General features: G+C 35.9%; 1 protein-coding gene and 1 non-coding gene across 2 annotated transcripts; both read right to left on the bottom strand.

Annotated features, from left to right (window-relative positions):
- Positions 1-1,199: 1,199 nt before the first annotated feature.
- LOC138702768 (cilia- and flagella-associated protein 61-like) lies at positions 1,200-30,269 on the bottom strand. Its single transcript, XM_069830069.1, has 13 exons — positions 30,264-30,269; positions 28,038-28,291; positions 25,052-25,246; positions 22,717-22,851; positions 21,018-21,139; positions 17,976-18,121; positions 16,391-16,592; positions 14,151-14,320; positions 10,704-10,892; positions 9,400-9,507; positions 7,757-7,954; positions 4,817-4,879; positions 1,200-1,661 (listed from the first exon to the last, which is right to left on the bottom strand). Exons 1-13 carry the CDS (start codon positions 30,267-30,269, stop codon positions 1,383-1,385), a joined length of 2,067 nt encoding a protein of 688 aa, XP_069686170.1. The 3' UTR covers positions 1,200-1,382.
- Positions 17,704-17,776, bottom strand: TRNAS-GGA (transfer RNA serine (anticodon GGA)). Its single transcript has one exon. It is a non-coding gene; the product is annotated as a tRNA-Ser (tRNA).
- Positions 30,270-72,089: the final 41,820 nt, after the last annotated feature.

Here is a 72,089-nt window from a genome sequence, read left to right on the forward strand (position 1 = left end):
TCAGTCTATTTTTTGGAAACAGAAAGAAGTCACTAAATCTAGCAAGTACAGAAAATCCAGAATAACTGTCATCAAGAGTGCCCGCAGGATCCAATTTCAGTAGTAGCAAGATGGTTCGAAAATTAGAGGAAAGTGTGCTTAAATGCAACAGGCTCATGCCAGTCATTCATAGAAGTGGAATGCTACTGGGAAACCAGGAAGAATATATATATATATATATATATATATATATATATATATATAACCAGTGCAAAAACATAGTCATCCTGTCTGACTCCAAAGCTGCAATCCAGTCCATCAGCTCAACTACATCCCCTAAAATGGAAAAAGTAAAAGAAATTCATTGCATGGTAAAACAAATTCAAATGCTAAATAAAAAAGTGATCTTCCAATGGATCCCGGCCCACTGCAGACTGAACGGTAACGAGAAAGCAGATGTGTTAGCAAAGAAAGGAACTTATATCAACTTAAAAACAAATTTCAAGTTCCATATGAATCAACAAAGCAAGTCATAAAAAGAATAAGTTACAGCGAACAGGCAAAACATCAAAATTCAAAATGGAAAGAATCATTCAAAGATCCAAAACTAATTCCTAATCTACTCGAAAATCTGCCGTGGCCATGTTTAGATTGATTACTGGTCATGATTGCCTCAGTAAACACCTCCATCGTATTGGAGTACTGAATTCACCTAAATGCTTACTGTGCACCAGAGAAGAGGACTTGGAGATGGAGCACCTGGCTAATTGTGAAACTCTTAGGACATTTGTGGACCTTCCATCAAAATATTGGGAAGCAAGAAGGATGATGACTTCATTGTTAAATCCAGAGCATTAGATACACACACACACACACACACACACACACATATATATATATATATATATATATATTTATTTATTACTGTTTTTTATTGTTTTATTGTTTGTTCACTTGTTTTCTTTGTGGGTTAATGATTACCAGATAAATAATAATATAATTAGGGCCTACACCTGAAAATAAATAAATAAATAAATACAGTACTGATATAGCCGTAAATAATTCCCCCCCCCCCCCCACAAATCCATTTCTAAGAATATACACTGCAGAGAATTATCACCCCTGACAGTGTATTTATGTAAACAGAGGTAGGGATTTTATCTGCAGTGGAAGAGGGGGGGGGGAATCTCATTCCTCTAAAAATTACATCTGTAACTGTGTTTTAAGTCACTAAAATTCGGGGTTCTCAAATACACAGCGATATACGGGTATTATTGTATTTCAATTCTTTTACACTTCTATTTTACATACCATCTTTTATATATAAATTTTATATTAGTGTCTTACATAAGTTGTTACACAGAGGACTAAAGATTTCTTATTTTCAGCATGAGAGTTATTTCTTAGTTGTTTTCATTATCAACTTCATCTTTAATAGTACTGCTACTGCTGTTATTAGAATCACTGCTACATAAGCTCTCAGATGAATTGCCAGGTTCGGGCTCCATAAAGAGAGGAGAGCTTTTATTATCTTGTAAGAGAATTTTAACTCTCTCTGGGATGGCATACATAGAAAGATGATAAGAATTGTCCACTAAGAATTCCAACAAGGCATCTTTAATCATCTTCTCATACTGTGTTTTGTAGCAATTTTTGTACTCTTCTAGCTCCGTATGATTCACCTGTGAAGCAAAAGCGCAATATACTGGTACATTCTTCAGTTCTGTTAATCCTTGACGCATTATCCAGATAATTTCAATGTTAGCTACTAACTTCTTTTTGAAGTAACTACTGAAGCTTTCCTGGCGACGTGATAATTCGAAATTTTCTCGGGCTTCCAGCCAGGTCATAAGTTGATGGATCACTAACTTATGACCTGGCTGGAAGCCCGAGAAAATTTCGAATTAGCTTCTTTTTGTATATTACTGAATGACCACAAAAAAATACATCATCATACTGGTATTTACGGGTAATTTAACTTCTAATTTGGATGCTAAGAAGTGATCATTGGTGTAAAAATAAGACCATACGTGCAGTATGAACATTTGTACCAGCAATAAATGTGAAATTAAAAGGAGTTCAGTACAGGCAGTGTACAAGATGAACTTCTCATACAAGCACAGTGATTAATAAAAAATAACAGGGGATTTAATGATTGTATGAAACGTCTATATCAGTTGTCGAATTTAATAATAAAATACAATGTAATTTAATTCTGTACTGTACCAACAGTGTACCCAGTATTTTGATATTCATGTATATACATAGTACCATTACACCATATACGCTATATTTCCACAACAATAGTCATGGAAATATTGAGTAGGCTATATGGGTTTTGTATACTTATTATACATGAATATGAAATGAAATGAAATTCATTACAGTACAGTGTTAAAGAAAGTAGACATTGTATTTTAATGTTGCATTTATTATTAATTTGATTCTTGATTTGATGTTTTCCACACAGTAGTAATGAAAAACTGAGTAGCCTATATAAACACGGGTACAATACAGTACAATGTTAAAGAAAGTGGATATTGTATTTTATTGCCTCAATTCAAGTATAGATGTTTCATGCAAATGAATGAATACAAGCACAAGAATGGGGGAAATGGGAGGAGAAATATACGCTAAATTGGGGCTGAAAGGAAGTATCTATGTGAGCTCCAAACCTGTTGCCCACTTGCCTCACTCCGATTTTCACCATTCCGTAAGAAGGAAAATTATAGAATTTTTAAGGGGAAAGTCGAAATGGAGGTAACCTAATTGCTATCGTATCAGTGAGAGGGACGAAACATAACAGGGCAGAATCGTCGAAGTCGTTAAAAGTATGGGCAGCAAAGTGGAGAGAGGAGGTGCCACAGTCCTCGCAAAAGAAGGCATCTGAGTCCTTGCGCTGTGCAAGTGACGCTCGAGTAAACTTGGCCCTAGAATACCGAAGACTACATACGAAATCCAAAGGTTTTAATTTGGAAAACGCCGAATTTTTTTGTGTAGGGGCGAGATGTATGTCCGTGGGAGACTAGCCGGTTGGATATGAGACGATTCTAATAAAATCCTAATCGATTCTGTGGGCATACTGTGGGGAATAGTGTATCTATTCATCTTACTAAAGGAGAAAGGAAAGTGTATCCTTAGCTTCGAGATTTGTTGGGGTTGGGGTGTAACCTATATACATAGGCCTATATAAAGAATGAAATATGATCGAACAGTGAAACAAGCTATTAAAAAAAAAGTTGGTAGACAAGACATAGGGAGGCTCAAAACAAGTGGCTTGAATGAAGAAAGAGGCTACAAGCGTAAGCGTAACTCATGTAATAGGTAGGACGATCACTGTTTGTATTATGGTACCTTAAGGAAAAGTATTTTTTTTTGTCATACTGGAGGAAAATGATTAAAATAGAATTTCCATTTTTTCTACAGCACTATCGCTTTCGTCACCTATTCTGACAGCATTAATCGTGATTCCATTTTTTGAGGGCAGAAATGATGTGTCAAATTAAATATATAGAGTAAGTAGGCCTACAGCATAACCAACTTCGTATATATCATTGCAATCCACAGATGAACACTACACCACTATATATTAAAGTGAATAATACTAATCAAAGGCGATTATATACCATAAACAAATTTAAACACTCGTATTCTAAATTAGGCCACAAAATTATATATAGCCTTTCGCTTGTGGAGGTATGTATGTACAGCTGTACAGTTGACTCCCAATAATCCGCGATCTTTTTTTCGAGAGGGGGCGAAGTAACGCCATTTCCATTTTTACTCGATTTACGCTCTTTCCCTCCTGTCAAACTTCTCTCCTTTCCCTCCCAATTCCAACATCTTTTGACGCACATCGTGTGGGCCTGAGTCAGGAGCCAATCAGCTGAGGAGCGTGACAATCACGTCTGTTCCTATTCCTTGCGTCTTTTTCATTTGAAAAGTTTGTGTGCCGTTCGAAATTCATAGTATTTGTGGTAATAGTGTGCTTTCAAATTCAACGAAAAGGAAATATACAAGTCTGTCAATGAAAACAATCTTCTAAGAAGAAAAAATGACGGATTATTTTTGTTTAACTAAAGTGCGTTACGATATTTTGTAAAACTTGTGCTTCTTATTTTAAGATTCTATCCCACTGCAGTAGGTACGTACTGTACCGTACGTATAATATTAAAATGTTTTGCACTTGATTTTGAAGTGCATTTAGTAATTAAACCTGTCAGGTAACTTTTACTGAACTTTAAATAATAATAATAATAATAATAATAATAATAATAATAATAATAATAATAATAATAATAAATTTTGCGAATAGGCTAATTCGTGATTTTCGATATTTCGCGGTTCGTGCATTAATTATCGCGAATTATCGGGAGTCGACTGTATATAATGGTAAAATCCTTCATCTTTGTGCGTCCTGTCTATTAAAATCCACCCAATAGTACTGACATAACTTAATACCGGTACCGGTACCAAAGGAGTATCGGTACTGAAGCTATAGGGTATAGGCCTATAAAGGTCACAGCTTCTTACATTCAATTCTCTTATTAAAAATTGTTGTATGGCACGCAGTACTGGCAGCTTTCAACTTTTTAAAATTAACATTTCTATCATAGAATGTCAAAATTAACTGTACAATCGGCAGTAGATACGAAAAGCAAGTTGTGATTTCACGAAGAAGAAGGTGTCTGTAACAATACATCCCGAACTCGAGTGTTATTATTTATGACTTGAAACTCTTGGTGAGTTTCATAAAAAAATGCACTGGCTATTCTATACTGCACGTAATAAAAGAATGTCATAATTGTTAATACCTATGCATAATTAAAAAACTCACATTCTTCCAGTTGCTCAGTTTCAAATGCTTCGTGATCACATCCAACAATACTGCAGGTTTAGTCTGTAAATAACATTCAAAGTATTGTAATACTATATTTAAAACATTTTAATTAGAATGCATAATAGGTAGGCTTACTATTCAAATGTTGCATGAGTGAAAAGCTTTGTTTGTTACATTGCAATCTAAATCAAATCTTGTGATGAAATTAAAAGTTTCGTTACGTAACATTTTATTTCAAAAGAGGAGCATAAGTTTATGATTATAATTTTTCACGGTCTTACAAGACTGTGCATTTCTCATATAATTCGTATTTTGTGCTCTAGTAATTATTATGTTTACCGGTGTCATTAGATCTTACAGTAGGTTTGCGAATTCTATGCTGCACATATTTTAAGGTGTTTCAAATTAATTTCTCCATTGTGTTGCATAGGATACAGACGGTATATTGAATACTTCTTTTTTATATATAATCTGTGTAGATGGTTTCATTTCAGGATTTCTTATTATTTTCCATCATTTTCCTTTAATTTTGCTTTCTATTTATTTTCTCTGAGCCACCAGCGTGGCTCAGTCGGTTAAGGCGCTTGCCTGCCGGTCTGAAGTTGCGTTCGGGCGCGGGTTCGATCCCCGCTTGGGCTGATTACCTGGTTGGGTTTTTTCCGAGGTTTTCCCCAACCGTAATGTGAATGCAAGGTAATCTATGGCGAATCCTCGGCCTCATCTCGCCAAATATCATCTCGCTATCACCAATCTCATCGGTGCTAAATAACCTAGTAGTTGATACAGCGTCGTTAAATAACCAACTAAAATAAAAAATAAAATAAAATATTTTCTCTGGACTAAATGAAATTTATTGTGGATGCTTTGTTTTATAGAAAGAAAAGAAATTCTCTGGCTTCGTTTCTGTATTTCTTTTTGCCAAGGCATCTGCTATTTCATTTCAATGTATATTACAACGTGAAGGGAATCCATTGTAGGGAAAGATGGTCCACCTTGAGACAGGCAAATTTGTTAAATTTTTTTACATTAATTTTTGCAGTGGATATTGACATTTATTTGTGATTTTATGAACAATGTTCGATCGTTATTACATTTTATAATTAATCTTAAAAATTTGTGCTAATGATAATAATTTTCAGATTACAAGCTGACTTGTACAAAGTGACAAAATGTCTCGTAGTGGACCAAAGTGATCCACCTTGAGACAGTGACAGTTCCACAATGAGACACTTTATTTTCTGATGGATTAATATAATTATTATATCAAAGAAGTGACATATATGGCTTATACAAACATCAGATGAGTATAATATATAGCCTATGTAGTCACGTTATGTGTCAGGGAGTCAGTGAATGTTACCAGCAAACTCGATGCTTCCTTTTTGTCTGACCACAGGTTGGTGACTTTGGCAAAATCATTGAAAATTACATTAGATTTCTTTAAAGTAATACATACCGTAATATGAAAAATATAACACATAGTAAATGTTGTGCATGGTGCAAGAAGAATTTGTGCTTTCATCATTGCTTGAACAATTCACAATTTTGTTTCATTTATGTTCAGTGAGACTGTAGCGTCTATAGACAATCAGAAGGGGTGGAAGAATAGAATAAGAGAAATGAAGAAGGGATAGTGACAGGTTCTAAGAAAGACGAACCTATATTGTACTTGTATATTTATTGTAAAATATACTGTTATAGGTTTAATTTGTGAGACAATTTAACATATCATACCAATTTAATGTACGGTACTAGGAGTTTATTTAATTCCATGAAATCAGTTCATAATTTGTTCGTAATGATAGATTCTATTTAATGCTGCTGTTTACGAACGTTGAGTTGCAGCCTTGTTTCTCCCTAATCTCTGTCACACATTGCACTCAAAAGACTCCACAACTACTAGATTCACATGGATTCATAGCGATATTCGAAACATCGTTTTAATGCCTTGCATATTATTTTCGCAACTTTTTTTTGGCACAACATCTTATAGTAATAAGAAGTATCAGTGTGCAAAATATGAAGGTCCTATGCAACTTTTCAGTGTTGACAGTTCCCTTGTGAGAGTAGAGTAAAAATAATACTGGTAACAATGATAATGCTATTTGATGAACAGCAATTCTTTCTTTGGTTAGGTATATTTTTTTTTTTTTTAGGAAATGTGGTGAAATCCTAATGTAGATAATATTTTTTTTTATTATTGGGTTATTTTACGATGCTGTATCAACATCTAGGATATTTAGTGTCTGAATGAAATGAAGGTGATAATGCCAGTGAAATGAGTCCAGGGTCCAGCACCGAAAGTTATCCAGCATTTGCTCGTATTGGGTTGAGGGAAAACCCTGGAAAAATCCTCAGGCCACCTGGTTTTGCGGCCAGACGCGCTGACCGTTACTCCACAGGTGTGGACTGTAGACAGTAAGATACCAGTATTGCCTGAGCTTCTTTTTCATGTAACGATGTAGAAGAACATTAAATGAGCTTATTGTTGATGGCTCAGATATTATTAAAATATATTTTAATATCACCCTATAACATCAAGCATTGATTATGTATTGTAATAAGTAATACGTAAACGAAAAGTATTCAGAAAGAAATAAACTTCTAGGTGGCACTGGCAGTGGTGATAGTGATTAACTTCTATTGGCCCGGCACCCAGCTACTGCTCAATCAATTAACTTAAACGGGAGTTTCTCATCACAGAGGCAATTTTGTAGTCCTGCCAGGCTATGTGGATTTGTGATAGACAAAGGTGCGAAGAGGCAGAGTACCATATCCCTTAGTAGTTCTGTACCACTTGACAGTTCTCATTATGTAGTTTTTCTCTTACTACCTTAGTATTGTCTTATAACTTGTGTAGGGCCTACTTGAGAACAGCACTAAATGAAGAATTACTGTTACAATTACTGTATATACCCGGTAACTTTTCTTATGTACCTCAGATTCAGCAGAGAGAATTTTATTATTCTTTAGAACCAAATCCTTGAAATGATCATGGATTATAGCGTAACACCAAGGTTCACGGAAATATGAATAAAAATCGTTTATATAACCATGTTTGAAGCGCAAAACCATGTTATTAAGCATCTGTTGGTGGACTCCATACAATGTAGATATGTTATCGACATCAATTTCCTGTAAAAGAAAAGAAAATATTTAGTGTATTAATACTGAGTACAAAATGAAAGTTGTGGTATTATATATTCTTATTCACAGAGTTTCCTTTTCTTGCTGGAAACAGTTAAAGTTCAGTGTGAAAATGACGTCTGTGCAGAAAGAAAAAGCACACTACATTTTGTAATATCAGGAGAAGAGGTCGCTCATTACAGTTCAACAACACTTCCTGAGGAGTGTGGACGAAATACACAGAGTTGGAGACCAGAGAAGAAGTGGTAGACTTGGAGTGACTGAGGAGACTTTTGATGCTGTATGCAAACTTCTGAATGTAGTCTGAAAATATCGAAGCATCATACCTCAACTTGCTGTATCTCGGAGTACTATGGTTAAACTTTACACAAGCAGTTACTGTTTATGCGTAGGCCTACCAAGTGCAAATCATAGAAGCTTTGTTGCCATATGGCCATTCCTGATGTTCTCTATTTGCTGTAGGGCAGGGCATCAGGAGCAATTCCATACTCTAAACGGGGATGCTTATATTCATCCATCACGGCATCAACACTGTGCGGTGCTCTGTGGTGAAGAAAGGGATGGAAGAGAAGTGAGAGAGTAGAATTTGCTCTTGGTGCCCAGCCCTGCTGTAGGCATTTTGGAAGGACAACACAATGACTATCTACCTTAAGCAAGTTTATTTTCCTGATGAGGCAATCTTTTACACCTCAAGAGTAAACAGACACAAAGTTCGGATTTGGGGGTCGGAAAGTCATGTAAGTTGTTAAAGCATGTGAGGGACAGCCTAAAATTCAATATTTGATATGGCTTAATGCACAACAAGGTTATTGGACTTCTCTTTTTACCAAGCCCACCATTACAACATGAGTTTACAAGGATGTGTTGGAGCTTTACATTGCAACACAATTAGGGGAATAGCAGCCATAGATAGTGTTTTAACGAGATTGTGCACCACCACACTGGATTGTATATGTTCTTCAGTTCTTGGATAAAATCTTTCCAAACAGATCGCAAAGGACAGTCCAACACCATGGCTATCACGTTCACCAGACATAACCTCTCTCGACTGTACTCAAAAGGACAGTGTACCAGTACCTGTACAGTTCGCCAGTTCCTGATGTTGAAACTCTGAAGGCCTGAATAAGGGATGGTATAGCGACAGTGGCTGAAGAGATGTTGGCGAAAACACAGTGTGGAACTAAGTATCGATTAGATGTTCTACAGGCAACAAATTGAGCAATGTTAAAATGTATACCGATGAAAACTATGCAGAGTTTAAGTACAATTTTCTGAAAACCGCATCCCTTTACCTAGCGTAGTTTTTCAGTAGCCTACTTAATCAATGTTTATAATGAGGGAAAGACTTTGTGTTCACCTTGTATGTAGACCTAACTTAAAATTACGGTATTATTGAATCAATCCTATACCGGTACTGTTACAGAAACACTTACATTTTTTGTGTAGCATGTTATTGTTTCAATCCTCTCAGAAGGGTTGAGATGTATCCTGAAGTAATCGTACTTAATGCATTTGCAGTCACCAGTTACTAAAGCAACTCCCTGTTAAAATTAATACAAGAAAAATTAAGTGATCCATCCAGGTAATCAGCCCAAGTGGGAATCAAATCCACGCCCGAATTCAGCTCCGGATCAGCAGGCAAAGGCACCTCCCGACTGAGCTACACCAGTGGACTTTACAAGCTTAGTAGCATATTTTTCATGTGAATAATTGAGGCAGTAGCCGCAAAATGGGTCCATAGGTCTGTAGGTCCTTTTTCAGGAGAATGTTTAATACGATTCTCCATTTTAAAATATACTTGCTTGCGTAGTTTCGTTTCAATATCTTGTAAATAGAGGGCAGGGTAGCTAATTGAATGAACCCATGCACCCTTGCGTAGTTGTAGAACTCAGCAAACATCAATGAAGATGATACTCAAAGTGAGTGTGAGTCCATCTAAGATGTGGACTAAAGTGTAAACTGCACTCTGAAGCTGAAGATAAACTTTTAAGTGATTGTGAATTCATTCTAAATTAATACTAAATAACATGTAATCTGTACCCAACAGATAATCTTGATTTTTCACGTATTCGGTACAATTTTTGACGTAACTGTGTGATATATGTAAGAAATATAATTTTACTAAAATGATTATGAACTTGTAAACCTCTGTAATGTGTGCTGGTCATTGCTGATGTCTAATTTCTGCTAAAATATAATCATATTGAAAGTATTTTGATAAAGTAAACTTGTTCTCTGGAAAAAGGGCCTATAAAATGTTCCAGTAAAATATATACAGTGCTTTTGTAGCTCGGCCGGACCGGAATAAGACTAGAACCTTAGGTCAGGTCACCAGTCCACAGCCCATAGAAAGTCTTATGAGAGCTTTGTATTGTACCCACTTCTAAAATATCTGGTTATTAGTTTTATATTAGAATGACATATAATAGGCTACATGTCAAGAAGTGTATTCTACGGAAAGGTCAGGCCGAGCTACGAACACACTGTATATTTATAACACTATTAAAGTCAGACTGTAATATTTAACAAAACCTTGTAGACAAATATTATTGTAACATTATGCAAATTGTTATTTTGATAAAAGTGCATTCAAATCGCAATTACATAAAAATAAATCTTTCAATCATTGTTTTCTCGAAACATGACTTTTGCTTATGAGCCCTTTTTCCAACTACTGCCTCAATTTATAGATTATCAGGTTTGTAAGTGGAGTTGAACATAACTAGTAATAACTCACATAATCATCTTGGTACATTGCAGCCTCTAAGGGGACAACAATACCAGGCTTATGAATTTTGAGATAGTGCATGTTTCCTGGAAGTATACAGGACTTTATGATTGGCTTTTCAAATAATGGCGGTATCTCTTCATTTGCAGCACTGGCTTCAACTGTTGGATCCCACATCTGTAGCATCTGTTTTCCCAGCTGTTTCAAAAGTAAAAAAAAGATGATACGGTAAGAATATTCAAATTGCTTCAACTTCTGATTGAAAGGAATATTTCAAGAATATTATAGATATATTAATTTGTCCTACAGAATTTATCTGTGATATTGACACTTAATATTTTAGGAGAATTCGGCGTAGCTCAGTGGTCAGAGCACTTGGTACGTAGAACCAAGGACCCGGGTTTGATCCCCGGCGCCGGAGAGAATTTTTCTCCTAAAATATTAAGTGTCAATATCACAGATAAATTCTGTAGGACAAATTAATATATCTATAATATCCTTTTAGCTAGCAGTGCATAATAACTGCGGATTCCCGGCCAACAAGTCACTCAGCTGAGTGCGCTCCTAGTATAATGGCAGTTGACATTGGATACACGTCAACATATATATGCCTAACTTGGAGTCAGGCCACAAAGGGAAACATCGAAGGAGGAAAGTTTGATCTGGTGCTGTGGATTGAATTCGGCGTAGCTCAGTGGTCAGAGCGCTTGGTACGTAGAACCAAGGACCCGGGGTCGATCCCCGGTGCTGGAGCTAATTTTTCTCCTAAAATATTAATATTTCAAGAAGTTCCTTATTACATGCGTTTTTAAAAACAAACCAACTACTAAGTAATGGATTCGTATTTCACTGATACCATAAGTTAAATGACTTCAAATATTTCAGTGTTGTTACCAATTCATTTGCAATTCTCCTGAACTCACTACTTGTTTGTGAAGTACTGGTACTGGATATCGATCTCTGGCAGATCACAAATCATGTGATTCGCATTTTAAGGGAATTCAGAATGTTCTATCCCTGTAATGTTAAATTATACACAATTTCTTCAGCTTCTATCAAACATAGTAGGCTATAATGCAGTTTTTACCACATGTACTTTTTTCACTGTTCTCAGTTTTAACACAGGGTTTCCTCTGATATCCATTATTTTGAAAAAAAAAAAAAAAAAAAGGAAAGAAAGAAAGAAATCATAAACCCAATGGTTTTCTTTTCAATTTGCAGTTTTTGTTTAAAAATATATCTCACATAATTTAAACCGGAAAAAAAATTAAATCCGTGATGGGACAGCCAATGAAGGGCCAAGCCCTACCAGCTGACTGCTGGTCTCACATCCATATGCCTCAGCAGAGGTGAACGATCATCCAACTGAGGTATCGTGTAGTTAGTTCAATGATTCTCCTACCATTATAACTGGTTTCCATAACTGCATGCTGCTACCTATCGTGCTCCCAAATTCATCACAATCTTGGGTGGCCACTGGCCCAAAACACTGGCCAAAATTTCATGAGAAAATTTCATATGCGAGTCCTAGGCATGATGTCTTAGATCACGACACCATGGCACAAAATTAGAATAAGTTAAATTAGAGAAAAATAATGTTAGAATATCTGATGAAAATAGTAGGTTCCTTCTCATAGTAAATGCTGAGAAAATGGGTCTTGAAGTGGAGTACATTTAACATTATAAGAATAGGGCATTCTGTACCCTCTTAAAGCTGAATACGAAAAGTTCAAATGCGAGAAATGAGGCTTATAGTGGTCTTGAAATTCATGTGTCAAGAAAATTATAATTTTGTTTGTAAAGTTACTGTACCGGTACCTACACAATGGTAGTTTCATTTAACTTAAAATCTAGTTGAAGGAAGATGAAGTAATTGAAGGTGATGTTTGTTTGATTTCATAAATAACTAGTAAGTTACTTTAAAATGTATTCTGAAATGTTACTTTCTGAATCTCTAATGTTTTGAAATTACTACTTCAGTTCAGAAATACAATTATTAAATAATAAAATGTAAACAAATAGGCCTACTAATTAGTAGACTTTCGATTTTATTTCACATCAATAAACTACCGGTAGGTATGCAGAATAATATTCGTAAGAACTTTTGAATATCTGGTAAAACAGTTGTTTCGTCACCAGTAGCTTCAAATATAGTCGTTCAGACGTTTAATTGGTTACATCTATAAAGCAGAATTCATTACTCCCAAATAACACTGACTACTTTATAGATGCATGGAGCTTTACTGCTGGTGTTTGGCCTGGAAGTATAAATATTAAGCAGACGGTACAGATGTAATTTTTAGAAATTTTCTTACGATATTTATCGGTAAAATATAGTTAGTTTGCGTTATATGATCAAAACTAAATGTGACATGGTTTTATTTTCCCTCGAGGGTCGTTTTTTTATCTGAAAAACTCATCACCCTTGTCTGATACTTGAGTCCAGAGACAAGCATGTTGTTCACTATAATTACAGAGACCTCTGTATCTCACAAGGGAAACTTTCCTTCGTAATGCAGTTCCCTAACCAAATCTATTTTGGTATAGGAGCAAGAAAGAGGCGTAATATCAAATTTATATTGGCAACAATCAATTTGGGAGTAAGTAGTTTGGTAAGAAAATATGTAATGGGTTGTTTGATTAAAACAAGATTAATTTATAAACAATCCAGGAACATCAAATATTTACTTGAACGAATCTTATTCTCGAAGCAATTAACTAATCAAGACCAATGTATTATCCAAGTAAAGCTGTGTTTGTAATTAATCAGTATATCTAACAAAAGTAATAATGCTACAATATTCCTCCTACTCTTCATTTGTTTCATTCGAATTCATCATGTTTCCTTTTCTAGTCATTTTCTCCTCTTATTGTCATTCTTTATTTATTTATTTATTTATTTTACCAATCATAAGAAAACTTTATTATACAATTATGTCATTCTTTGATGATGAAAATTATATCTGGTGCTATTTTTTGCTCCTCGACAGATGGATAAGACCCACGCATATATAGTCCACCCACATGAGCTCATTATGCTACCTCTTGAATTGAATTTTGATGTATGCCTTAGGCGATAAATAGCTGGTAATTTTTTTGTCTGGAGGCCTCTCATTGGCATGGTTCTTTTATGTACCCTACCATAAATCTACGACTTAGGCCTTTTGGCTTTACTTACCTTCTGGAGGAAGCCTTACTATTTATTTTTATCCACCTTAAAAATCCATCACTTTCTACTAAATTCGGGTCCAATGACAAAGACGACTTTTTGTCCTTTATCGATGAGGTTTAGTTTGGTTGGATAATCTATTAGGCCTACTAGTTTTGGAAGATACTCTTTTCAATAATTGTTGAGAAAAGAATAAAATAGTCGTTGGGTTATTAATTCACTACATATAATTAGTAATGAACACTGGTTGCTACGAGTTAAATCTTCCTGACTTAATTATACCTTACCTTTGCTCCAATTTCTATCGAATTGTAGTAACAGTGACTGTATCTGCCTGCATAGTATCGGCGAGCATATTTAGTAAGTGGACCAGCTGCATAAATATATTTATCTCCAGCATTGAAATTGGCATCTATCACTAGGCGACCATCAAACACTAGCTGTCCTTTTTCCAGAGCTGTGTTTTAAAACAGTATAAATTTATTAATAAAACCATGACAGTAGATTTTCTTCTGACACACCAAATAATGTATGTACTTGTAATGAAATCTAATGATCAGCTTTTCAAAGAAAAATTGGTACAATAAACAGTTTGTATGTGATAAGTAGTGTAAAAGAGTGCCTGATTAATAACAGACTGGAAAAAATACCGGTACCTGCCATATCAGGTACCTGGTTACATGATGTTTCCAATAAGGAACTAAAATTATTTGTCAAAAATAGCAACACCTATTCCACTTTTGATCTATTACGACTTCACTGTTAAGTGCCTAGACATTAGACCAATAACCAACAACATATTCATTTGGTTGATAGGCTTGTTACAAAAATGTCGTCACTTTGACAGTGTTAAATACAATATCTGATATGGACCTGTACAGAGGAATTCATTACTCCAACGGTAAATGATAGGTGAGGATGATCACTGGTAAAAATTAATTTTGACGTGGGTGAGAAATTGTTTATTTATTTTTAATGGAGTCATTTCATACAGCACAAAGTTTTCTAAGTTCCCTTAAATCCATATTAAGGATTTTTATTGTCCTTAAAAATCTATCTCCTGTACTTACTTACTTACTTACAAATGGCTTTTGAGGAACCCGAAGGTTCATTGCCGCCCTCACATAAGCCCGCCAGCGGTCCCTATCCTGTGCAAGATTAATCCAGTCTCTATCATCATACCCCACCTCCCTCAAATCCATTTTAATATTATCCTCCCATCTACGTCTCGGCCTCCCTAAAGGTCTTTTTCCCTCCGGTCTCCCAACTAACACTCTATATGCATTTCTGGATTCGCCCATACGTGCTACATGCCCTGCCCATCTCAAACGTCTGGATTTTAAGTTCCTAATTATGTCAGGTGAAGAATACAATGCGTGCAGTTCTGTGTTGTGTAACTTTCTCCATTCTCCTGTAACTTCATCCCGCTTAGCCCCAAATATTTTCCTAAGCACCTTATTCTCAAACACCATTAACCTATGTTCCTCTCTCAGAGTGAGAGTCCAAGTTTCACAACCATATAGAAGAACCGGTAATATAACTGTTTTATAAATTCTAACTTTCAGATTTTTGGACAGCAGACTGGATGATAAGAGCTTCTCTATCTCCTGTAGACCCAATAATTGCCTCTCTTGGCGTATTGATGATGAGTTATAGCACACTATCGTGGTGCTGAAGGTGACTGAAGTGTTTAGAGTCGTGCACAACCAGTTACGAAAAGTAAAAATTATTGCTATTGAATGCCTGGCACTATAGTCAGTATGCAAAGCTCTCCCATCTCGCGGAGTGTCTCAGGGTGGTTTATCGAATATTCGAGTTGTTTCTCATTCTTTGTGGGTGGACGGCAAAGGCAGACCACATTGAACTATGCAGGAGTTACAAGAACCCTTGCAAGGACGCGTTTATCATCGTGTAGGCCTAACATTTAATTCATAATTCTTCCTCTCTCAGTACATTCAATGAATCAATCATCCATCGATTCATCCATCATCCATTCATCGACTCATTGATTCATTCATATACTGATTAATTAATTATTCATTAATGTATGGATTGAGTGATTAATTCATTAGTTGGTTCACTCTTAGGTTCATTGATTGATTCATTCATCCAATTTAGGTATTACAGCTGAGTACCTTCAAGGGCAACAACATGCTTCATAAGATTATACATACGCTTACCAGAAGATCATCAAGCTTACTTCTATTTATTAATTTTGTAGAACACCTTTTGCGGTTATATTTTCCAAATTTGAATCCGAAATGTCAATATTAATATGACTTATAAATTTTAATAATAAAATGTACGGATGATTAATAATATAAATACTTCAGTAGTGCAAGAAAATGATTATGTTTGTCTTATGCCGTGCTTTAAGATGATGGTATATGCTCTGAGATAGTGTGCATAGGTTTTTATCAATCTTAAAAGTTCTTCTAATTTTTCCTTGAGCTGAATGTCGAGACTGTCCCTTATCAGAATTCTGAAGACCTGGAAAACCTTGAAATTATAGTCATTCTTTACTTACCTAGGAAGATATGTTTAGATATGTTCTTATTTCCATAATAAAACATACATGCAACATCAATATTGATTGATTTAGTCTTTGATTCAAATCTGGCACTAGTAATTTTATGTTCATTGCGGTTAAACTTCCAATCAATGAAGAAATATCCAGAATATATTTCCACCATATTTTTCTTCAAGGATTCCATAACAGCTTCATCTACCTGTCAAATTTAAGTTACCAATCTTGATTTGCTGTTATATAGAAAATTAGAAATGGAGATCATACACTAAATACAATACCAGTATTACAAAATCAGTCTATAATTACACATAAGAAATATTTTACTTATTCCATATGGAGGTCCAGGATGATTAAAAAGAGACAGCAATGTCCGAGGCATATAATCTTTTGATGATGATGATGATGATGATGATGATGATGATGATGATGATGATGATGATGATAGTGATGATGACGATGACGAGGGTGACGACTATGACATCATTATTATTACCGGTATTATTATTATTATTATTATTATTATTATTATTATTATTATTATTATTATTATCATTATTAATATTATTATTATGGCGGGACAAACATATTATAAGATAGAAATATTGGTTATATGATAGTTTAGCCTGTCATTTGTTATGGTGGTGAAGTTTGGACGTTGGAGGTGAAGGGGGAAAAAGATAATTACGTTGAAATGGCCTATTTAAAACGCAGTACTGATATAAAGATAGCTCGATGTCAACAGGTGCAATATGAAAATCATCAAATCGTTCTTAAATTCAGCACTCATTGCTAATTCAACGGAATAACCTTTGATGCCACGAGCATTCATTGATGAAAGGAATCCAATAAATTATCGCTGAATTGAAATATCTACTACTCATTTTACTATCAAAATATATCAGCCTTAGACATTATAATAAGGAACATAATATGGCGGACCAGCAACTTGAGTTGGTTACATATTAAGATGTAATAAAATGTAGAATATGATATTAAAGTTAAATTACATCTTAGATGGCACTCAGATCTAATCCAACTGAAAAGTATGTCCTTAATAAAAAAAAAAAAAAATTTAGTTACAAGGAAAATTTCAAGTTTCTAAAAAAATTTTTAATAGCAATTATTTTATATGTATGGATTGGTGTTACTTAAAAATAAGTCCAAGGTCTTTAAAATGTTCTTAAATCCAGTGAGGTGTAAAATTTCGTTTCTAAATATCTATCATAATATTTAAATTTATACAAAAGTAATAAATGAATTTAAATACTATTATAGTCACAATCATGCCATGGTATGAAAGAAAAATTTCACAACCTCGAGCAGGAATCGAACCTGCGATTTCCTGTTCTCCAGTCAGGCGCTCTACCACTGAGCTATCGAGTTCGTCTCATGCCAAAGGCTTGGAATTATGCTTTCATACTGGCAACTCTGTTATAGAGTACTGTCCGTAGCGTCTGATCTAGTCAGCACTGCTTATGGGTTGAAAGAATTCATTAATATGTCACATCAACGGACGTGTATACGTTACCAAACATCGTAAGATGGAGATTACATTTGAAAAGTAATAAATCTTAAACATTACCTCATTATTGTTAAAAATTGAAATGTCTGGAAAGTCATGGCCAAGGGGTTCAACAAAGCATATTTTATGCCCAGGTATACCAAATTTTTGAAGAACTTCCACACAGCAATAGGCCTCTAGGCACTTTCCATACACAACCACTTTCTCTGGAGATCAGAACCAAATCATATCACTAAAAGTGAAATTTGTGCATTGTTTAACATTTTAATCAAACTACCAACTACAGTCTTCTACATTTTAGTAACAGTAACATTTTTCATTGAACAAAATGCTACACTAAAATGAAATCGTTAACCTATGTCAAGTTTCCGGTTTAATATTTAGGAATTGTACAATATTTATTACACAATATGCACTTTCATAGAAGTAATACATTTAGAAGTTTATTTCATTATACTTAAAATTGAAATGTCCGGAAAATCATGGTCAAAGGACTCATTGTATGTATCGATAGAACTCAACATACCTATATATAGTGCACGGCATATGTAATAACTTACTGGCATACGCAGAACGTTGCATGTGTGTTTAGTAAGGAGATCCGACAGATCTCTCACATGGGAGGAAAACGAATCGGTGGTGAATGGCGGTGATTTAGGCCCATAGTACCATACAATTAATGTGCCAGTAAGAAGTGAAAACAAAATGTTACGTTGAGCTTACCTTTTATCAAAGCATATGTTGAAAATGATGTCCACTTTACTGCATGCAAGAATCACATTGGAGAAACTTACAGATATTCAGGCAACAATACAACTTAGTCCTAGGAAATCTTCACCCAATTAGCACATGAATAGGCTACGAGTTGTCACAAAGAACAGCATTAAGAGGACTGAAAATGCTGCACTTTTATCCTTATAGAGTGACGTATGGTTCATTGATTACAGCAAGGGGATCCAGCCACTCGCGTGAATTTTTGTGAGTGGATGTTGCAATCTGTACATGGTGGCGGTACTGTTTATCCATCTTAATTAATAATGATGGACGAAGTTTGGATCCATTTAAGCGATATGCTCACTCTCAGAATACAAAGCACTGGGACACTAAAAATTCTCATTCAATGCATTAAGTTTCTCTGTGGTATGGCATTACTGCATCCAGGGTAATTGGCCCATTTTCTTTTACGATATAGCCAACTTTCAACATTATGTGTGAGACATAAGGTGGCTTTATTTTATCTTATTTTATTAACTTTTTTGCAATATTGACTGAAGATGAAAAACAGTATGCTTACTTCCAGCAGGATAACTCCACTGTACATACAGACACTGTCATTAGAAGCATAGTAAAAGTGTTTGATGATCGCATAATTAGTTACAGATGTTGGCCAGCTCGTTTCCCATATTTAATTGTTTGTAATTTTTATCAAGAAAGTGTAGGCCTATGTTAGGGATGCATAAGAAACAGCACGTAAGTGATCTTTGATTACTCTGCTTGCTCTTGGCTGCAGTGTATATTGCTGTACAGGTAGCAGTGACTAAAGGACAAGGGTGAACAAAATGAACTTTAAATTCTTTACATCTTTTATTACCTTTTTAATGTTTGCAATAAAATTATTTCACAACAGAAGATGTTATGTATGCGATTTTGAATAACCAAACAAAAGTTACTTGTAATTTTCAGTACGAAATAAATAATTTGAAAATAACTTGCGTCCACGTATCAAACTTCTCAAACTGCTGAAATATAATATCATTGTCATTATAATAGCGATACTGTTATGTGAAAATAAACTTTTTCGCCAGAATCGCTTCTTCGATTTTCGTCTCACACTAGCCTTTGTTTCGTAAAATATTTGAAGAAGCAAATCTAAGCATACCGCGCATACCATCACCGAACAGCTTGACCTACCTGTACGCCTATGTGTGTGCTGCTCAAAATCGTAATACTGAAATTTCGCTGCAAATTTAAGAATCTTCATATATATTTTATAATTTAAGGAATTGTAAAGCTAAGAAAGTCGTCATTATACGTCCATTTTTAATAATGTAGTATGTGAAAAAGCAATTATTTCCGGCTACAACTCTGCAGGCAAATTTCCTGCTCTACCTGACTTGTGCATGCACAACCTTGCACCCCTTCCCCTCTTTCGGTGCATCCTCCAGGGCAGAGCAATCTGCCCTTGGCGTGCACTTGCCCGCACAGGCTTGAATATATATACCTCTGGCCTATGTGAACAATACATGCACTCTTGAAGATCTGGAGAATGAAATCAGATAAGTGCTGAGTGAAGTTACAAATATTAAATTTAGTTGTACAAGGTGTTAGAGAATTTTCTAAACCGATGTGGTTCTTGCAAGTATCCAGAACGGTGGATATGATTTGCAGCATTATACTTCATTAAAAGGCAAGATCAACATAACGGGTCCACAACTGTGGAGTAACGGCCAGCGCGTCTGGCTGCGAAACCAGGTGGCCCGGGTTCGAATCCTGGTCGGGGCAAGTTACCTGGTTGAGGTTTTTCCGGGGTTTTCCCTCAACCCAATACGAGCAAATGCTGGGTAACTTTCGGTGTTGGACCCCGGACTCATTTCATCGGCATTATCACCTTCATATCATTCAGACGCTAAATAACCTAGATGTTGATACAGCTTCGTAAAATAACATAACATCAACATAACGTTTTCTTATTACGTCTTACAAGCGCAGCACATTATTCGTACGGGATTAAAAGCCAAACTGTCATACACCGCCAATTCATTTTCCTCCCATGCGAGAAAGCCGTCGGACTCTCCACTAAACACGCGCACTACGACAGCTTGTAATGCCGGTAAGTTGTGTATGCCGCGCACTTTACAAAGTAAATAACTCCAGGAATTTATTGCTTGAGAAAAGACCGAACTTCTTGTGGTTACAAGAATAGGGAATACCTCCAACTATTGCGCAGAGGTGGAGATGGGTGGAAGGGGTGAGAGTGAGAGGGGAAGAGGGCGGAGGGAGGGGAGTGAGAGAGACAGATGTTCACGGGAACGAAATACCGGCAATGAACAAGTACGATATTAAAGAATATGTAATTTCAATTTTCTCACTATAACAACTTACCTGTAGAAGTTCTTTTACGATAAAAACGTTTCAAATCAATGAGTGCATTGGAAGCATCAATTTCGGTATTGACACAGAAAACGTTTTGTGGAACATCTGATGTAATGTCATCAACTGATGCCCTGTTGAGAAATATAGACTTTGTAATATATTAAACTAATACCGTATACAAATAACTTTCCTCTTTCACGAGAAAATAACCAGTGTCTCAATACCGGTATTAACGTGAAATTAAATATTACATATATAGATTAGACTGAATTAAAATATTCATTCATTATACAATACCTTAAAAAATGCATTGTAAATATCAATAACATAAACTTTCTTATGTGCGTATTCATAGAATTAATTATTTTAACTTGCTAAACCTTTAAAAATTCAATTCGCTTTGTGTAAGCATCTCTAATCTATTGCAATTACAGTCGCCTCCTGATAATTCGCGAACTTTTTTTTTTTTTTTGGAGGGAGAAGTAACGTCATATCAGTCTTTACTCGATTTACGCTCTCTCCCTCCCTCTTAAGAAAATCAGAAAAAAATGAACTGTCGTATATATATTTTTCTATTGGATTATTTTATGACGCTGTATCAACATCTCTGGTTATTTAGCGTCTGAATGCAATGAAGGTGATAATGCCGGTGAAGTGAGTCCGGGGTCCAGCACCGAAAGTTACCCAGCATTTGCTCGTATTGGGTTAAGGGAAAACCCCGGAAAGAAACCTCAACCAGTTAACTTGCACCGACTGGGATTCGAATCCTGGCCACATGATATTTTGTAAAACTTATGTTTCTTGTTTTGTTCCGCCCCGTGGCGTCGCGGTCTAAGGCATCCTGCCTAGGACTCGCGTTACGGAATGCGCGCTGGTTCGAGTCCTCATGGAGACCGGTGCCCACCCAGCATCGTGATGCACTTGGGGATCTACGTTAGGTAGCGAAATCCGGTTCCGAATGCCAGCTACAACGGATGGGGGGATCATCGTGCTAACCACACGATCCTCCATTCTGGTTGAATGATCGTCCACCTCTGTTTCGGCTTGTGGGCGTGAGGCCAGCAGCCGGCTGGTCGGTCTAGGCCCTTCACGGGCTGTAGCGCCACGGATTATTATTATTATATTTCTTGTTTTAAGATTCTATCCTCCTGCAGTACCTACTGTATAATATAAAATGTTTCAAATTGTTTTGCACTCTTTCACATTTTGCACTTGACTTTGAAGTGTATATTGGTAATTGAACCTGTCAGAGTAAATTTTACCGGACTTTAAATAATAATAAAAAATTATCGGATAATTAGCGATTTTCGATATTTCTCGGAAGTTCTTGCATTAATTACCGCGAATTATCGGAAGTCGATTGCATATGAAGAGTCCACTGCAAGAATGATGGATGTCACTTTCCTGTCGAAAATGAACCAAGACTGTCAATGCATAGCTTAAGACATATAGACTGTACATACAGAGTTATATGGCATTAACACTGATAGTCATTGTCCAGTAATGATCGGAAAATCACAATTAAGCTTTGAGCGCTAAGCATTTCAAACTTTCAATTGCTTCTCCTGCAAAATGTATTCCAAATGACATCCATCATTCTTGCAGTGGACTCTTCATATTTTATTCTTTCTTGGATGTAGAAGAGAAAAAGAAAAATACACGGATCACCATCTAGTTGGAAATGTTAACAGATATTTGAAAAGTTTACCTTCTACCATGAATGCATTCTTTAGGTTCAGAAGATGAAACAGTTGGTGGCATCTCGAACTGTTCTCCACAGAAAAGCATCAGATAATCATAATGTAAAATAGCTTCATCATTAATCACTATGTACTTTCCTTCCCTTAAACAGAAGAGGTAAATTGGTCATATAGTTACACCCGTGATCAAATTTGATTATCACCAACTCGCTTGTTTAACTTTGATCGAGATTGACCGCACATTGGCGTTGAAGATGGTCAAGTGCCGACTTAACCATGGTCAAATTTTAATCGACAATGGTGCACACGGGCATTAGAGTTATAAAGTTAATCAGTGAAAAGACTGATTGATTTTGCACTAAAATAAATTATATTATGTAATAATAATAATAATAATTATTATTATTATTATTATTATTATTATTATTATTATTATTATACAGCAGTTATTGATGCAATAATAATAGTAATGATTTACGTAAATGGTATTCAAGCAAGAAAAAACAAGAGTTGATATTGCAAAGGAAACTGTAATAATTATCAACAAGTGTAATAAAACAAATATGTCAGCATTTTTACATACGTAATCAGTGAGATGCATACCCCTTGAGATAACCCCGCTTACCTCTGCAGAGATGTTATAGGCAGTAGCGACTCGTGATATTTTTTGTATGTAAGATATGAGATTGATGGCTCATGATCAAGACAGAAACTAATAATAATAATAATAATAATAATAATAATAATAATAATAATAATAATAATAATAGAGCATATGCAATTAATTTCTTGCTACAGTTGAATTCTTCTAAATGATCAATACAACTTCAGATATTCTTTCGGCAGTCCTGTCATCTGAAAGTCCTGTTAATTCTTGTGTTTTATTATAGCTTATTTTATTTGTTTTTATGTAATTTTGATTTTTATTAATTTTATTTTTTATATTATATCATTTTAAATTATTTATTATTTCGTTTATTCTGTTCTTTTAAAATGACCAATGAACTGCATTTAAGGAGGCTGCAGGGGTACTTGAAAATTCATAAGTTATTGTAGTCTCTGACAAGGTCTCCACCACCCAGAAAGAAGGTTCGTAGTATTAGGTTCACATCCTCAAACGCGGTTAAAGTTAAGTCATACCCTGCCCTCAGCACCCTCCCCTGTCCTTAACGCCACTGCTAGAAAAAAACCGTTTGCTGTAAGATATTTGGATGGTTCCTCGGAAATTTGTCTAATGGTATTGAGAGATTCATTATCCATTTTACAAAATCACTTGTATATTATTATGTAATATATATATATATATATATATATATATATATATATATATATATATATATATATTATTTTATTTCATTTCATTACTCTTCAATATATTTTCATCTCATGTTTCTCCGAAATCAAATTGTACTTTATTTTTTAAATTTATCATTGTTCCGTATTCTCTCCGCAATCATATTGTATTTTTAATTTAACCTCTGCTTTGTATTCTGGATCCTAGTGGTCAGCCGTAGATGTCGGCCAGATGTCCCAAATTGTGGAATTTGTATGTAAGGTCTGAGATGTGCAGTGGCGACAACTCACGATAGAAAGTGGAAGTTTGAAGAAAATTATTACGTCGGGACGCATTAAAAATCAAAATCTGTAATTATTAAAATGTTTTCTGTCCTCAGAGGTACGAAATTAAACTGTAGGATCATCCTCATATCCTTCATGGAAGAATCGCCACTGGTTACAGGACAAGTACGAGACAAAGACTAACACCCAGTCTCGTGGAATGGAAACGAATTCCTGCTGGGAATCTAACAATGAAGTATTTGACTGGGAAGCAAACGTCTTTTTCCACTGAGCCATAGTGGAAAACACAATTAGCCTATCTTGGCATTAACATTAAAAAATCCTATTCATATTTTTAAAATTTATGTTAAAGGACAATGATTCGTATGTATACAAAAGAGGCATTTTCATATCCTATATTCATATGTTTTTTTTATCCAATGCCACCAGGTTGTCTTTTCGACATTTCTGGTCTTCTCTCCTGGCCGTGGCTTAATTGTAACCCACTTCTGAGGTTGGGGCGCCTGGAAAGCGGAGTTACATTACCCCGATGATGTGATAGGATGATTATGATAATGTGGTGCCAGGAGATGTCTTAAATCTAAACTTAACCTAAATTCCAGACCCTTTAAGGAAAAATTCCTGTGCTCTAACCGGGAATCGAACCCGGGACCTCATAAACTATAGCCAGAAGATCTGACCACTAGACCATGAGGCTGGTCATATTCATATGTTAGAAAGCGAAATACACTACCAAAATTGAAGATACAACAAATCTCATATTACCTGTTAATAGCTGTCATTATTCCATATATAAGATTCACCCATGTCCTTAAATTCAACATAGACAGGTACTGGCTGTTATAATGACCTTCATATATGATGAGCTTATTAGAAATTTTTGTAGCATCGGAATCGCCAGGAATTCCATGTCGCGCCACTAAAGTGATGTTATTGAAGCTGAGATAAGTGGATGAAGAACTACAACAAATAAACATAAACATATCCGAAAATATTCTTTTATCACATTCTGTATTGCACATTGGTTTACCTTCTCGTTCTACAGCATTTATATACTGTAGCTATATAAAAATGCTGGTTTTCAATGCTTCAAATCATCAACTAAGATTGTCCTCAACTCTGTTAGTCTGGAGGTGCGAAGAATTCCATTTATAAAGTGAGCCATTTTTCTCGCCCAAGAAAGAGTTTCTTTACATATTAAGTGTCCCAGTTTTACGTTCTCACCAAATAGTACATTATGCAACGAGCCTATAATGATAGTATGTTTGTTTATGAAACGAGCGCAAGCAAGTTTCATAATTTTCATACGAGCGTCTTAATTGCCATTATAGGCAAGTTTCATACGACTTTTTATGCTCGACCATATTTCTAACTTGAAATAATTCAGAAGTATTCATTTTATTCGCATCTGACTGAAGATCGGAAGTGACCTTGTGCATAGCTCGTAAATTGTGAGATGTGCGCAGACGCGAAAGTATTGATTTTTTTTTCCGAGGAACAATAATGTCATTGACCTTGATATAATTTAAAGAATAACATGAACTAATTTTGATATAACCTGGAAATTGATTTAGAATTGAAAAACGAGATGACAAATTGAATTTATTTGAATATTATTTGCAATTAACGCTAATTATTATAGTAACAGAACATAACCTTCTGCGACAGTATTGGATTTTCAGCCTCCGTGACGTTCCCTCGTTGACTTTCGATTGCATATACGAGAATAATCGAAAACCTGAACTTTAATGAATAGGTGTACTTTAATGACATGCATTAAAGGACTGCTACCAGGTGTATAATTACTACATTTCGGCATGGTCGAGCATAAAGATTTTTATCACTCTTAGTTCACAGCCCAGGTCAGGCTTCAACCCTACAACATTGGATCTAATGGCAATATGGTAACCAGTCGACCAGCGTGGTTGACTTACCATACATAATGCAATGTGATATTAAGAAAAATATTAATATAAATGTTATATGAAACTTCATTCATTCAAGTTATTAAAATAATTTACTTCCTTCTTGAACAAAACATAGTAATTTCGTTAGTATTTTCCAATGATCGTTTTAATACTTTGTTATAGTTAAATGTTATGTTTTATTTAACGACGCTCGCAACTGCAGAGGTTATATCAGCGTCGCCGGATGTGCCGGAATTTTGTCCCGCAGGAATTCTTTTACATGCCAGTAAATTTACTGACATGAGCCTGTCGCATGTAAGTGTGCCCGGGATCGAACCCGCAACCTTGAGCATAGAAGGCCAGCTCTATATCAACTCGCCAACCAGGTCGACTTGTTGTAGTAAACCTTAAATAATATTTATGAACTTTTCTAAAATCTCTCAATTTTTATACTTCCAGAGCCCAGGGTGAATAGGCCTACATAAAATATTTCAAATTAATTTCTTAAAAGAATGGGTATAATTAATTTATATTACGTGCTAAGCGTTCATTTGATCAGCCATTTGAGAAACTGTTATAGTATTTACTGTATGCCCATAATTCGTACAATGAGAAAATAAAAGCTTAAATAGAATAGTAGGGTCTACTGCGTGTTCAGTTCAAAGTGTGTCATGGCTCGCTGTATGACGTCATGTAGCTAGCCGATGAGCCTAGACAATTCAATCTTCCTACACTTCCGCAGAGGCGTATTACCTATGTGCAAGAGAAGTTGCTTAGCAAGTACGGCGTTCATTCTGAAGAGTACTTACCGATACGTACGGTAACTCCAGTAGTGGCAGGAATGTGAACTGTTTGGAAACATGTACTGGGGTGAGTTTTATTCTTACTGTCGGGATATGGGGAGAGGGTTAAGACGATTACTTACGTACAGTATTTGTTGATATTAACTTCGACGGTCAACATGGACACGGAGCATTTGATTTGTGTTGTGGAATGTTGCCGTACGCAACCGATGATAAATACCCTGCGTACGACTTGCCCGAGCAAAACACAGTTCGAAAGAGGTTATGGTAGCACACAGACCGTACAGACCGCCATCTGTTGCTACAACGTTCAAGTCATACCGTACACATTTTCAAGTTCAGATTGAACGCCTTGATTAATAGGCAACTTCTCTGACATAAAAGCTGAAACTCGCTTCAAATTGCTGAATCACAACAGTGACGTCATGACACACTTTGAAATGAACACCCAGTATATATCAGCGTATTCCGAATCTCACCGGTCCGGTGGCATCAGTGACGTCACGTTGCAGCGAAATAAGGGACAAAACTGCTGGAAGGATCGATGGCTGTCATGGCGACTGTACAAGTTGTTGTCTGTGCTACGCTAGCAAAATTTTGCGAAATATTCGTACTGCCATCTCGTTCAAAGAAAAGATAGCATAAACAATTTATTTCTTGAACCGGTAGTAATAACTGGTCCGTTGACATGTTCGCTCATAAGCCATTAACATATTGTTTTTACGTTGTGCTCATTACAAACAATACAGCAGAAGTAAAGCAGAACACACCGCCATGACACAACAGTGCACGATGTCATTCATCTGCTAATTCCCACCCTATACAAGAACCAATCAGATTCACTAATGGCGGCTGATGGAGACTGCCACCACCTCTGCAAGTTGATGGCACCGGTGCCACACCGGTGGAGCATCAATGACGCCATCGGTGGAATTCGGAACACCGTGACGCCATCGGATTGCTCACCGGTGAGATTCGGAATACGCTCATATATCTTATTAGGAATGGTGTGTAATTAAAAACCAATTTTCAAATTCTTACTTAAATAGAAGAGTTTCTAGAAAGGACAAAGCTGTAGAAGATGCTCCAACTACAACAATCCGAGTATTGACAGATATTTTAGACAGGCTGCAGTAACGTGGACTCATACAATAAAGAGCAAAAGGTTCATCTTTCCTTAGGACGGTGGAACAAGGAGTATTAGATCCCAGTGAATCAGTATCATACTTAATTTGACGACGTGGCAGAACAGGTATCAACGAACCCAGAGCTGTAACTAGACCACCAACACGTATCTGCAACAGAAACAATTTCCACGTAAGACGAAAGTTAATTTACATTATTGATGGACTCAAATTAAAGAGGAAATGTTTTAAAATTGCACATTAAACGCAGGGAGGAATAAAAAAAATTAAATAAATTTGCTTCGTGTCTCAACTTCTATGTGTCACAATTTCTCCTCTTGAATTCTTTCCCAGTCATGGCCTAAAGATTAATAATACGATATTATAGAAATTTATTTCTCTATTAAAATTGAGTTAAAATTTAATTCTGGAGGGAAATAATTATATTATGGAAATTAAAATTTTAGTACAGAGTAAAAATACATACGAACATATAATTATTGAAACTGACAGTATTATTATCCCTTAAATGTTCATCATAAATTACTTTAATTTAATTCTGGAGGGAAATAATTACATTATGGAAATTAAAATTTTAGTACAGAGTAAAAATACATACGAACATATAATTATTGAAACTGACAGTATTATTATCCCTTAAATGTTCATCATAAATTACTTTACTTAAAAGTTAGTTATATAATTGGTATAATAATTATGACTAATAAGTTATATTGCATGTTCTAGTATAAATATATGCATCTACCTTTTATTTTTTAAGGATGCTGAAAGCACATTGTAAGAGTCGTACAATAATAATAATAATAATAATAATAATAATAATAATATAATATATTATTATTACTATATTATTATTATTATTATTATTATTATATTAATAATAATATATTATTATTACTATATTATTATTATTATTATTATTATTATTATTATTATTATTTTATTGTCATTGTAGGACTTTCTGCAGTCCTATAGTTTCCTTCAACCGAACAAATTAAAATTATAAAAAACATAAAAATTATCATGCTGTTCATTTAATTTTTTTTTCCTTAATTGTCCCCTATCTAATGTATCTGGATCATGTAGTCTTTCAGATCCATATTTCTTCTCACACTGTCCATCCAATTTTAATTAGGTCTTCCTTTCCTATTTCTTCTTTTTGGTTCCCATTGCATGATTTCCTTTGGTAAGTTAATCTTCCACCTGCCACCCTTTTAACATGCTCGTACTACTGTAATTTTTTTTTCATTTATAACTTCTACTATATCTTTCTTTACATTTATTATCTGTCTTATTTATAGTTCATTCATATTAATATTCATTTATTGTGTCCAACTGAGCACATACATGATATGGGACATTCCTTATCTTTTTCATATTCACTGTTTTGATACCGTAGCGTTAATGAAAGCAATAGCCAGTGCTTTGTTCTGGTGGAACGCGCCGGAACCTGTTCGTTGTGTTTTTCATCATGGGGCCGAGAAATATGTTAATAATTATTATGTTTTTAACATAATTTTTCTTTGAACTCTGCTTAGGCGTTGAAAGCTTCAAAGCTGGACGAAATGGAGATTAAAAACTACAAAATTATCGTGCACCCGTACAGTAATCATGTTCCCCTCCACTTCACAGAGTTCCACCATTTTTTTCTCCAGAAGAAAAGCACTGATAATAACCTTCGAAATTCATAGCGGAAATAGGCTATAACTGGTGACAGGACTGGATTTAAACTAATATAGACACAAGATCGACAGTTTTGGTGGTAAGTTATTTGTTTACATTACGAATTCCTAAGCTGGACTTAGTAGTAAATTTTATGGAGAAGAGAGAAAATATAACCTGAATCTGAAATCAATTTTTCGAATTTTTTCTTTATAATTGACTTCTAGCAAATTGTGCCAAAGGGATTTAAAAGTCATGTTCTCAATGAGGTTTGAACTCTCGACCATAGAATTCGTAAGCGAACACCTTATTCCTGCTGCTTTCAACTTGGAATAATAATTAAGTGCGTGATATTTTGGGTGCGTCTTATTTGACCACCGAGAACGACTTATTTTAGTATTCGTTTGGATGATACTAAAATGCTATTTTTACTGAACTATTTGTTCGAGCAATAACTTACGTCCATGACACCCGCATCGTTAGGATTATGAAGATAATAGAGACAGCTATAGTCACTCTGCCTGTGAATCTCCTGTAGGAAGAATCTAGTGTGATTGGCGAAGATTGGGCTGACGGTGAAGTGTTTCAGTATTCCATGTGAACCAAACTTGTGTACCTTCAAATCCACGTAAGCTTCAACTTCATAATGTGACTGTAGATACAGTATCTCATCTTCTGAACTTTGCACAAATAAACACAAATATACAGATATTTTACTAATATTTTATTACTACAGTAGAGCATCGATTATTCGAAACAATTGGGGACGGGGGGTATTCGGATAACTGATTTTTCGGATAACTGATCATTTACGAGAACAAATTGTACAGGTGTAATAGGAACAGTATGAAACAAAGAAACACTGATATTAAACACAAAACTGTACATACAGTATATATTTTGCATCACACGTCTTACAAATAACACATAAAACTGACTAGCCTATTTTAACAAGTTCAAAACGGCCGTTAAAGTAGGCCTACAGTTTAGGAAATACTGTACTACTGTCCATGAATGATGTAATTCAATATGAAAATGAAATAAATACTATTAATGTTATGTTTTATTTAACGACGCTCGCAACTGCAGAGGTTATATTAGCGTCGGCTGATGTGCCAGAATTTTGTTCCGCAGGAGTTCTTTTACATGCGAGTAAATCTACTGACATGAGCACACTTAAATGCCATCGACCTGGCCCGGGATCGAACCCGCAAATTTGGACATAGAAGGCCAGCGCTATACCAACTCGCCAACCAGGTCGACTAGATAGTGTATAATATAAACACACACACACACACACACATATATATGTTATATATGTGTGAATACATGTGAATATGTTATGTCAAAATTAGAATACCTGGCTAATACGTAGTCCCTGTAAACACATGGTTTACACACTGTTCCTTGAAGAGCGTCTTGTAGGTGTTTTAACCTGATGATGATGATGATGATGATGATGATGATGATGATGATGATACACTTTTCGCGTAGCGCCTTGGTATTATTTTATTTACGACATCCCGGATTTAACAATAATTATATTATTGATTACAAAAGAAAGAAATAATATCTTTCAATTTAAACCTAAGAGAATGACTAAGAAGATCGGACGAGGACATATTAAACAGATTTAGAATTTGGTAATGTCATCATAAGTTATGAAACTATATACATAGCATTAGCCTATATAAAAGTACATAAACACATTTTAAACTTACGTGATAATTCCTAATCCAACAATATTTTCTTCAGACAGAAATACGTAAGCTGTATATATATTATCTTCTGTTGTGGTGGCTGAAATGAAGTCGTCGAGCATAACTTTATGACGTGGAATGTTGGTAACTAGTGATGCAATAACTGGGATATCAGACTCAGTTGCTACACGCACTGTAATTTCACTGCGTGCAATTGAAAGATAAATAAAAGTCAGTTACATATTCATTATGTCTTATTAAGTGATCGAAGTGAAAAAGAAACAGTGGCAGTAATCGGAAAAAGAACTTTGGGCATTCAACCGTGTATTAAGACAATATAGTCTTTCCTTGTTGCCGTTTGGTAATGATTATTTTACGAGCTCCTTCGTAGAATATCTTATTAATTAATTAATGACCAGTCTCCTACTGACAAGATTTTAGATACCGGTATTAAGTTTATTAGAGAAAGATGCATTTCGAATTACGAAAATATTTTCAGACTTGTTAGAATATAAATTGAAAACATATTATAAATAATTTATAACACAACATTATAATAAGTTTCACATTTGTTTCCAGAAGCCTTAGGCCTACATGTCTTACCTTAGAACAGCATTTCTGTGACATACATACAATTCTTGTGGAAAAGAACGTATTGGTCGAGGTACAGCCCTCTATAAAGAAAATAAAAGCACGCTTTAAACCTGATATTAATCTTAACGACTTGTTGGTTGCTACGAAAAGTAGTAATCAAATGAACAAAGATATTAGAAGAAGAAAATAGGCCTAATATAATTAACATTTGTGTCAATAATGTTGTTGTTGTTGTTGTTTTCTAATGCCAGGCGTTTGACAAAGTCATTTGACTTCTTGCACTCCAATATTTTTCAAAGATATTATCATGACCAGCCACTGAAGCACAGATTTTGAGGTGTTCCGAATCCATTTCTTGGTTTGAGTTGTACAATGGGCAGTTAGGGGACTGATATATTCCAATTCTATGCAGATGTTTGGCCAAACAATCATGGCCTGTTGCCAATCTAAATGCAGCTACAAACGATTTTCGTGGTAAATCGGGAATTAACTGTGGATTTTGATGCAGAAAGTTCCATTTTTTCCCTTGGGATTGTGTTATTAAATTTTGTTTGTTGAAGTCTAAGTATGTAGATTTTTTAAAATCTTTTCACAGAGTAATACGTAGATTTAGTAACAGGTCTGTAAGTAGCAGTGCTGCCCTTCTTTGCTAAAGCATCTGCATTCTCATTTCCCAGGATTCCACAATGGGATGGTATCCATTGGAATACAATTCTTTTATTGAGTGATATTAATTGAGAGAGCATTTTAGTTATTTCTGCTGTTTGAGATGAAGGTGTGTGTTTAGAGACTATTGATAGAATAGCTGCTTTGGAGTCTGACAATATAACTGCATTTCTAAATTTATTGATGTGGCATAGAAGATTCCTGAGACTTTCCCTTATTGCAATGATTTCACCATCAAAACTTGTTGTTCCATATCCAAGAGATCTATAAAGTGAGAAGAGACAGCACGTAACACCTGCACCAGCACCTTGTTCTCTGGACATCAAGGATCCGTCAGTGTATAAATGAAGCCAGTTTTGTGTTTCAATAATGTATACGCAGTATAAAACTCATATTAAAAGAAACAAATTTGCATTGAACTAAATTTCTGATGCTGGAGCTTGGTGTAAAATGTAATATTTATATCTATACTTTCATAAATATAATTTATTTAAAAATAGTCTTTCAACTGAAAATAAGTATTAATCACACGGTTAGTATCATTTGTTATGACACTACAGTTCTGATTTATTAAAGAAATTAACAACTATATATAGTTAAGATAATAATTATTAAATTTTATGCTCGACCATGCCGAAATGTAGTAATTATACACCTGGTAGCAGCCCTTTAATGGACCTCATTAAAGTACACCTATTCATTAAAGTTCAGGTGTTCCGCCAATCAGAAAACGCCATTGTAGCAATATGAAAGCGCAAGTATCGATTATTCTCGGATATGCAATCGAAAGACAACTAGCGAAACGTCACGGAGGCTGGAAATCCAATACTGTCGCAGAAGGCTATGTTCTGTTACTATAATAATTAGCGTTAATTGTAAATAATATTCAAATAAATTAAATTTATCATCTCGTTTTTCAACGTTTAAACCAATTTCAAGGTTATATCAAGGTTAATGTTTATTTTACTCTCTAGATTATATCAAGGTCAATGTGGACATTTGTTCCTCGGAAAAAATTAATACTTTCGCGTCTGCGCACATCTCACAATTTACGAGATATTGCACAAGGTCAGTTCCGCTCCTCAGTCAGATAAGAATAAAATGAATACTTCTGAATAATTTCAAGTTAAAAATATGGTCGAGCATAAAAAGTCGTATGAAACTTGACTATAATGGTAATTAAGGCGCTCGTATGAAAATTATGAAACTCGCTTGCACTCGTTTCATAAACATACTCGCGTCTTAATTACTACCATTATAGGCTCGTTGCATAATGTACTATTATGTAATTTTATTTGTTAGCATTTGTATAAATCTGTAGTTTCACTTACTAAATCGATGGTGTTTGGGTACAGTGAGATAAATAATAAAAATGAGTTTGGGATAAAAGAAAATAAACTCCGGATCCTTTTTTCAAATAATTTTCTACACAAATAAAACACATCAAATACCAGTATTATTTAGGTTTTTTGTACACCCACTTGTAGAATGTAACTTATGTATTCACTTGGAGAACAAAATTCCATTCCACACCCATTTGTAGAATGTAACTTTTGTATTCACTTGGGGAACAAAACTCCAAAAAATGACTTACCCCCTTTACCTTAACACCATCGAAATTCTCAATCTTACCACAAAATGTTCCAATAGTGGGAAAGTAGTATATGTCTGGGGGACTGTCATTATGCAATAATCCAAATGTGGATAACACTCGAAAGCTGCTTCTAAAAAGTCAACACAAATTCTGTAAAAAAGGAGGAAAATAATAAGTCCTCATAACCAGTTATTGTTAAATAGATTTAACATGAAAATATTTTTACTTAAGTAATATAGATCTTATACCACTAACATGCACTCAATTTATTTTATTGTAAAAAGTTAAAAATTAACAAAATCGTAATCTAAAATGTTTTGACAGCTTTCAAATGCCTTAAATATGGCCAATTCCTGGTATTCTGCTATTCAGCAAGAATTGAATTTCATTTCTGAAATGGTAGCATAATCCATAATTCATTATCCCCTATGATAGCTTCTCCAGAAGCTCGACGCTAGAACGAGGCTTTACAGTGAATTCTGGTTGGTTTGATTTATAGCGCTAACTAGAATGATACTTGTGGCGGAAAAGATCAGAGGATGAAGGTTTTCCTCGGGGTTCTCCCGTTTCCATCATTACAAATTTCATTTCACCGACACGCTCCATTTTACTCTTATCTTGCCCTCATTTTATAACGTTTCATTTCATCAATATATATCGATTCACGGTAGGATAAATTGCACCAACTTCGGTGATGCCTGGTGGTGAGAACCAGTTAGTTACTGCTCGACAACATTCACGACTGTACCCCGAACCAGATGGGCGGAACCTGCTGGTGGATCAGGGTTAATTCCAGGTGCTGAACGAAGAAAGATTTGTCTTCTTCAAAGAGAAACAATTGGTGTCATCTGTCACTAGTATCCACGAGCCCTGCTGATATTAAGGGAGCAATCTGCGTTAGGAATCTGCCTGTGTCCATTGTATCTCCGATGCTGAAGAGCCGTTCATAAGGTCACTCATCTCTCCCTTCTATAGGTGTATGTAAAATAGAACTGCTTGCATACCAGCATACATATGAAGGGATGAACATTCGTCCACCTACTCCATATACTTACACACACGCGCACATATACATTAGTAAGATTACGTAATGCAGTTATACTTTGTTGAGGCCAGGTAAATTTTTCCTGAATCTCTATCATTCATTGTTTTTTTTTTTTTTTCTCCCACAGAAGCGATAGCCATGAAGGTAGTCTACATTATAAAAAAAAAAGTACTGAATAAAACGTGGACATGCGCTAGAGTAATTGTTAAGGCGCTAAGCTAAAAAGCCAAAAGATTACAGGTTCAATTTCCGATGGTGTCATGCATTTTTCCAAGTGACTTAAGGTTTCCGATTTTATTTTGACCGTGGGTCGACTCAGCCTCTAACAGAAATGAGTACTAGGGAGTTTTAGTTCGGCATAAAGGCTGAAAACATGTAGGAGTGACATCGCTATAGAGGGTGGGAGTGAAATAACATTGCAGATTTTCAGAGCGAATAGCTCATGTTGTATGTAACAAAAAACTATAATACAGAGTGATCCGTTTGGGTATGGATAAAATAAAAACACCGTAAAACATTTACTACTGAATTTTATTTGTTGAAACTTTGTGCATACAACACTGAAAGATGGGAGATTCCTCAGAGCTCAACATGACCCCCATTGCGCACCCTGCACAACTCATAACGGTGATACAATTCAGCCCATGTCCGTTGTAACATAAGATGGATGATTTGTTGAAAAGCTTGAGTAATTTTTACTCTCAGATCATCGATGTCCATGGGTTTCTGTGAATAGAAATGTCTTTAACAAAACCCTACACGAAGAAGTCAGGAGGGGTTAGACCTGGGGAGTTTGGGGACCAAGCCAAGAGATAGCTGTTTCTCGTACTGGGTTTCCGCATGCGACTTCCTGCATGTTTTTTTAAAACACAGAACCTGTTTCTACAAATGTTCTGTATCACAACATTATGGAATCGTATTTAGGTACATTGCGCACGCCATACTCATGTCGAAATTCCCTTTGAACTCTTTTAACACTAAAATTTAGCATAATAAAGAACAAATTATGCCCGCTGTTGATTTGTAGTAGTAATTTTAATCATCAATGATTTTTCCTTTCAGATTATGCATTGTTGATTGTCATCTTTTAATCATAATATAACCACCAAGACGTTTTTTCTACTACCATAATAGGCCTAGCTTTATAATAATAAATTAATATTATTCATACCCAAACGGATCAGACTGTATCATATCCGTATTGGTGGAAAGTTCATAGTTTTTTTTTTCAGAAAAGGTTCCCCCCCCCCCAAATGTTTAACAACCTCTAATTCGGTAACTATTGGGAGTACTATCGTAATTTTTGTCCATATGGATAGGAAATCTAATAAATAATAATTTACCCCTCTGGCATATTTCAATAGCGTGGACGATTTTCGTGTAAATTTAATTTTAAAAACCTCTAATTTCAAGTCACTGCACATGCGAGTAGTTGCAACAGAGTCGAGGCAGAAAGCAACTCATCTACCGAGACACACCGAGTTCGTTGACTTCTTACATCTGTATCACGAGTAGAGTGTGTTATCGGCGATGTTGCCGAACTGATGAAACTTCAAACTTAATTTTCTAACTAACCATGCATTTAATCACAGAACGTAAGTTTTCTATCCATTTAGGTGTACTCAGGTTATTTAACTTCCACTCTCTATATATAGTTTATTATAAAACAACTTCCTGAATGTTATAGGTTGCCGAAAAAGACAAGGCAAACAAAAATACAATAATAGCCTAACGGAAATAATAAGTAGGGCTGAAAAAAGTATCGGTTATAGGCAAAACTGAATGGTATTTAGAGCCCTGTATTTACAAAATGCTTGCGTACACACTCGACTAGTTACGGTAACGACTGTTTGTATTGTCCACTTCATATGAATGAACTCACAATACAATTTACATTTACAGGATTGCTTATGTTTCAAATTAACTCGGAACGTTTTTTTTCCGAGGTTTTCCCCAACAGTAAGGTGAATGCCAGATAATCTATGGCAAATCCTCGGCCTCATCTCGCCAAATACCATCTCATTATCACCAATTTCATCGACGCTAAATAACCTAATAGTTGATACAGCGTCGTTAAAAACAAACTAAAAAATCATTATCAATTAAGTCAAACACAATTCCCCCATGTTCTGAATTCAGTCCTCCTTATTATCTGTTCTTTGTTGGATTTTTGTTTCGGCATTCTGATACAACCTCAAGTCACTTAAGCAGGTTTACTATTGAGAGAGTCGGATGTTCACTCACTCTCCTCCTGCAGACAGTAGAGACACCCGACAACGCGACGCATTTTGTAAACAATGTATATAGAAATTATTTACTACCCTGATATCAATACTTTTCTTCAGCCTTAATAATAACATAGGATTTAAGTGTACAGTACATACAATATATATTGAAAAAATACTAAATTAATATGAAATTAGAGATCAAAATGACATTAAAGTGTTACCTCTAAAATTATTATATAAATGATTTTTAACATATGCAAGTACCTCCTAATTATAAATGATAAAAATGCTTTTAATTTTGTTTATTGGTAGTCCGAGACTTTTCCAAATTTCCACAAAATAGGGTGGTATAGTGCCGCGTGCTCCCACCATCAATCCGAACACCTGTACTGCCCGTGTCTCACGTCCTGAACCGAGAGTTCCCTAGTGCTTATAACCACGCCTCTTAGGTCTGCTCGGAACGTGACGGGAGGTGCAACGTGGCGGCACGGCAGCATATTACATATTCTGAAAACATTATCCTACGCCATCGCAGGGATCTTTACTGGTTATAATACTGGATACTGTAATCGTGGTTACCACTATCGCTATTATCTCTGATGGCGATTTCCTAAAATGTAAGTACACACTAGGCCACTCTTCGTTCAGTTTGGACAACTGCTGAATTACCATAGAGCAGCATTTCTCAAAGTATGTTCTGGGGTTCCGTGAGCCTTATATGATTTTACTTGGTTATTTAACGACATTGTATCAAATACTAGGTTATTTTGCATCGATGGGATTGATGATAGCGAAATGGTATTTGGCGAGATGAAGTCGGGGATTCGCCAAAGATTACCTGACATTCCCCTTACGGTTGGGGAAAACCTCGGGGAAAAAACCCAACCAGGTAATCAGCCCAAGCGGGAATCGGACCCGCGCCCGAGTGCAACTCTGGATCGATAGGCAAAAGCCTTAGCCGATTGGACTGCTCCGGTGGCTATTTTATACTTAGTGGATATTATAAAAATATATAAATGTTACGGAAATATGAATCAATAATGACATGAAACCACCGATAATAATAATAATAATAATAATAATAATAGTAATAATAATAATAATCCAAGCATATGCGTAATAATAATATGTTTAATGAACATCTAAAACGGAAAATACCCATAATATTTATCACTTTCATCACTGGATTCTCTGCGCATCTGTTCACTAAAACAAAATATCGAAAAGACAAAATACAGAAGTACAATAGAAATGAGACTACAACTTTCCGCCATAAAGTCAGATTGCAGCCTTAAAAAGCAAATACATTCGTCCCACTGAACAGAATTATTGGGATACTAGCTTTCACTTCTCTGTTAATTTAAACACTAATAAAATATTACAGGGATTCCGCAGTTACACTTTAGATTAAAAGGGGTTTCGCGGTGGAAAAAGTTTGAGAAACACTGCCATTGAGGAAAGAGTTTACGGATGTGTACACGTGATAACCGTAATTGCGATTAGGTCTATAATATCTTGTAGAGACTGTAGTCTACAACTGGTATTAGTGTTTAGTTACAGGAATTGATGGGGACATAATCTCTTTCGTGAGGGGACAGCCTATACATTCGCTTGTCAATGGCTGATCTTGCTCCATAGCTGACGAAAGGAATCCTGAAAAGGCCGATGTGTTGAACGTAAGGTAGTAGGCACATGCGGTACGCAGTTCCTCCTACCCTGTCCCTCTGCGTCTCGCCCCGCAAAGAAACAGCTCAGGAAGTGAGGCACGAGCAGTATCTCGGTTAACTTGTATTTGACTCTGTAGTAATGCAACCTAAATGTTCTCTTCTCGTTGTTCACTTCCTGAGACTGACCTTTGTGATGTTCAAATCTGACAGTAGGGTTGAGAATGTGTCCTTTAGAACTATGTTCTTTAAAGGTTATTATATCGATCCTACGACAACTACCATTAACGGTAAGGCCATGGACTTCTTCATAAACGGAAAAATCAATTAACGATTGTATAGAAATGAGAATCTTACTAAACGGAACATAGCTTCCAATATGAAAATTGTTCATATTGATCACCTTTACCACCACTAAAATTCGTAACAAGATCACTGAAATATCCTGTATTTTGGCGAGATGAAACAGGGAATTTGCCATGAGATTACCTGATATTCGCCTTAGTGTTTGAGAGAATTTCACAAAAACTTATCCCTGCAATTAAGCCAAGCTGGATTCGATTCTAGTCCGAGAGCAGTCTCGGATCGCAAGTTTTACTCGTAACCTCTGAACTACGCCGATAATCTTCTGAATTGTTATACAGAAAATGGGTTTCTTTATTTTCCCAGAGAAGACATAGCCTACCTCCTCCTCATAACTCTCCATTGTTCGTTCAAGTCTTCGTACAGGAACATATTATTATACAAGGAACTCCTAACCGCGGACTATGTCTGAAGACAGAGAGACTTATAGCTGGTTCACAATAAACCGAGAACGGAAACGACAACAAGAACGAGAACGGAAATATTGTTAAAACAAATGTATTTAACAATATTTCCGTTCTCGTTCTCGCAGTCGTTTCCGTTCCCGGTTTATTGTGAACCAGCCTTTAGTGTTTGCGTCGATGGGGACGGAACTCCCCGAAATAAGACTGTCTTAAAAGACAATTTTCATTTTGTTCAAGCACTCACTTATTAATACATGAAAAATAATTTCGAACTAAAGTTACTTACCTTTCGTCCAAACTTTCGTTCATTGCAAAAAGCTCTATCATAAATGCATTTGTTTTTCCGAAATAGGTTGGTATCCTCATCGTTACTGGTGATCTCTCATAAAGAAACGATGTCTTTGGGTCATAATCTGAAAATGGAATTATAACGTAACTAACTTCATACCATCCACTTTAGTTTAAGAACATAATGGAAATATGTTCATTTTCCGTAAAAACAGATATTAGCTTTAAAGACGTTTCTAAGGCCGGATCTAAATTCAAATGCCATATTTCTCGAGACGGAATTAATGAAAAGGAAATTGTGGGGATTGTTGGTGGGATGACGAGGAAAAATGGGAGAACCCTGAAGAAAACCCTCATAACCTTGGCGTTGTCCAACTCGAACACAACTACGCCATCACCGAGATTTGAACTCGGGTCCGAGGTCGAAATTGAACTCACGTCTTTCTTCTGTTATAATTTTTAAAATGAAAACTAATCAATACATAACCTTCCCTCTGTAAATCCATTTTGACTCTCAGAACTTGTAAGTTATCAAACAAAATGTGGAGGATATCTATTGATATTTGTTGCGTTGCTTTAGCATTAATAGTTATAGAGATAAAACATTGTGAAATCGGAGCAATAATTTTGGAACACGGTGTAAATGAAGGAAAGAGTAGGGTAAAACTGGAAATGTTATTTTGTGGAATGAAATTAGTTGAGGGAAACAGAAGAACTCGAGAAAACCTTCATCTTCCAGTCTCGTCAACTGCAAGTATCATTCCAGTCATCGCAGGGGATTGGACCCGATTTCGAAAAAGTAATAAGACCGCGAAGCCACGAAGAGGTTTACAGTTTGTGTTACTAATAAATAAGTTGATAAGAAGAATAAAATTAGACTTACTAGTTTCATCTGATGACTTTATTTCTGGTACATCTTTGTATTCGTTACTAGAAAACTCATTTAACTCGTCATCCAAATCAATTACAGTATCTGTCTGGGAAGATGTATCTCCAATGTCAAGAAGGAAGACGGTGTCTTCTGAACTCAAACTGCTGAGCGTCTTGTCAGGCATAAAATCATTCATAGACTCTATATCAACTAGAGTACTCAACCTTGAAAGCCTAAAATTATAAGTAGATAATCCAACGGTAATATCCATTCAAATTTCACCAAGTATTTCAGTTATAAACAGGCAGATCAATTACATTAAGCGTTTTGTTAGTTAAAGCTAACATTACGACAGGATCAATTCTTTCCTTTTACTTACTACAGATTTATAGAATCAAAATTCATTAGAAAGGAAGGCATTTAATTTTCCTTGCTTACACTCATTTGGCAATACTGTATATGAGATATCAAATTACAATATAACATTGATCTCTCGAATGAACTACAAATAGATTTTCATAATAAAAGATTCGTTCAATTTAAAAAATTTAAACTGATTTAATCCTTTTGGCTTAGAAATAATGATAGTAAGACCTGAATTACGATAGGAAGTTGTATATCTCTTAAACGACATGTTTTTTGGAAGCACAGTATAAAGATTCCGAATGTGTTAATATTTTAAAATTGCTAAACAAATTAAAATACACTAATCTGAGGTCTTACGCAGCCAAAATTACAGCCATGTATGGATCCACATTATATTATATGTGAACAATTTTCTTTTTACAAAAATTAACATTTCAAAATCGAAAAGAAGAATCCATATTACAGATGAGCATCTCACTTTACAGTTAAAATTAGCCATATGTAATTTTACTCCTAACTGAATAGTTACTCAAATACCATTACTCTTTGAATCACTGTCCCGTTTTGTTCTGTTATACTTTATCAGTCATTGTTAAACGAAATTTGTGAAAAGTGACTAAGAAAATAAATGAAAACATATCAATAAAATCACGGTGATCAACGTTGTACTTCTAAGATTACAGTCCGGCACTATACATTGAATATTGTGGTAAGAGGAAGCGTACCCAACCCGTTTCATCCCTTCCGTTTGAATGCTGAGCTTGTTGCGTTCTGCTGATGTAATCGGAAAGAAAGTTTTGCCGATGATTTAGACCAGCGGTCGTCAGCACAGAGCACCCTGGGGCTAGCGTCTCTTACCCGCGGAGAACACAGTGCACCATGGTGCACTCGTAGCTGCTAGACTAGACGGCTTTTCGGAAGGCGGTCAGCTGCTATATGCGCCGTGACGTTACAAGCTTGTACAGTAGAACCAATGGGAATCAGTCTGTAACAAGTACTTCCCGAGATCGTTTATTCACGTGTGAGTGTTTCAATACATTGAATAAGTAAAACTAACATTTACTGCGTATGTGTAAGATTAAAAATGGAACAAGAGACTGTAAAAAGACAAGTATTGCACAGACAGGAGCGGAAAATAAAGTTTAAGGTGTAAAATTATTTTAAAAACGTTGACGAGCAGAACGCTGCCGGCCATCTTGATGGTGGTTGCAACGTTGCCAACGTGCAAGAAACGACTGCAGAAGCATGTGGTGTGGGATTGAGAACCGTGCAAAGAATATTGTTAGTGAAGGAAAGAGGGTTTGTTTGGTGTCATGCTTACAGTAATCAACCACTAAGGTCATTATTGTCTTTTGATCATTTAAATTCTCTCCTGCACTATTTATATTGCACGTGTGCGTGAAGTATGATGTGGCAATGTTGTACGCTGCCTTGCTCTCTCTATCTCTCTCGATGCAAACGCTAGCAGACTACCGCCTTCCGAATTGCTGTCGACAGCAGGTATGCTCTCTATCTCTTCCTGCTGCACGACGGGGCACACGGGACGGCTCCGCTTACCCTTTGCACATATCAGCGAGTGCTGACGACCACTGATTTAGACCAATAGCAAATTGTTTTCATTGTCGTTCAAGAAGTGCTAAATTAATTTATTTTCTGAGTGTACAAGAAGTGTAACGTGGAAGATTTAAGCGCTGTAAAGGCCTGCTCCCACTTAGTGGAATCGAACCGAACTGAAGCGTGTAAGTTACAGATTAAAATGGATCGCATAATGGCTTTAGCACAATTATATGAGAGCGGAAAGAGAAGAAAAAAATATCCAAAACAAGAAAATGAAATAGGCCCACTGGATACAATTGAGAATTTTCACTTTATTTGACTATACTCGGAGAGGTGAAGAAAAAATCTCGTTCTTTAGCGCTTCTTTGGGTTTTAATTTGTACCTGATGTTTCTATTAATTTACTTATTTCACTTCAATTATTATCAAGGGGAATAATTATTACAGTAATACTTTTGTGTTATGTCATACAATAGCGGATATTTATGAACAAAATGTATTAATTTTTCTTCGTTCATATTATTGAATTGTAATTTTTTGTATACATATAATTTCAGCAAAAACTTTCAATAAAGAAATTACGCTTCCAAAAATGGATATGGCTCATTTAGGGTTGCCAACTTTTTTAAAGAAAATACGGGAGATTAAGAAATCGACAAAATTTCATATAGAAAATTGGCAAATTATTCAGTTCAGTTACTAAAAAGCAACTTTATTCTACACTTCGACAGCTAAGACTTAATTAAGAGTATTTTGCGACAGATTTTGTCTCGCGTAATAGTTGAAACTACTCGGTATGTACAGAACAAAACTCGCCAGTTTTTCCAAAATTATAATATTAATATTGTTTGATACTAAACAGGTGGACACTAAAACCCAGTAGCGTAGCATGAAATTTTGAGCAGGGGAAGCTAACTCAAGTTGTCTTCCATGCAATATGAGAAAACGTATTACAAAAATACAGTCTTAAAATAAATAGTAGTCAATGTCAAGTCAGCAGTCGAAGATTGGTTGGAACATCGTAAGTAACACCAATAAGGCATGACCTCAAATGATACGTAGTAAAATATGATTTCACGGTTTGCACATACAGTATCTCTTAACAAATAGACACGTATACGTATAACATTAGCTCACTCCCTGTCATACTTAGAGAAATAACAGTATTAGTATCATTACGTAAGTATGCGTCTGTCTTTTGGTTGTGTCCTTCATTGATAGCAAGGGAGTCGGTCATTTGTTTTTTAAATCACACTTTTGTTCGTAAGTCAGTCTTGATAATACAACTGTCCTAAAAAAAACAAGTAAATTGGTGTCAGGAAATGTTATTTCACTCATTTATTATATCAGCCACAATCCACACTAACACTTCAACTGAACACAACTGACGAAAAGGGATAACTCGGAAATTACTTATTTTAAAGCTATCTTCTTGCGAGCCTTGCGACTAGGGTAGTTTAGTTAGAAAGGGATGGAAAATCTGCGGGGTGGATTACACAGAAGAAACCAGTCTGCTTGGAAGCTGGTGTGTGCAGGCTTCTTGTTAACTGCTGCATCACAAATCATCCTGAGCTGCCGCATCACAATATTTAACGCGTAAATATAAATTCTATTAAAATTAATAAATAATTTTCTCCATAAACTTTAGGTTTATTATGAAATTATTATTAAATGGGGAAGCTAAGCTTTTTAGCTTACATTGACGCTACACCACTGCTAAAACCCATTTCCTGCAAGCATTACCTTTCGAAAAGACTGTACATTTCAATGCATCTCTTGAACAACAAAATTCATCATATAAACAGTCATCATTCACGGCAAGATCAAATGTTTAGGATAATGATTTTTACGTTACAAAAATAAAAGAAAAAGGCCTGAAGAGAAGAAAAATACGCGAGCTGGGAGACTGTTAAAAATTAGGGGTAAATATTGGAGATCCCAGGAAATACGGGAGGGTTGGCAACCCTACGCTAACATTTGTCTTTTCACGAAGGTTTGACGAGAACATAAATCATACCCGAAACAAGAAATTCTGTTCCGGCAGTGGAATAAATATTCTATCTCATGAATTTTATTTGATTCGACGCGCCGTTTTCTCCTATCTTCCATTGAAATATATTGTGAAGGGAAATTCTGTTCAATTCGATTCCGCTAAGTGGGAGCGGACCTTAATATGTACCGAAGTGTTTCTTTGCCTTACAGAAATGTGAAATTACGTATTGATTTTAATGTATGGCTCACTAACACAGCGTTTTAAACGTAATAGTACGCTAATAGTTCACTTTCTTTGTTAAAATCTTCTAAGTCCAAAATTAACATCTTGAAAGCCTGTGAAATACTCAAATGCAACTCGAAAAAAAAACACAATGCGATACAATATCTCATATAAGCTATTTTGGGAAGCCATAAAACTGATGACCCAGAATACAGCGTCTGCTGGACTATAGTATTACAAAATATAGATATTATCTTTATAGATCTGCAAGACGTAAGAAAATGTAGCCAACGTCAAAAATATTCAACGCTACAAGCCAACAAGCATAACAACCATATCAGTGAAATAGTAGTGGCCTACAAAAACTCACTTTGACAAGGACTCATCACTTCTCATTGGCAAGGGCAAATTAAGACCCTCTATACTGTCTGAACGAATCATGTCTGGCAACAGAAGATCTCTATCATCAAATTTGTGTAGGCCGTGGAATGGAGCTATTTCGAACTGCATATTTAGCAAATCAAAGTCAATGTTTGTGCTCATGCTCAGAAGCCCAATCGCACGTTCGTCATGCTGTAATAAATAAAATTAATAAATAATACGCCATTATATGTTTAAAATCTCCATTCATTTCCTTTTATTTCATATTTCATAATTATAAATTGTTAACGTTTATTTATTTTTTGTCTGATCGCGTGTGTAGCGCAGAACAGCCTCCTATGACGCATCCTGAGCAACGACTGTCGGTGAATTAGTCTACACAACTGGCTTCATATACAGTATATAACAGTGATGTTTATACAATTCTATTTTCCAAATAGAACGTTAATTTATCGTATGAAAATAAATACTTTAATTTCTTTTCAAATGAGAGAATTATTACACATGGGCTTCGGAATATATTAAAGTCAAGAAATGAAATATAAACTTCTGAATACATTAAACAAAACAAAATAAACAAAAACATGTTCAATTTCTATGTAACAGTCTTGTTTGTACAGTTTCATTATTTACACTTTTGAAAAACACTCTCAGGAATCTTCTATGCCAAATCAACAAATTTAAGAATGCAGTTATATTGTCAGACTCCAAAGCAGCTATTCTATCAATAGTCTCTAAACACACACCTTCATCTCAAACAGCAGAAATAACTAAAATGCTCTCTCAATTAATATCACTCAATAAAAGAATTGTATTTCAATGGATACCATCCCATTGTGGAATCCTGGGAAACGAGAATGCGGATGCTTTAGCAAAGAAGGGTAGCACTGCTACTTAGAGACCTGGTACTAAATCTATGTATTACTCTGTGAAAAGATTTATTAAATCTACATACTTAGACTTCAACAAACAAAATCTGATAACACAATCCCAAGGGAAAAAATGGAACTCTCTGCATCACAATCCACAGTTAATTCCCGATTTACCACGAAAATCGTCTGTAGCTGCATTTAGATTGGCAACAGGCCATGATTGTTTGGCCAAACACCTGCATAGAATTGGAATATATCAGTCCCCTAGCTGCCCATTGTGCAACTCAAACCAAGAAATGGATTCGGAACACCTCAAAATCTGTGCTTCAGTGGCTGGCCATGATAATATCTTTGAAAAATATTGGAGTGCAAGAGGTCAAATGACTTTAATGTCAAACGCCTGGCATTAGAAAACAACAGCAACTTTTGAAAAACAATTAATATCTTGTAGCATAACCTTTCGACTTTATTACTGCTTGGTATCTCCTTCTCATTCATTTTACTAAGTTTTTACATTGTTGTGATTTGATTTTAGCCCATTTTTCTCTCACTACACGTTTGAAATTCACTACGGTTGTATACTTCTGCTTTCTCACACTCCTTTTCAAAATTACCAACAAATGTTCGATGGGATTTAAGTCTGGTGATTGAGGAGATGCTTGCAGTTGTTGGGATATGTTCCATATGAGTCAATTCTTATTGATTTGAGCAGTATGTTTACTGTCATTGTCTTGTTGGAACATATACACAAGTGGCATCCCCATTTTTTGTGCACTCTGCCTAACATTTGACCTTAACGTCTTGAATTCTGAATGACAGACTAACAGCAAGTGACCACTGAAAGACAACCCTGTGCGTACTGCATGTTTGTTTACTTAAACTTAACTGCCCTCTGTCCGTGTAGTTAGTGTACAAACAACAGTGTTACATGAATTTCACGGAATATGTAGTTTTTAATTTTTATGTAAGTAATAGGTTGAGAAACTTTTATCATCCACTCTGCTGTCAAAAAATCTGAAAGTTAGAATTTATAAAACAGTTATATTACCGGTTATTCTTTATGGTTGTGAAACTTGGACTCTCACTTTGAGAGAGGAACATAGGTTAAGGATGTTTGAGAATAAGGTGCTTAGAAAAATATTTGGGGCTAAGAGGGATGAAGTTACAGGAGAATGGAGAAAGTTACACAACACAGAACTGTACGCATTGTATTCTTCACCTGACATAATTAGGAACATTAAATCCAGACGGTTGAGATGGGCAGGGCATGTAGCACGTATGGGCGAATCCAGAAATGCATATAGAATGTTAGTTGAGAGGCCGGAGGAAAAAATACCTTTAGGGAGGCCAAGACGTAGATGGGAAGATAATATTAAAATGGATTTGAGGGAGGTGGGATATGATGATAGAGACTGGATTAATCTTGCTCAGGATAGGGACCAATGGCGGGCCTATGTGAGGGCGGCAATGAACCTCCGGGTTCCTTAAAAGCCAGTAAGTAAGTAACAGGTGTATATAAATTAATTTTATTCATGTCACTGTGTTCGTGTTTAACTCATCAAACATAATGAATTTATTAAAGATTTTGTTCATTTGTCCTACAGAATAATATCTGACCGAGCGGGCTAGCGGAGTGGTAGAGGGCTGGCCTTGCATTCGGGAGGTCCGGGGTTCGATCCTAGGGGCCGGCAATCCTAACTGAGGTTTTTCATGGTTTCCTCAGTTATTTCCAGGCAAATGCCGGGATTGTACCTCTTAAAAAAAGTCCGGCCATGGACGGCGATCCTTCCCTTAATGCTTTCATATGTATGAGTGAATGCTGTATAATGTCTTAAATGTTTACAGTTGTATCGGAGGTGGCCCTGGCACTGAGCTGATCCCTCGTCCGGGGAGGCCCTCCATGTCCTTGTGTGGTCAAAAAAGTATGTATGTGATCCATAGATTATTTCCTCTCCCGACAGGTCGCGGCCCTGTAAGGCCCGTGTGGCGTGGGTCATGTAAATCAGGGGCGTAGTTTGCGGACTGCCGGGGCTACCGGCGGTAGCCCAAGGAAATTACAAAAGAAAAAGTTTATAATATAACATAATGTAATAATTTTGTATTATTAGTTTTACCATAGTAATTAAAATTAAAGTAATTGTTAGATTTATATGCGCTCTCTGCTCTCGAAAAGAAACAAGTTGTCAAGGCGGCATCGCTGGAGAAACCGCTTGCTACGTGAGGTAGCCTGTGACCGTTTCGCTCACGCTGTCCTTCGCACAACTGCCCGTCCCCCCGGCTCCCTACTGTTTCCATCGTGCACTGTAGGCGGGCGAGTTGCCGCTCTCGTGATCGGTTTCTTCGCAGGCGCGAAGCAGCTATACGCTTAGTACGCTAGCAATTGAATGTGATTGTGTTCTTGCAGTGCATTATTTTAAATCTGTGATTTGTTCGAGTGTCTAAGAGTTATATTAATTGTGAATTATTAAGTTTTTTATTTCCCAGTTAAGTGATATTGTGAAAAATATGGCAGAACAAGTTTCTGGAGAGGTTTGTGTTGAAAATGACTGTGTAATAGAAGGTTTATTAAAAGTGCCTTTTAACCGTCGTACATAACAACGAGAAAGTTGAAATTGTGAAAATGGAAAGACCAACTCCTGAGTTAAATTTGTCCATGGACGTAAAAGAAAAACAGCGAGAGTACACACGCCATTTCACTTCAACATCACATGGTAAGTGGAATTGGTTGTGTGGTAGTTCTAAACTGTCTAAACTATTTTGCTGGCCATGTTTGTTATTTAGTCGCGAAACTAATGTGTGGTCAAAAGAGGGGTTTTCTAATATGAACTCCCTTCGAACGGCAGTCCTAGAATACGACAAATCAAAAGCTCATATTTGTAGTAGCATGAACTTTGCAAACTTTAGGAAGACAAGAATTGATTTACAGCTAGATAAGCGAAAAGCTCTACACATCAACCAACACAATGCTCTTGTGAAAAAAAATCTGGAGATTTTACTGCATCTTATTAACGCAGTCTGCTTTCTAGGAAAACAAGAATTGGCTTTTCGGGGTCATAACGAGAGTGTGGAATCAGAGAATATAGAAAATTATATTGAATATTTAAGTTCCTTAAGTGAATTTGACCATTTACTGGCCAATCATCTTGAGAGTTCAACAGTATTTCGTGGTACTTCTCTCGCAATTCAGAATGACTTAATATTTGCTATAAGTGGGGTTATGATAAAGAACATAAAACCTTTTGTGGCCATTGTTGTTAATGAAACAAGTGACTGCTCTCATCAGAGTCAATTGTCCACTGTTTTAAGATACGTCGACAGTACTGCCAATGTTCAAGAACGGTTTATAGGATTCACAAATGTCAATTCGGGCAAAACTGCTGCTGCTTTGTTTCAGCATGTGGAAGGTGTTATAGCAGAATACAATGTCGGCAATAAGTTAATTGCACAGACATACGATGGTGCTTCAGTTATGGCGTGAAATATTAATGGCTTAAAAACAAAAGTTCAAGAAAAATATCCTCAAGCACTATTTGTCCATTGTTACAGCCATGTTCTCAATTTAGTTTTGCAACAAACTACTTCATCCATTCCAGAATGCCGCAATTTTTTCAAAACACTGTCGGGTTTAGGTGCATTTTTCTCATCATCTCCTAAAAGATCAGAAAACTCAAGGAATTTATGAACAAGAAACTCCCAAAAGTAGCACCAACTAGATTGAATTTTACATCTCGGCTTGTAAATACAGTAAAGGAATACAGAGAAAAACGGACTGCTTTCTTTAAAAATATCATTTCTAATGACTCTGAAGAAAACTGGGATGATGCTGTAAATGTGCAGGCTCAAGGATATTTGAATTTTTTCACACAGTTTCAGAATATATTTCTTCTTGAAGTCTATGCTAGAGTGTTCGCACATACAGATGTGCTCTACAATATTCTTCAGACAAAAAGTCTAGACATAGCATACTGCTTGCAAGAGGTATCAAAGTTAAAAAATACTGTATCCGAGTTCAGACGTAGTGGGTTTCCGTCCATATGGAGTAATATGGAAAATGAAAATTCTTCAGCCAATACAATGGAACCACCATTAAAGTGAAGAAAAGGAGATGATGAATTGAAATACAGGCAGCTGGACTACAGCATACTAGATCGTGTGCACATGGAAATTACTGACAGATTTTCTGATTATGGAAAGCTTCAGTTCACTCATCTTCTAGATTCTCAAAAATTTTCTGCTTATAGAGAAAACTTCCCGAATGAGGCACTAAACAAATTATTTCAGTCCTATAACAGTCACTTTGATCAAGTACGTTTGAAAAATGAATTAAGTGTAATATATTCAGCAGAAGTCTTTGATTTTTCGAACAAACCTATCCATGAAATATTATCTGCCATATATGAAAACCAGCTGAACCAAGTTATTCCTGAAGTCCTTAAATTGGCAGCATTAATTGTGACAATACCAGCTACGTCAGCATCGGTAGAAAGAACATTTTCTGCGTTGAAGAGAATAAAATCCTACTGTAGATCAACTCATACACAAGAACGTTTATCCGGCTTGGCACTAATATCCATTGAAAAGTCATTTCTACAGAAACTTTGCAAGTGGCCCAACTGTAATTTCAAGGACGAAGTCATCAACGTATTTTCGCCCCAATCAAGACGTCTGGAATTCACATAAATATGTAAGGAATTTTATTATAGGGATTTTAAAATATATTTTGTGTAATAATAGGGTCAGTGGTAGCCCAAACCCTTTAACCAGTATACGCCACTGATGTAAATGAACCTAAAAGGGAGAGGTTAAACTACTGGAAAGAAAGAGAGAGAAAGAGAAGAATAATATCTGTAATGTTGATAATTAATATAGGACTATGCCTAACTTGGAGTCAGGCCAAAAGGGAAACATTGAAGGAGGAGAGTTCGATCCGGTGCTGTGGATTGAATTCGGCGTAGCTCAGTGGTCAGAGCGCTTGGTACGTAGAACCAAGGACTCGGGTTCGATCCCCGGCGCCGGAGCGAATTTTTCTCCTCAATATTAATTGTCATTATTACAGATATTATTCTGTAGGACAAATTAATAAAATCTTTAATATTCTCATAGCTGGCAGTGCATATTTCTGTACAGATTACTGTGCACTTAACTGCGGAATCCCGGCCAAATAAGTCACTCAGCTGAGTGCGCCCCTTGTATAATGGCAGTTGACTTGGACATAAAGCATCAACATAATTATATGCCTAACTTGAAGTCAGGCCAAAAGGGAAACATTGAAGGAGGAGAGTTCGAACCGGTGCTGTAGATTGAATTCGGGGTAGCTCAGTGGTCAGAGCTCTTGGTACGTAGAACCAAAGACCCGGGTTCGATCACCGGCGCCGGAGCGAATTTTTCTCCTCAAATATTAATAATGAATTAGTTTTATTGATATAGTTTGAATTTTAAGGTCATTTCAAAGGTCAGTTTAATAATATATGAGGTGTACAAACAACACTGTTATATACTGTAGCCTTCTCAATAGCTCAAGACATCACGTCGAAATATTGGTAAGTACGAAGGAAATTGACTTCATTGTTTTGTTTGTTTTTTTTTTTTTTACTTGGTTATTTAGCGTCGTTGGAATTGGTGATAGTGATATGGTATTTGGGGAGATGAGGCCGACGTTTCACCATAGATTACCTGACATTTGCCTTACGGTTAGGGAAAACCTCGGAAAAAAACCCAACCAGGTAATCAGTCCAAGCGGGAACCGAACCCACGGCCAAGCGCAACTCCGGATCGGCAGACAAGCGCCTCAGCCGAATGATAATGCTGCCACCCAAATGAGTCATAAATACTTTATATTGTTTCGACATATTTTAGTGTTTGACACAAGAAAATAAACTATTTGTGGCAATTACTAAAATGTCTTTAAAGAATCAGGAACCTTGAGCTAGTCTGTAAAGAATCAGGAATCTTTGAGTACGTAAGTCTGTTGGCCAGTTGATGTTTGGTGGGGCTACTGGCATTCTCAGTCTTCCAAAGTTTTATTGAGATTTTCTCACTTAAAAACTACATGATACCACAGTAAAGGGGAAGAGAAAAGGAAAGGAGATACCCCCACCCATGTCCTTTTCGCTTACATAGCTTTAAAAACAAATGCACAGTAAGGCACTGTGCATCAGTGGTGGATGGTAGGCGACCAGCGAGAGACGGAAGCTATGATGCCTGCCTTATAATACAATCAGTCACTCAGCAATGCTTGTGTTCCTCTCTTCTCATATCGGTCCGAAACATAACTATCTCTGCCGAGGATGGTGGAGTGGGGAGTTAAGGGTAGTCTGCAGTAACTCAATTGAGTTAATAACGCCCAAACCTGTGATACCTATTATCTGAAAACGTAGATGTTTCATTTTTTGAAACATAATATAAGTTACGTAATTTAAACGTCGATACCTCAGCAACAATCATTTGTCTGTCGTATTCAGGATACTTTATCATCTCAGCTATGTAGAATTCACCGTATAATTTCTTCAGATCTTTGTTTTTCTTGTCCAAGATTGGTATTAAGTCATCGTTATCTTCTTCTCTGAAACAGAATTGTACAAAGCCAATACCTTTTAAATGAAATATTCTGTTAATTCTCTAAATCTTTCCAATGTAATGATAACATTACAATAATTATTTTACAAATGTCTGTTATTTATGTGACCTATTGCCATTATTTAGTGTACACATTTTCTTTTGCAATATTTTTACAATGAGGAAACATTTCCACTCATCAACATGAAGAACTTAATACACAACGTCTTAACACAGTCTAGTATATACAGTCACGAAGCCCAATACGCAGTAAATATGCATCCATAGATATTTTATAGTTGCGAACCACTCGGATCGCTAATATCGCCCCATTACAGACAATGCGAAATAGTACCGGAACAGTTTATTGTTCTTAGCACCCTCACAACTCAAGCTTCGTGACTGTATATACTATACTGTGGTCTTAATATGGCCAAGAGTATTTCTTCACAGTATTATAACGTAATATGAAATTTTATTTAGATAAATATTTATTTATTTTTATTTTATTGGGTTATTTTACGACGCTGTATCAACATCTACGTTATTTAGCGTCTGAATGAAATGAAGGTGATAATGCCGGTGAAATGAATCCGGGGTCCAGCACCGAAAGTTGCCCAGAATTTGCTCGTATTGGGTTGAGGAAAAATCCCGGGTAAAACCTCAACCAGGTAACTTGCCCCGACCGGAATTCGAACCCGGGCCACTTGGTTTCGCGGCCAGACGCGCTGACCGTTACTCCACAGGTGTGGACGATAAATATTTTTATGCTCGATCATGCCGAAATGTAGTAATTATACACCTGGTAGCAGCCCATTAATGGACCTCATTAAAGTACACCTATTCATTAAAGTTCAGGTATTCCACCAATCAGAAAATACCACTGTAGCAATATGAAAGCACAAGTATCGATTATTCTCGGATATGCAATCGAAAGACAACAATAAATCAATAAATCACCTATATTTGAAATAAAGTCAGTTCTGTTACTATAATAATTAGCGTTAATTGTAAATAATATTCAAATAAATTCAACTTGTCATCTCGTTTTTCAATGTCAAGGTCAATGTCGACATCTGTTCCTCGGAAAATATCAATACTTTCGCGTCTGCGCACATCTCACAATTTACGAAGTATTGCACAAGGTCAGTTCCGCTCCTCAGTCAGATAAGAATAACATGAATACTTATGAATAATTTCAAGTTAGAAATATGGTCGAGCATAAAAAGTCGTATGAAACTTGCCTATAATGGTAATTAAGACGCTCGTATGAAAATTATGAAACTCGCTTGCGCTCGTTTCATAAACATAATCGCGTATTAATTACTACTATTATAGGCTCGTTGCATAATTACTATTATGCTCGACCATGCCGAAATGTAGTATACACCTGGTAGCAGTCCTTTAATGCATGTCATTAAAGTACACCTATTTATTAAAGTTCAGATTTTCGATTATTCTCGATATGCAATCGAAAGACAACGAGGGAAACGTCACGGAGGCTGGAAATCCAATTCTGTCGCAGAAGGTTATGTTCTGTTATTATAATAATTAGCGTTAATTGTAAATAATATTTAAATAAATTCAATTTGTCATCTCGTTTTTTCAATTCTAAATCAATTTCCAGGTTATATCAAAATTAGTTCATGTTATTCTCTAGATTAAATCAAGGTCAGTGACATTATTGTTCCTCGGAAAAAATCAATACTTTCGCGTCTGCGCACATCTCACAATTTACGAGCTATGCACAAGGTCACTTCCACTCTTCAGTCAGATACGAATAAAATGAATACTTGTGAATAATTTCATGTTAGAAATATGGTCGAGCATAAAAAGTGGTATGAAACTTGCCTATAATTGTAATTAAGACACTCGTATGAAAATTATGAAACTCGCTTGCGCTCGTTTCATTAACAAATATACTCGCGTATTAATTACTATCATTATAGGCTCGTTGCATAATGTACTAATATTGCACTGTATTATTTATTTTGCGTTGTAATATCAATTACATGCTTACATCTGCAAAGATGGCAGGTAGGCACATGGATTATGATTATTAAGAGACACATTTCTCTAAATCTATGTTAGACAGATTCCTTCATTGCATGCATGCAATGTGCAGTGCTGAAATGGCGTGCGTACAGTAGAGCGTCTCGTTTAAACACAGTGAAAACGTAAACCAAGTGAGAGAGGACGACCCGTACGATAAACACGAGGGATGCGCAAGGTTTTAGTTACAACATTTATGGCGGAGTTCACACCTGTGGAGTAACGGTCAGCGCGTCTGGCTGCGAAACCAGGTGGCCCAGGTTCGATTCCCGGTCGGGGCAAGTTACGTGGTTGAGGTTTTTTTCGGGGTTTTCCCTCAACCCAATACGAGCAAATGTTGGGTAACTTTCGGTGCTGGACCCCGGACTCATTTCACCGGCATTATCACCTTCATATCATTCAGACGCTAAATAACCTAGACGTTGATACAGCGTTGTAAAATAACCCAATAAAAAATAAAATTTATGGCGGAGCATTAATTGAAATTATATTTTCCAAAAACACACAAAACAAAAGAACACAAATTGCATAACGTTATCATATACACATTTTAACAAGCAAGCAATTGTAACACTGAAATAATTCAATATAACAAATCAAATTTTGTTACTTATATGATGTTGCTTTCAAGCAGCATTTTTTACGGTCATGAATTTAATTCTCTGTAGGACTAACATAATATCATCGTCTTCTATGGCCGAATTAACAAAAACTACAGTATATTGATTTGAAGTGACAACAATATTTCCTAACATAATTACACAACTGTATAAATTTAGGTAAGACCCCTGATCACATTATATATCAGATTGGCCATTCCCATGTTATGAAATGGGAATATATAAAAAAGAACAAACAGCAGGATGTTCACTCGAAAATGAATTTTTTGGTAACGACCGCTAGATGGAAGTACTGCTGCAAGCTATTACTTCCCCCCCCCCCCGAGAAATGTACATTTATTTAAGTACCAGGTCGCAAAATGGACCCATGCCTTTTACAAGATGTATGTAACCTAATACAGTGCAATTCCATCAGGGTTATAACGTGACTTCTTTTGCAGTCGCTAGATGGCAGAATAGTGAAATATGATGAAAGTTGTTGTCTTGAAAGTGCATTACGTGATCAATCTGTTATAGGTATGTAATCAAGGGTAAGACTTTTTGAGCCTGAGAGTAAGAGTGGAAAAAAGAAAATACGGAAGAATGAAATAAAAATGAAGAAAAGGAAAAAATACAGAGAAGAACTTAGAAAAGAAAGAACTAAAGCGAGGAAAGGCATGAAAGAATAAAACGTGTATAATAATTTATATTTGATAAAATAAAAATGTAACATTACAATGCTTTACGAATCTTGAGCCTAGGCACATGGTGTTCTCTCAGGCATATGAGTAATGTTTGCACTCGACCACAATCTGTTTCACCACATGGTAATAGACGGGTGAAGAACTCTTCAAACACATCAGCTTGAAAAAAAAAACAATATATCGTCGGTTTCTTGGTAAAAGTGACCAAGTCCAAAATGCAAAATTGTTGGGAAAAGGCATTTAAAGGTTTTAATGATCCACCCAAAGATAACTGTATTTCTTTAGATGTTAGTAATAAGTTATTTTGAAGGTAAATGTGCTATATTATTAGTTTTTAATATAAAATTATGTATTAAATTTTCATAATGCTTGGAAGCCTTGGAATGTGACTTGGTCCTTTTACCAAGAAACCGACGAATGCGCATTATCATCAATAATATAGTGCATTCTTTTCATGTAATTGATAAATATTCGAAAGATACAGAGAACGATCTCACTTAGCATGTTTATACTCCCGAATTTAAATATCACCTTAAGGGGATACTCCACTAAAAATGACAACTTTTTTCCTAATCATTTTTTTCAACCAAATTTTGAGAAAATGTTTACTACATAAAGAACTAACAAAAATAAAACTTTTGAACTTACAAATGTTTTTGGCCTTTAATTTTGTATTTGTTTTTTTTCTATTTTTAAAGAAATATTTTCAAATCAAAAATTTTAGTAGAAGATCTCAATTTTTAAAATTCCTTTTATTTTTGGTTACATTGATAAGACATAGAGAAACATTTCTATGCATTCATTTTATGAAATAACTCATTTATTCACTTTCAAAATGTTTTGGAAAATTTGAAAATGTTATTTTTTCTATAACTCATGATAAAAATATTAATAAAATAAACTAACAGCATTTATTACAAAATAAATGCATATAAACATGCAGCTAGGTACCTTATAAATACTTGCAGTAAAAATTTCATCCAGATTTATTAATATTTGGTATAAGAAAGTTGGTATTGAATTAAGAAAAATAAACTTACGGAAAATGGATTTCAAAGTAAAAGGATTATTTATGTAACACATGTCTATTAAAATTCTCCTCCGTTACATTAATCTTGTAACTTCAGGGAGCCAGTTTTAGAACAAAATGTTATTAGATTTGGAATAAGAAATTTGTAAAAAATGAATTCTTTGATGAAAAATTAATTTGACAGCTCTTTAAATGCCACGTCCCTTACAGACTAGAGTTAAAAATATATTAAACATATTTGTAATCAGAATTGAACTAAATCCGTTTGGCATATAAAAATATACATTCTAAAGAAGTGAAATAGCCAATAAAAATATTTTGGAAAATTTTCATTATTTTCAGTGGAGTCTCCCCTTAATAATAATAATAAAATCGTTGTCTTTGAAGACTAAGAAAAGCAAATAAACTGTTAAGACCCTACTTTTCAACATAAATTCCATCACTTATTTACTAGTAATATTTATAATTATGCTAATACAAATTTCTTATAATTACCAATAGATTTACAATCGAGAATAATAAAAATTTATGACGAGTAGTTTTAACTATAGTCACTGATCACTGCATTTTCCTTTAATAATAACGTGATGAAATAATTGTACTCGTAGAACTCTTTGCCATCTTCGTAGTTGCCTTTGACGAATCATGGGTGGTTTACCTTCTTCGCACTGATGTGATGGTTTTGATAATTATTTTTGTATGTTTAGTCAGCATTCCAAAGACTGGTTGGATGGAACATTGTATGTAAAGATCGGAAGTTCCGACTTTCTGTCTTTTACATGTGAATGGGTTGTTTATGAAAGGGCCTAAGTCATTATTTTGTGAAAATGAGTTTGTAATGTAACTGCTCTTTAGGTGTAGATACATCGATTTAGATATGAAGAGGACTAAGTTTCACACTTTAATGCTTTGTAGAATTTATGATACAATTTTTATTTCAGCCTTAATTTCAAAATTTGGACTTATGAGCAGTTTTTCTTTAGTTGCTAACAATTTAGTATTCAGGACTTAGGGCCTTTCATAAATAACCCATTCATGTAGCCAGGGACAGAAGGTTAGTACATATACACTGTTCCATCTATTTAGTAGAATGCGCTTGAGCCTAAAGAAAGCAGCAATACAGTACAACGTGGTCTGTTGTGATAAGAATCAAAGTCCCCGCATACCGGCAAGGCAAAACGTCACAAACACGTTCACGTCTGAGTATTTCTGACAAAGAAAATGTTCAAAACGGAGCAAATATTAAGGCTATTGCTGGAGAGTTTAAGGAAATTTTATTTATTTTCTTATGTACGGTACTTTTACTTATGTATGTATGTATTTATTTATTTATTTATTCATTTATTACAATAAAGTAACAGCGTCCAAAAAATAGTTATCGTTACGTAGATATTAGTAGATAAAAGTCATAATCACGTACATACTTTATTATCCTTATAAATAAATTCTTAAGGTCTCATCCCATCCTGCATATAAAATTGATGTGAGTAATACCTGTTGGTGCACCTGGTGGCACAACGAGCAATATGTATTGTAAGTAATACTTGCTGATAAAAATATTTTTCAGTAGTAATTTCAAGAAGTCGTTGGTGTAATGAGGGCTCCAAACCAAAAGATGTATGAACATTGTATTGCGAACCGTTATTCGATTCAGTCTATAAAAGAAATATTAAAACATCAAATTATACAATGAAGATATGAGAATGAAGTGTACAGCATGATTTTCTAATACAAACAGAGCCAATGGAGTGCGAACGAAGGCGCGGCGTTTGTGATATCGTCTAGCGAAATGCTCTTTACAGTGTGCGGGTATCGTGGAATGGCGGTGATGCAACCATATATATCAATTTATTTATTAAATGTAACAGTAAAAAGTTACCTCCTTTTCAATTTTATGAAAAGAGATGATAAAATGGTCGCCTTAGTTGTATTTTCGCACATTTTTAACACTTCCTTCGCACACATTTTTGGCGACCCTTTAAGAAACTATCCATCACTCGCTGTAGTTCTCGTTGAGAAATGATAGCAAGCTCCTGACGGATATAAAGTTTCAATTCTTCCAGGGTGTGTGAGTTTGTCTTGTATACGACATATTTTAATCTAATTTACTCCAAAGATAAAAGTCGCAGAGATTAGATCAGAGGAACGAGTGGTCACAATCCCAGTCTATCCTTATTGAAAACGCTCTTAATAAATTTGTGCCTTCGAAATATTGGCTGTAAGAGCTGTGACCGAATTCTGTTGAAAAACGACAAAATCACGTTCTCTGTCGATTAATTTTCTAAAAGAATGGAGGTAAAATCGTATTTGCACGACATGTGTCGGCATCAACTGTTGTCTCATAAAAAATTGATCCTATGATCCTTTCGCCGCTCACGGCGCGCCATACACCATTTTTTAAAAAGAATATATTGGTTTAATATGTATATGTATTTGTATGAGTTAAAATGTTAAAATTGAAATTGTATTTTTTAAAGTTAATTTATCCCTATGTTTCTTTTTCCTTGACTCACTTTGTGTCAAATAATTGTCTTTATTTGTGTTAAGTATGTGTTTAGATAGTCCCGCGCCGTGGCGTCGTGGTCTAAGGCATCCTGCCTGGCGCGCTGGTTCGAGTCCTCATGGGGGAAGAAATTTTCTCATGAAATTTCGGCCAGTGTATGGGACCGATGCCCACCTAACATCGTGATGCACTTGGGGAGCTACGATAGGTAGAGAAATCCGGTTACGCAAACCAGTTATAACGGCTGGGGGGCTTATCGTGCTAACCACACGATACCTCCATTCTGGTTGGATGATCGTCCACCTCTGCTTCGGCATGTGGCCGTTTATTTTACTAACAATAAACAGTAAATTAAAAAATAAACTCCAACTTTTTGAGGAATAAACTTTTCATACCGAATTATATAATACACATGCTGAAAAATGATTAAATAGTATTGTTTACGATAGCATTACATTGGAAATGTAACTGAGAGTTGTGGTTACTATTCATAGCGATAAATAATAAATACATATGCAATTTTATTTTCCACAATGCATTCTTATTTATACAAGCAGTTACATTTAAGCAGTTTTATAATATAATAACGTGATACCGATATTACAATATAATTATGCAGCTGCACACTTTCCTTTTATTCTTGCCGCGACCACAACAATGACACTTCCGACTTCCACAAGGTGTTCAAGAACAAACTTCAGAAAAGATATGCAGACAAGTGTTTTAAAAATAAATTTAACTATGAAATGAAAATGGAAAAAAACGAAGGAAAGAGAAAAATCCGGTATTGAACATATTGTTTTTCTAAACGCGTATGCTCACATAGGTTTGGTTTATTTCAATAACATCTTATACATATCAATTGCTACAATGTCAACTAAAACCCTAATATGCCTTCCAGTGAAATAGGTTTTCCCTGTTGGATATACAATAAATAAAATATACTATCACTACTAAAATTGTTACTTAGTACTACAGTACTAATGTAATTCCTGTCACAAAATTACCTATAAATCCTCTTGATCCAATCAGTCCACATAAAGGAAGGCACAGCTGGAATATTAGGGTGATCACACAGAGAAATACTTGCTACAATATTACCAACTGAATTTTCCTGGCACAATGATAAGTTGGACTTTTCACTATAAAAAACCAGAAATATGATTTTTAATAATATAGAAATAGAGTATCGTTATACACACACTGATTACCGAGGACGATGATGCTGTTGAAGTTGTGACAACTATGTTCACAAACATTGACCCTTAAAACATTGATAGAATACCAGTAACAGTATTTACACTTTTAAAACACGTACATTTTTAATCTCATTTCGCTCTCGGCAAAATGATACAGAAAACTTTAATATTTTCGTGATTAGAAAATTCAAAGCGGTTTAGTAGCGTTCGGAGCCAACCTCCTGTAGGCTACGTGTCTGCGCTATACCTCACGTTGCAATCGGGAAAAGGGAGTCAAAGTCGTCGCTAATAATAGCGTGCAATGTAACCCTCCCGTTACCGGTACCGGTACTGAAAGAATAAAAATATATTGTAACTTTTAACTCAACAATAATGTTACTTTTATTTACAACAACCGTGAACAATGGGTATTCCAGTCAACACTGCAACACAGTAGTCGTTATTGCACTCCACAGAACAATGACTATTCACGTGAATTATTGAGGAAAACAACAATGAACTCCTAATTTCAACTAATGTTCACAAAGCACTATTTACAAAACAAAACTGTCAGTTCTCAGTTCACTGTTCGTTCGCCTTGGCTAGTTCTTCTAGCTCACTCACTCAATTTCACGGTATATCGAACCCTAAGCCTTCCAGATACAGTTTACTGCACTTCGAACCGAAGACTTTCAGATACAGTTCACTGCACGTCGAACTAGAACTTCTGGATACGCTGCACTCGCCTGGACGCTGCCACAGTTGCGGACCAACTCAAGTTCACTGCACGTCGAACCCCGGTCTCGAAGGCTGGCTTCATTGCTCACTGCTGATTCACTGACTAGACTGGCTCAACTAAACTGACTCTCTTTGCGGCTCACTTGCCTTTTTTATTTCTTAGAAATGTCCTCAACTCTTTCAAGAGGCACAAGCAGATGAGCGAGAAAATTCTTATTGAATTTATTACGTCCTCTTTTTCATGGGACCTTAAGACGGCATTGTGTGATGATATAACTCTATATACTCATAGCCTATGTGAAATGAAAAAACCAGCACTGGACGCGTGTTCCTGGAAACACTTCTTACTTCATTCATTGAGCCATTTCAAAATCTGTCAGAATTTTTGTAGGTTGAAGTTGCAGATTCTGCTGAGTAGTCTCTGTCTTCAATGTACTGATCAGTATATGTGGCTTGTCTTCCCTTCTGGCAAGAATATAAGCGTGGGGGAACACATAATTGTACACCAGTCCGTGTATTGTATACAACTGACAAAACATGAACGCCTGGACGATGCCGTATCACAGGTCCCGTAGACAAAGTAGGTTGTAACGATCTGTCCGTAAAATATATTATAAATTTATAGGGTCAGTATCATAAGAGTGAAAGAGAACTTCGGCCGAAATGGTATTAGGCAATAGTACTGCTGGTAAAAGAATTCGATAACTAAAAAAAAAAAAAAGGTACTAGCAGAAACATATGTGGGTAATTTCAGTATCCGGATGAAATATCCGTGGACAAAACATATACCGATCCCCACTAACAAATTCTAAACCAAACTGACTGGCCTCACTCGGCACCTTTCTGTGTCCGTTTCGCTCCGCAATAACGCTTGAAGTCGCACAGTAAGGAGCCGCGATCTGACGGTCCCAAACATTACTAAATCCTGTGTACTACGTTATTTTTATATACAAATCTTGTAGAGAATGGTCTACGTCCACCATTAGTCATATATTTTAACTTAAAAATTAAATTAATGAACATTAAGGAAAAGGAGTAAACGAGTAACACATCTTGTCCAACCGGTACAGTACAATCACATTCTAGTATATACAGTCACGAAGCTCAATACATAGGGAATATGCATCCATACGTATAGTTGCTAACCACTAGGATCGCTACTATCGGCTCATCACAGACAATGCGTAGTACCGACACAGTCTATTGTTCCTAGTACTCACATCAACTCAAGCTTCGTGACTGTATCCTATACTAGACTGTGGTACAACTGTAAGTCAGGAGGCAAGACCTGGCATGTGAGGTGTGCGACAAGGGAAAGAATGAGCTCATCTCACACTAAAACCTATCTTCTCCCTCCATACCCTTTGGTGTTATAGCCACGGCACATGACAAGGTCACAGGACAGGTCTTGCCTCCTCTGCTGTACATACATTTTCTCATTTCTTTTCCGAGTCAAGTCGTAACTACATTCACCAGAGGCATAGGGTTATAAATGTCTTCGAATAACTCTTTATTATACATTACAGGAACTTTTTTTGAAACCACTCGTAATTCTGGGACATATGAAGAACATGTTGATTGACCTTCAAAGAAGTTTTGTCATATTACGAATGATGAAAATAGGTTTCACTCACATAATATTAGAAACCTCTATATCCCCAAACAATTCTAATGTTTGAGGAACTTTCACAAGCTTCTTAACTTCGGAAATATCAGTTGGTTCAGTCCTTCGCCATAATGTTATTGGAAGTTTTTCTTCTGTTGAGCTGAGGAAAAGATCAATGAATAAGAATGTTAATATCGATACGTACCGTAGTATTTCGATTTATTAAATTGAATATCATTTACTGTAGACCATATCATTACTAAATATGTATTATAATAATTGTAATTGATTATAATCAATTGGTGATTGGATAATTAGCGTAAAGTAAATTATGGTTTATTTAACGACGCTCACAACTGCAGAGGTTATATCAGCATCGCTAGTGTGCCAGAATTTTGTCCCACAGGAGTTCTTTTACATGCCAGTAAATCTACGACATGAGCCTGTCGCATTTAAACACACTTAAGTGCCATCGACATGGGCCGGAATCGAATCCGCAACCTCGAGCACAGAAGGTAAGCGCTATACCGATTACGCTACCCAGGCCGACTGATTGGGGTAATAAAATACTGTGTAATTATATCGAAATCTGCTTCAATGTATTCCAGTGAAACATGGATCCTACGAACTGCAGACAAGAAAAGATTAGAAGCTGCATAAATGAGATTCTTAAAATTCATTCAAGGAGTTACAAGAAGGGATAAGATGAGAAGTATAGACATAAGGAAACAGCTAGGTGAAGACAAAATGATTGAAGATATAATAAGGTATCCAAAACAGTGGAAAGACCATGTAATACGAATGAACCCCTCAAGATATCCAAGGCAGGCTTTATTTTACAAACCGACTGGTACACGGGATGTGGAACTACCCCGACATAGATGAGCGATCAATTTTAGCCTAGGAACAGGTCTTTTAGGCCTAAAGAAGATACAGTAGAACCTCTATTATCCGTGGTAATGAAGGGTGTGGAGTGAACGGTTAATCGAAAAAATCGGATAATCCGTACCATATAAGGTTTTCATAAATTAAGTGCATAATAGAGTTTCCTAATTTCCTCCGTGGTCTTGCGTTTTTAACATGTCAGATAGTGGATCAAACGTTCACTAATTTAGGTATGGTTTTCAATGACAGGTTTTTAAGGACCAAGGAAACCCTTTATGACGACTGTCTGTGGAAAGACAGGAATAGTACAGGTCTCATGTTGTAGATTTACATACTTATTACACTTTATACTTACTTACTTACAAATGGCTTTTAAGGAACCAGCAAGTTCATTCCCGCCCTCACATAAGCCCGCCATCAGTCGCTATCCTGAGCAAGATTAATCCAGTCTCTACCATCATATCCTACCTCCCTCAAATCCAATTTAATATTATCCTCCAATCTATGTCTCGGCCTCCCCAAAGGTCTTTTTCTCTCCGGTTTCCCCACTAGCACTCTATATGCATTTCTGGATTTGCCCATACGTGCTACATGCCCGCCCATCTCAAACATCTGGATTTAATGTTCCTAATTATGTCAGGTGAAGAAAACAATGCGTCCAGTTCTCGTTTTGTACCATACAGAACAACCGGTAATATAACTGTTTTATAAATTCTAACTTTCATATTTGTTTTTAAATAAATCGTGAACAGTTGTAATTCCTATTTCGTATTCTGATGCGAGATGAATCACAGTTTCTCTTTTTCAAACCACTCAATTACTTGCACTATTTTTCGTAGCACAACTCCTTTTCTTCGACACCTGTGGAAGGTATTTTGCATTGAATTTAGGCCCTTCGAAAAGCAGACCATACTGTATAAGAGTAAAAGTTTGTAAAAAAGAACACTGTAGAAAAAATTCGTACTAATATAATGTACAGTACTTCATATTTCTTCTGCAGCAAAAAAAAAAAAAGAGTGGAGTGAGAAAGAAAGACAGTCGGATAATCCACCAATCGATTAATAGGGTGACGGAAAATCGGGGTTCTACTGTACTATACACTATGTTTTCCAGTTATTAGCGCATCCTACTACAAATCTACTGGATACTTGTTCCATTTCTGCAAGGTTAATAATAATAATATAATAATAATAATAATAATAATAATAATAATAATAATAATAATAATAATAATAATAATAATAATAAAGGACCGCACTTTGTCCCACGAGGCTACAAGATTAAGTATTACTGGGAGTGTTTAAGTGGACGACGCTTGTGCGTCTAGCAAGAGAAGTACTTGACTGCTCACGCGACTCTTGTTTGGTCAAGGTGGGCAGAACAAAACATGGACCACTTCAACAATTACACTAATATTTACAATTTATAAATTATTTACAGTAGGCTCACTATAATATGCTATTTTTACTATTTACACTCTCATAAATATTGTAAGCATACATTGACCAAACATTATTTGCACTATTATGTAGCCTACAGTGTTGTGTATTGTAGTGCAAGGTATTTTATTTAATAATACTATAACCCGATGGAGGTGAACTAATAAAACGCAGGAAATGCCATTTATTTCTACCAAATCCGACACATGCATGTCCATGTCATGGCCTCTGGGCAATGAGCTAAGTCATGTAAGGGCAAAAAAGCGAGTTCCTGACACTTTAAAATTGGAACCTCTCAACTGAGGGAGACAACCCTGACAGAAAACATCGATATTCCAGGATTGCTGGAGGTTGGTGTTGGCCTGACAACTCAACCTGTAAAAATTATTGTTACGAATTCTGAAGGAGAAATCTGGCCTGACCTTTTTACGACAAATCTATGTTCAGGAAAACTAAAGTCATGATATTATAAAGTATTAATAAGATCAGTATTAACATATGGCGCTGAGACTTGGACATTATCGAAATCTAATGACGGGCAACTTGGCATAATTGAAATAAGGATCCTGAGGCATATTTTTGAGCCAGTCGCAGAAAATTGGGTCTGGAGAAGGAGATATAATCATGAGTTATATAACTTATATAATGAACCAGACATTGTTAGATATATAAAGATCAGAAGGCTGATGTGGGCAGGACATGTACAAACTTCGTAACAATGACAGAATGATAAAGAGGATATTAATGCAGTGCCAGAAGAGACCAGGAAAGTTGGAAGAACCATTCAATGTCCTTTATATTTTCAAGAAAGATAATTTTGTCAGTATGACATTTTGGCATCAAGATAATCCCAAATCCAAAAATTAATATTTTTTTAATTAATCGACTTAAAAAAACATAACAGCTCTGTATTCAGGATCCTTGTGGTCACCCTCACTGGAGAGCTGATGATTTAATAAAATCTTTCTCTCTATTTTATATTTTTGAAGATTGGATATTAATCCGGCACATTCACAACCATATAAATTTCCAGACTCTAGACACCTAGGCAATTTTTCTTTTTCAAGAAAAATTCTCCGAGAATCGAACTCGGGACCTCCAAATCTGGCAGCCAGCATGCTGACCGACAGACCACGGAAGTAGTTACATACTATTTTGCATATTAATATGAACGAAATATGTTTACTGTTTTACTTTTTGATTTTGACTTTTACTGAAGATAAGGGATCAACATTTTTTTCTTGGATTTTTAATTAAATCAAGTTGCAAATAAACGGTATGAATGATATGCCTCCAAAGGTCCTTGTGCCAGACAAATTAATTTTTATCTATAAACATTTCTCCAGTTCAAAGTTCTCCACAAAAATTATATGAATTAGTTAAAAAATCAACATAACCCTATAAGTTTGTGAGAGAGATCAAACGATAACAGCATTGACGTAACTTATGGATTAGCGAACTCGACTCATGCTCCGAAACTACCCTCAAAAGTAGGTTCGAATCCCGCCTGGGCCATTCACCTGGTTAGGTTCATATTAGGTTTTATCCGGCTGTAAGGCGAATGTCAGGTACTCCCACGGCGAATTCTCGGACTCGTCTCGCCAAATAGGCTACCATCTCGCTGTCATCAATTCAACTCATGCTAGTTACTTAAACTCGCAGTGACAAAAATACTCGCAGAACCATTTTGTGAGCCTACCTACGTATTATTGTTATTTTTCATTGTTGGATATACATTTTTAACACTTATACGCTTATATAATTACTGATTGACTTTTAAACTTCTTTACTGTGTTAACATTAGAAAAATACCAGGCTGACTAATTTTGAAGTGGTATTCTTCACTAGGCTTCGGACAACGAAGAATACCACTTCGAAACTAGTCAGGCAGGTAATTTTCTAACGTTAACACAGTAAAGAAGTTATAAAGTTAATCAGTAAGTATTGTTATTTATTTTTATTCATAGTATTATTATCCATCTACACTGTATTCATTTATGTACTTTTTCGCTAATAAGTTACATTATTTTCCTTCTTGATAGCAATTTTGGATCTTTCATAAAAGTAATAAATAACAGAACAAATTCTTAAGTTGCAAAGGAAAGAAATTATTATATAAATATTGTATACTGGTAAGTTACCTTAACATTTTCTTCGATTAGATCTGAAACAATTAAAAGTGAAGTTGATATTTCGCCGTATTTTATCAGATAAAAATAAGTTATTATTATTGTAATAAGTTTAAAAACAAAAGATGTCTATTATCATAGCCCACTCTATTATATAAGTCCAGGAAAATTTGAACTTGAAAAGCAAAGACGTGTTGTTGAGCATTGTAAAACATTAGAATATAATTAACTTTTATTTGGAGAATGGAGCACAAAATCAATAAACAAAGAGAGACCAACGAAGTGTAAATTACACACATCAGATAGGATTTCGGTGAGCCCCTGCCAAGGTTTATGACTGATGAGTTGTCTTCGTACCGATTCCATTACATTGTCAGTGGAGTGTCGATCCTGGGGAACAGGCCTTTCCTACTGTCTGTAGTCAATGAGCATCAATTCACTTCTATTCAGAGTTTGAGCTTTTCTTTAAAACATTCCCTGTAATTTATTGTGCTACACTCATTACTAGAGTAGTGCAAAGGGAGCAGTTGTTCGACATACCGGCAACAGGGCAAGGGTTGTAAATTCACCTTGTGTACCCGCAGAGGTCTGACAGGATAGCTGCAAGCAGTAGGTACAGCTTAGTAAAGAAAACGTCAGTACTGAAGAAAGATAAGAACAATTCGGTTCTAGTGTTACGATGCCTAAGGGGGAGCAAATTCGTTCAGCAAAGTTTAGGAGACTTCTTTCCGAATATGGTGATATTTTTTGTTGCAACGAAGATAAACTATTCTGTAAATTGTGTAAAATATCAGTTTCAGTAAATAGAGTATATAATGTTCGAAGACATGTAAATAGGGATGTACACAAACGTGTTCTCATGAAGTTGAAAAAAAAAAGGCGACAAATGTGAGTAGAGTCATAGTTCTTCATCCGTGTTCCATGAAGAAATGTGTGATGCGTTTTGTTAAGCATTCAAGAATTTTGTCCTGGTGTATCTCTTCCTCCTTCTATACTTACTCGATAGGGTTACAGTTGAAGCCTGCATTTATTACTGTAAATATTTCGACCAGCTCCAGAATGCTATTCAATCATTTGATGTGAAAGATGCATTTGCAATACCACTAGCCCAACGTCTGTTGGTTGATTAAAACATAAAACAACTACTGGAATACATTGAATCGAATTACGGGTTTATACCTGATTGTATAACAGCTTTAGAAAAGTCTGGTACAAAACTGGTTGATCAGATTTCCCTATTGCGAAATATCTGAAAGAAAGTGACTCAAGTAGACGATAAAATTTCTAAAATAATATCTGCGAAAATAACAAATATGTTGGAAAAAATGGTAGATATTATAAACTTTGCAAGATTAGTGACAGTATTTCTGGAGATAAGGATTCCTTTGAAGAATTAACAGAAATTGAAAAAAAAAAAAATGTTGTACAGGATTTACATATGCCCCAGTTAATTCAACAGACGTAGAAAGAAGCTCCTCCACATGCAAGGTCATGCTATCAGATAGACGATAATCGTTTTCTGTTAATAACTTACAAATGTCATTTGTTGTGCATTGTAACAATATTTGGAAGAAAAGTGATAACGTATAACATGTGCATTAATAACTCACACTCATTATAAGGAAAAGAAAAAGACAAAAAACAATTGTTGAGTGCTTTTGCGAATAGAATATCATGAACCCGTCGCAAATAAACAGTGATTTTGTTTGCGTTCTGTATGAAATCATACATGTAAAGTATATATTATTTGTGTAGGAGGAAATGGTTAATTAGTTTTGTAAATTTTGATATCTTATTAAAGTATCTGTAGAAAATTAATTGCAGAGACATTAGGGAACTGTGTCATTTCGATTGCTTCGTCTGTACGTCAACACATCGTGTACATGACCGTCGCTTGTACACAGGGAACACGCCGAGTAACGTTGGAACTTGGAACCCTTGCTATGATGCCATTCTGTCTGTCATGTGCTCCGTCTGCACCGCTCTACTCATTACCAAGTCCACACCTGTGGAGTAACGGTTAGCGCGTCTAGCCGCGAAACCAGGTGGCCCGGGTTCGATTCCCGGTCGGGGCAAGTTATCTGGTTGAGGTTTTTTTCGGGGTTTTCCCTCAACTCAATCTGAGCAAATGCTGGGTAACTTTCGGTGCTGGACCTCGGACTCATTTCACCGACATTATCACCTTCATCTTATTCAGACGCTAAATAACCTACGATGTTGATAAAGCGTCGTAAAATAACCTACTAAATAATAAATAAATAACTCATTACCGATGCTTATTAATTAACTTTCCGGGTTGGTAACAAGTTTGTAATTTGAGATTTAAAAACTGCGCACAGTACAAAGTGCAGTAATAGATGACACATTTGGGTGGCGACATTACTTCAGAAGTTTTAACAATGCTACATCAAAAGTACTGTGACAGAAGTCCTGAAAACTTTGTTCTCACCCAACTACTTATTTTAAAGTTACGCGTAGCAAGCTCAGCAGACTGGTTTGGTAGCTGGTGTTTTCCGAGTTGTTCTGTATCTTATGTTACAGGGTCGCAAGAGTATCGACTTGTGACCGTATGTCACGAAATTGCCGATTAGAGTGGATAGAAAATGGGCTAAACTATCTTTTAATTCAAAGTTGGATAGGGGAAGAAAAAGTTTATCACGTCCCAGTTCTTAAGCACAAAAAATTTCAATTTTCTAAAAAAATTTTAGCTGAAGCGCAATAGCCTTGAATTTTTTAAATTTTTGTAAAATTATCCCATTTACTACATAATTATTTGACAACCCTCCGCTTGACATAGACTGTAACCAGAAGTTGTTAGGGCTCATTTTTTCCTCTCTCTCTCTCTCTCTCTCTCTCTCTCTATGAGGCCGGGAGGGGAACATCCCTATGCACCGCGACCTGAGGTCTATTGTGCGTCCCTGGGATGAGTTGTAGCCCAACGACCGCACCCACGCCGAACCGACTTAACACCCAACACCCTAACGATCAGTCCCGCCATTCCTCTAAGGCCGTGTACCATTCCACACCAACAGCCTCCCCACATTCCCCCCCTCATAAGGTCTGAGGTGTACACCACCCCTCCCGTCTGACCAACGGTGTGAGGTGTAGGCCACCCCTCCCGTCGGAAGGGGAGTGGGTTCCGCTGCTGGGTCACCAACTACCATGCTTTGGCATATCCATGGAGGCCGGCCGAGAGCGTTAGTAGCTTCGGAGGGCCTCCGCAGTCGCGATTTGAAAACCAAGAAAAACAACCGGAATGATAAGGAAAGGATGATGAGGAGGGGAAAGGAAGTGGCGAGAATGAGTGGGGTTCCATACGCCTGATAAAGTTACCAGATATTCATCCATAAGAGTAAAAGGAGGTAAACCCCGAAAAAACCTTACCCAGGTAATATGTCCCAAGCGGGGAATACAACAACGGCCCGCTGGGTTCGGGAGAAAACACGCTACCACGAGACCACAGCGATTGACTATAGCTCATTTAACGCTGTAAGAATACATAATGGTCATTAGTACAATCCTTTAATACTCAGTGTTGCACGAATGCAACGTGAAATTAATGTCAGTACTTTTATATTATAAACTAGCCGTACCCGTGCGCCCCGCTGCACCCGTTAGAAATAAATGTAAAGTAATTACATAATTAAAATAGGACGTTTGATCCAGGGAACATTCGTGTTTGATAGAAGGATAAATCGTTTAATATGTTACTTAATTTAAATTGCATCCAAATAATTAAAATGCCATCATTTTGGTCCAGAGACACTCATTTGGTGCAATGACAATTCCTTTAACTTTGAGTAATTTCAAGGGAAAAATTGTTCCGGGGCCGGGTATCGATCCCGGGACCTCTGGTTGAACGTACCAGCGCTCTGCCAACTGAGCTACCCGGGAACTCCACCCGACACCGTCTCAACTTTCCCTTTTTTATCCACACAACTCGCGTGGGCTGACGAAACGCCAGAGACCCACATCGAGTGCACACAAATTCTGTGTGACTTGAAATTGTGGTTTTCTGTTAACGTACACAGTGACGTATATATTATGCAAATCTAATCTTT

Source organism: Periplaneta americana, chromosome 7, assembly GCF_040183065.1.
Source record: "Periplaneta americana isolate PAMFEO1 chromosome 7, P.americana_PAMFEO1_priV1, whole genome shotgun sequence".
Lineage (NCBI taxonomy): Eukaryota > Metazoa > Arthropoda > Insecta > Blattodea > Blattidae > Periplaneta > Periplaneta americana.

Coding starts and splice junctions, on each gene's coding strand:
- LOC138702768 (XM_069830069.1), bottom strand. Junction 22,852..25,051: donor ATAATGACAGCTATTAACAG/GTAATATGAGAT, acceptor CTTCTGTTTAAG/GGAAGGAAAGTACATAGTGA. Junction 4,880..7,756: donor TTCTCTCTGCTGAATCTGAG/GTACATAAGAAA, acceptor TGTTATTTACAG/ACTAAACCTGCAGTATTGTT.